This window comes from Meleagris gallopavo, chromosome 4, assembly GCF_905368555.1.
Source record: "Meleagris gallopavo chromosome 4, MGAL_WU_HG_1.1, whole genome shotgun sequence".
Classification (NCBI taxonomy): Eukaryota; Metazoa; Chordata; class Aves; order Galliformes; family Phasianidae; genus Meleagris; species Meleagris gallopavo.
In genome coordinates, this window is record NC_139407.1 from 23,542,989 (window position 1) to 23,615,077 (window position 72,089).

Here is a 72,089-nt window from a genome sequence, read left to right on the forward strand (position 1 = left end):
TATGAATATCTCCCTAAAATATGCAAGTCTGAACCCATCACAAGGAATAGATTTCTTTCTTTAAATTTCAAATATTTTAAGAAATTTAGAAAAAAAAAACCTTTGGAAAAAAAAAGAAATATTGAGCAAAAATCTCATTATAAAATATATCTTTTTCTTTGGCCTAGATGTAGATAATATTGTGCTTCATTTTCTTTCATGACAGTGACGTAGGCAATGACATGGTGTCTTCACTTTCTCTTTACGATTTGCCTCTACTCTCAGTAGCTTATTCATAGAATTGTTACCAGAAGCTGGGGCTTCCTAAACCCAAAAAGATACAGAGTAATTTGCTTTCTAAATGAAATAAAGCTTGACTTTCATCTTTCTACAACCAAATGCTACTGTGACAGGAAAGATAAGAATAATTTTAGAATTAATTCACATTTAGTTAACATGATAAACAACTCTTGAGCTAGTACCTGTCAAACTCACCTGCATTTGACACTTTTTGATAGTGACATAAACTGTTACAGTTGCCTCACTTCAAATTCTTGGGAAGTTATCTGCCACAGTAGATCTCAGTGCAGAAATAAACTGAGATCCAAAGACTAATTTCATCTTTGCTAAGTGTTTGTAAGGGGAGATGATGTCAGTGCCTACCCGTAGCTATGAAAACTGGAGCACTTCGCTATCTGGATTCCCACCCTCCCATCACCATGGCCTGGTTTAATTGGTTCCTATTTTCTGAGCTGAGATTAATGCACAAATCTACCCATGATGTCATGAACCGGGACATATGCTTCTAAAATCCCTACGTGTTGTGCAACCCACTCTTAACACAGAATGCTGGTTTGCAAGGTAAGACCAAATCATTCTCTATGTGATCTTCTCTAGAGGGTTTGGTGACATTGGAGCCCTTGGAACATGTGACCTCAATTTCTGCAATAGGCCCTTTGTGACATTGGAGCAAATGTGCTGAAACCTGTGGGTGCACTGCCACTGCTTACAGAGGCTCTTTCTTCTTGAGGTCTTTTTTCACCTCTCGAGCCCTCCCCTTACAACCCAGCCCTTCTGGGGGCTTTTGGTGCTCTCCAGCCTGGCCAAGCAGGGTGATTTTTGTTTGTTTTCTTTCCTAGACGCAGGCGACACTGCCCCTCTTGGGGCAGTGCATGAGGGAGATGGATCACACTCAGGTAACCAGCAGTTCAAGGAAGCCCTTCACTGGGTTGTTTACACCAGCGCCTTTTAGAGCAGCCATTTAGTTCCTACCCAGGCCCGCCCCACTGACCAGCTGTAAGTGTAAAGGCCGCCAGCGGACCCGTGGGTCGCTGATAAATGAAACCCCCATTTGGCAGGCAAGGAAGCCAGGATGATAAGGATGTTGATTTATGTTTTATCTATCACTACATTTTCAGTAAAGCTGGGCAGCCAGCCTTAACGGAGTGGAGGCTGTTATCACCTCCCCTTAGCTCTTTAAGTGCAGCAGACTCTTTGGTTTCCCCTGCCCAGTCCTGCTCCGTTAATTGTGAGGGTAAACAGGACACATGCTTCAGCCGCCCTCAGTACAAACCCAGTGGCTTTGGGCAAGGGCAGGGGATGAACACAAAACAGCATTAGTAGAAGTTCTCAATGTTTCCTAGGCTTGCTTCTATCTTTTAAAAGGTATAACATACTTTAAAGCAAATGTAATGGTTGGCTTAATTGGAGATGGCTTTGGTGGAGCGGCTGTGGCTGCCATTTATGTCAGTAGTGAGTTTGCCCTTTAGCTCTGCGCGCCTCAGTTATGACTAGTCAGCAGAGGAAAAATCTGACAACATTAATTACTGGGGAAATAAATGTTGTGAATTATATGCATGATTATGTACCATTTTCTCCTCATTTTGGAGGTGAGCATTATTTTTCTGAAAGCATTGTAAGTTTTACACATTATATTTAATAGCAAACACATTTTTTGCTCTGAGAAAAAATGCGTGCCTTTGGAGGCCAACAGAAATGCCCACAGAGAAGAGAGTGGAAAGAACTGGGAGTAAAATGTAAGCACTGAAATACTAGATGTATTCTGACACAACCAGAACATGGAAAATCTGAAATAAAAAGCCCTAAGCAAATCTTGTTACATACCATGTAAAATGCTAAAAATACATTTCTCTCGTATCCCTCATAGACTTCTATCTCTTTTTCCTTTATCCCAGTTTTTGTCTCTTTCCCCAGATATTTCATCCTACCTTTCCAGTCTGTCTGTATATTATTCCTAAACAAAACTACTGAGAAAAAAAGAAGCTAGTTCCTGCTTGAGGTCAGTGGGAACTCTGCCATTGACTTTAAATAGGTCCAGCAGTGGGCCCAGCAGAGCATTTTATAGCTTCCTTTATTTATCTTAGGTTTTATTTTGAGCAATGTGTCTTTTGTATGACTGCATTATTTCCACAGTGAACACTGTAATAATGGCCTCGTATACGTTATTATATACACACATACTGAATAAAGCATTATTGATAGTTATATTATTTTAAACAAGACAAGTTAGCAAGTATGGTACTAGGATGTTTATCTGATGCTGATTCAGTGCAGGATTAGTGTTTTGTAATTCTGTGGTTGGGGTTACTCCATACCTGTTTTCAAGACTATTGATTACTGAGAAATAGGCGATTAGCAGGAAGACAGTAGAATAAACCTTTAAGGTTTATTCAAGGAAGCCCAGGCTGAAGTCTCTTCGATATTGTTAATGATGCCTACATCCAATCTATTCTTAATGTGACAGAAGGGGAGCAACGGGCAACCACTCTCCAGACTGGAACATGACAGGAACCATCCCAAAATGTTTGAGTTTAGTATTGCCAACCTGGTAGGCCAAGGATAGCCATGTGAAGTTTGACAGAAATTTGGCTGCTATCCAAACATGTCAGCAATGGAGTGTGCTAGTCATTTGTTACACATGATTCACAGACACTAATGGTGGAAGGTACTACTTCTGTTTCTCTTATTGATCGCAGTCTTGAATCTTGGTTCTTCTGAAAATCATGTCCAAGGAACCCGAAAAAGGCATTTCACACACTGAAATAATTTATTACTATTACAAGTGCTTTGTATTCAAATCATGAATAGAATAACCAACAGCACAAATAAATTGAAAAGATAAAGGCAGTTTTGCTACACAAGTGGATGCTCTGTGCGCCTCAGTTGCTCTGAGCACCATCAGTCTGATCCAACAACCTTTCTCAGTCTTGTAAAAAACTAAGGCAGACTGCAAGCTGAATAAAAGCTTCAGCTCACACAATTTGGCAATAAGGGTGGATCAAAGGCATATTTTTCTCTCCGTCCTACTGAGGGCTCCTCTGGATCTGCCATTCTTGAGACACACACTGGTCTGAGAGAGTGGCACTTCTTCTTTGAACCTAGCCAAAACAGCCAACTGAACTAATCTGTGTGTAGTACACTGCATCAACAAGACAAAGTTACTTTTGTACCCATTCTCTTTAGCTTAGCTAAAGTTAAAAATCAATTTTCTTCCCTCTTAGTACAGTTATATTACACTATTTGTACTATGGAGCACTGATACTGCCGAGTCTGTCTTCCACAATAAATTACAGCAGCTGTCTGGAGAACATATAACATATTTACTTCTGGTTGTCACAGAAAGAAATCTACTGATAGTTAAAATAGAAGCATTTATGAAAACCCATTGGTGAGCAGAGGCTGAGGAGACTGGGGCTTCAAGCAAGTTTTAGTCCTGCTCTAAGCAGAGTCACACAGGCATTATGAGACACTCAGGGTGAAGGCTGACTAATCAAAACGTCCACAAAGGTAAACTACTTCCACCCGATTATGTTTCTGAGGATGAAAACAAGACGTAGTCATTAGTTACCATAAAAATATTCTGTTGGCAATGAATTAACACCCTAGTGAGCTCCAGGAAGGGACAACATACTTGAGAGGGCAGCCCTGGTAGCAACATAAGAACCTAGTCTGACTATAGCTGAGTAAGAAATTTTATGAATATCTTTGATTTTTTTTTTTTTTAGTTATTGATAAATTTTCCACAAACCACCATGGTTGCTCTCCAAAATATTTGTTTTCCCAGTTATTTGCTGAATACTTTTTTGCAAACATAACCTTGGTATTCATAAATAAATTTGTCTGAATGCATATTTCCTAGTAATTTTATTATTTTTGTGGAGCAATGAATGTGTCCCTTAGAATTTGGATCTTGTAATAAATGTACAGTCTGGAAATGTCATATGTTCTTGTATAAGTTTTAGGTTCTCTTTTTTTCCGAGCTTTCCTACCAGTAATCCAAACATTCATGGAAAATGGATTGAGAAAGTGTCAATAGCACCAAAATAAATTCAGTGTTTTCTTCAAGTGATTATCCAGGAACATTTTTGAGGCACAAAGCCAATTTCTATATAAATAAATAAATAAATAAAGATAACCAATCCTTCCCATCCACTTACGAGTTTAGCTATTTTTTAAGTTGTATTCTATTGCGCATCCCCACACCCGCTTGTTTGCCCAAGTACAGCTGAATCCAGAGCGGCTGCCTTGCCCCAGAACAGCTGCTGATGCTCTATATTTGCAGCTTCCTCTTGCTCTCTGATACTCTGTAAAACTGTTTATATTCACCATTTTCACTCTGTTTGCACAATGACCACGTACCACAAACATTCCCTTTACCACTAACAATTGTGAAATGAAAATGTTTACAAAACTTTATTTATTGCCTGTAGATGCATTACCTAATAAACTGTATAAATGTTCAAAAGTGTATGTATGTATATGCATACTTGGGTATGAAGAAAGTACTTGCTAATTTTTCAGTGTGGCGGAAAAGTAGTAATGCACTTTTACTAGGGCTACTCTACGACTGCATGCATTTGATGTCTGCTGCCTGCTTTTATTACTCTTTGAACCTTATTTATGGCCTGTGGAAGAACTGACATGTGAATTAGGCAAACTATTTTTGAAGCTTTTTCTGAGGCTCTGGCCATATCTATTTGAGATCACGTGTTTTAGCCTCATCAAAGTGAACTAGCTGTTTCTTCTACCTCAGATCAGGTACCTGGCTTCATTTGTCTTGCACTACTTTAACACTACTCATCATAAACTGTTTACACTTTTCTCCCTGCGTTGTTGTAACCTAATGCATTCTGCAAGACAACTTGTCCCACAGCTTTTATTATGCTGACACATTTGAAAACATTTTCTTTAATATTTGGTGTGCAAAGATGTGCCTTCAAAGGAACTCTGCTCCATAAAAGGGCATAAAAAAGTACATATTAGTTTCATTGAGTTAATTTCTACTACCTCGATTCTGAGATGTACTTGTTTGCTGTTCTGTCTGTGGGTGACTGGTCTTTCTCAGATGAAACACAGGATGGCTAGGCAACACTTAGAAGCTTTCATCCATTCCTTTGCTACTTTCATTCAGTATCTCACACACAGTATGCATTTACAATGCCAAATCCCCTTTATCACATTGTTCAAAAACAGGCTGTGATGTGTTGCCAGCGGGAACAGTGTGTAAAGGGGTAAACTCTTGGAAATGAAAGCTTTGCTACACAGAAATTGTTCAGACCCGGCACCACAGGGATTTGTTCTTCAACTGATCTGCTCTTGAGTCAGGGTTGGATTTAGTCTGGAAAAAGGGAGGTACCACATCTCTTTGAGTTCTGAGGATCAAGAAGTTGATTTTTTCCTGTTGCTTTGGGTAGTCTTTGAGCATGAAGTTTTGCTTATTTATTCTTCTCTTGTGACCCTAAAACCCTACTAACACAGTAGGCTAGATTTTTTGATGCCTAGGCCTTATTCCCAAATTTTGTGTATGTGAAAAAGGTTTTTTTTTTGGTTTGGTTCTTTTTGTTCATATATTAGTGAAAAGTAATGGATATGTGGATTCTGTATTTTCACGATTTCTGATAATTTAAATTGCATTTGGATTTTTTTTTATTTTGTCTGTTTGCTAATGTATTTATGGGGACATCATGAGGCCTTCAGTTACATCTAGTGGTGCAGTTCTTTTTCCTGCTCTCATCAAGTGTATTAACCGGTAGTACAGGGAGCAGTACCTTTATCATTACAGACAGGAAAGATGCACTTCTGTTGCTTTCTGTATGACAAGTCTCACACTCCAAAAATTGGACCTAAAAACACACAAGCCAGTGGTACATATATATTTTTTCCTGGGGTTTCTTTAGTAGAACTGTTCTGAAAATTTCAAGCTTTTTGTCATAACAATTTCTGAGGCTTCAATGCGTTTGTGTTTCATACTGAACGAGAATAATATCTTTCAAAATGTTTATGAAGGTTGTCTCCAAATCTCTTGGCTTTCCTGGCCATAGATAACTCATTTATAGAGAAGTTGATTTCAGTTTCTCTTAACAGCGGGGACATTTCTCTTTGAAGTACTAAAGGCATTGCACCTGCTCTTATTCCCATTTTTACAGAGTACAGATAGGTAACAAGATACTGCCAAGCAGTATTTTTCCACAATGTTCATGCTGCAGCGTGTACTTCTCTATTATCACAGACAGTAGATTGGCTTCAGTGCAGGAGGAGCAGGGTTTGCATTTCTCTTAGTTTGTCTTTGGGAAAGCAGCCAGAGCTACCTCATGCACCCTATATGTAGAGGGGCCTCTGCTCGTACAAAGCAGTTCAGGATATCTGATACTATAAAAAGTGTGATAGAGATAGTTTTATCGCCTAAGCATCCCCGTCCATAGCTATAGGAATAATGAATTTTTCCTTGAAACCTGTAGACTGCATATGTTTTAGATTAGTTTCATTTGTGTTTTTGTAGGCTTTATGAGTTTTTTTAAATAATTTTCCTGTTTTCTGAGTAAATTACATGAAACATCTGCCCTAAATTTAATCTATGAACCTCATAAAGGGAAAAAGCAGACGTTTTATGACTGATATTATAAAATTTAGATAATTATCTTGTTTGTTTTAGCAGTTTCTATTTTGGTCTCTGTACAGTGTTCTTCCATTAAAAGACAATTTTTATCTGGTGTACTGGTCAAGGGGAACAGCCAATGATCACGTAAAACATGTGTATTATAATGCTCATGTTAATCAGTAATATTCTATGTATTTTTAACTGTGCTATATTTACTGTATAAGCATAAGTCTAATTTCGAGTCTGTTATATTCTTCTTAGAAGAAAAAAGAAAAAAGAAACAAATGTCTCTATATACACAGCATATAATTCTGCTAATCTTCAATAGCGTTAGCATTTATGAAAGTGCAAGTGGTGTATACAAAACGTATCTAGAGGAGATAATATAATATTCATGATAGCCTTTTTTACTTCCATCTGCATCAATGCACTGAAGTTCTGCCATCTTGTATCTGCTTAGTATAGAAATCTTTCTAATGGAAGATGGAAAAATATTCTAGGGAAACATTATCATATGTACGGCTGTTCTTATGCTCTTTACTAGAGATCTGCCACTGTCTGCTATACTAGTTTAAACCTTCGGCATGCCCTGATGTGGTTATCCTGGCTCCTTATTGGTTACTCTAGCCTTTTTTTTATTGTTAAACGCAGCTCATTCCATTAACATTGCCAGATACAAACAAGTATCGGAGTTAAGATCCAAAACTGATGACAAAACATTTTATTTAGAAAAAGTTGCTGATGATTTAGGTTCAAACAGAAAGTCTTTGGGCTTCTGTTGACTGTAGGCTTCTGTGAGTATAAGCAGAAAACAAACCTTGATAGAGTTGTAAGTCATCCTCTTTCTCTTATACAGGATCACAACCTTTCAAAGCTCATATGGTTTGGATGTTTTAACTGCCTTGATCTGTTTTCAGATGATAGTTGCTTCATAAGCCCTTCTTAGGACTTCTTTGAACTCTTCTAAGTAGGCTATCACTTGTATCTTTCTGCTTGTTCACCTTTCTCCTTATTTCTACAGTTCTTTTCTCAGTCCCCCCAAGAAAATCACTATAAAAGTTATTTTGGACTCCTATTTTGTTGGGCCATGGGCTATCTCATGCCTTGGGATACTGTTACGATCAGCAGGCCCAACACACATTTCACTGAAGTACTTTCTACACTTGGAAAGACTGGTCGTTTCTGGCTTTAGAAAGGCTCACACGATCTTTAAAAAGCAGGTAAAATGTAAATGAAAAACAAATGCCTGGCAAAAATACAGCAAATTTGTGTCAGAAATGTGAAATCAGTGCATTTTCCTGAGGACTCTGTATATTTCAGAGGAGCTGAGAGGAAGGTAAGAGAAGCATGCACACTATTCTTCAATTCAGGCAGTCTGCATTCTTTTCCAGTACATATCTATGAATAGAGAATTCATTCATTTGGAACTTGCTAAGTGGTGCCAGAAGGGAACAGAAAATAATAGCAGTGCTTAAGCTTTGATTGTATGAATGATATACAATTTGTGACCAGAATCTATTGTAGTTTATTGAAACTTGCATTAAGATAGCTTTTCCAGACTTTTTGTGTTAATTTAAAGACTATGATAGCACAGCTCCAGGGTTATGAACTAGTTAAAATTTGGCTAATTTTACCTTATGAGTAGAATATTCTGTAGCAGACTCTCCTATTTCATGTTCTCACGCTAGCAGTAAAGGAATAACTGAATAACACTCAGCAAGTATCTAAACATTTTTCTTGTGTTCTCCTTAAGGGTTCTTGATTTTCACAGATTCATTTTTATTAGGGACTTACTAAATTTTTTTTTTTTTCCTGATCACTCCATGTTTTAAATTCTGGAGTTTGTTAGCTCCTATTTGTTATCTTTGTCATTATTCCTGCTCTCCAGCTGGATAAACACAATTTTTAACCACCTTCCTGATCAGTAAGTTTAAATGGAAGAGACACTACAGACCAAGCAGAGAGGTCTGTGACCCCATCTGGATTTCAGGCTCTCACTACAAGCTGATACCACAGCTTCATGATGAATTTAAAACATGTAAACCAGTGATGTCAGTGAGAGATGCAGTCTTGCTCTCCCTACTTCTCAGGCATTTTCTGTCACCCTACACCCATACCCTCAGTGGTCACACAAGCATCTGTGCAAAACCTGTGCCAGTTTCTCCTGCAACCTTCCACACTACTTGCTGCAGATGGGTAGCAGAGCCAGGGGAGGAGCAGCCAGCAGGGACATGGGGACTTTACTTTTCAACATCAGTGGCAGTCCATTATCTTAAGCTGATCATGAGATTGCAATCAGAGTAACAGTCATAGGAAAATGTAGCTGCATGCCTCAGAACATGGCAATTTGCAAATTTTCTCCATTACGTTAATCTCTGGTAGGTGGCTTTGATATTTACCTCCTCCTAAGCACAGAGGAATGGCTGGTCATATGGTGTCTGATTTTCAGAGAAGCCGCATTCCAAATTGTCACTGCCTACTTCCCAGTCGAGTTAGGATCTCTGAGAAAATGGTCTTTCCTGTGCTTTGCAGTGAAAGAATAATTCTTGTCTGCAACCTGTGTACAGGGGGTAAAAACACTGCATAATGAAAATAGTAAGAGATTTCAGAAGCCAGAGAAGGAGCAAGAGTTTAAATAAAATGCCAGAAGATTATGAGGCTTCTGTTTTGTTGCAATGTGAATGGAACCAGAAGGAATACACTTTGTTATCCTGCTCTCTGAGCATCTGTGCAGCCCCTTGCCATCCCCATCAGGGACAGGAAAAACATTTTCAGGAGAGGTAACTGAGTTGCCATATTCTACAAATGTAAATAGGGTATAAGCCAATTTAGAGTGCAAAATTAAAATATCTTCTCCTTTATACACTTTCCATCATTCCATTTTATTGAGTATTTGAAATGCCAGAAAGGATTGCCAAGCTTTCATCTGCTTAGCTTACATGCTGATTGATGAGCTTGATAATATGTGTAGTTTAATGATATTTACACTGTTTGTCTAGCTAGGTATATTAAAAGAATGTTGAGAAAATAGTAGACGTGCTAAAATCCTACAGTAACAGCTCATACTTTAGTGGTGTTTCATTGTGAACAAAGTCATTTTTCAGCCGAGTCATAAAGTAGCCTAAAAACAAGTGTGGCACTGTTTGCTTCAAATGAGGCTGTTGCCATGTGACCACCATTCATCTGACATCATTACTGACATAGCTTTCGTTAGTATGATATCTGATTAAGGCTTCCAGCCATGGTGGAGCCAGACTAAGTAGTCTGAGCGAGGTGGCTGAAGAAAGTTAATGTGTCAATGTTACTATTGGTGAGAGTGTCTGCTCAAAGTTTCCTTTGGAGAACTGGGATGAAAATGATTCTTGATCTTTCTAATGGGAATCTTCTGAATATATTTGAAGATCTGGTATTAATTAAAGATGTGCTGAACTCCAATGGGAGATGCAATCTGTTTAGCAAACCCTTTCTGTGCAAGGAAATGGGAATATGACTAAGAATTCAAAAATCAAATGAAAATAAAAATCACGAGCAAGAGAAATGCAACAGGTCACATATTTACAGAAACTAATTATTTGAATCACTGTCTTATACATGACTAAATGCCTAGCTTGTATGTGTAAATAAAGAATAATCTTTGTTTAGGTCTAGATTTCCAATTCACTTATGTAAAAAAGTCTTGAAATTTTCATTACCTTTGAAACAAAGACTTTTCATTAGTCACTGTAATATATGCATGTAGCATTCATCTGATATCAGATAAGACTCAGTATTTCTGAATTGGCTTTCAAATTCACAATAATCGATAGTGTTGCTAACAATTGAAAAAACAAACAAATTCTAATTAGCCTGTTAAATTAAAAGAAGGAAATTGTATTTTTGTTTTGTGCAGTGGAATGACAAAAATTTTTGGCAATTTTATTTCTGGAATCTTCCATTTTGTTTGGTTTTGGATAAGGGACTTCTGCTACTGTTGTTTACATTTTCCTTTTTAAAAAAGAAAACAGTAGGTTATTTTTCATGCAGAGATGTTATAATGCTTGATATGTCTGCTATCCTTTAAACTGTTACAGGACTAAGATCCATCCTATACTAGCGGGACTAAGGCCATAACTAAGACCTTTAAAGAGCTAGAAGCATCAACTTCTCATACCTGATGCTAAATGACTTCAAGTGAATTGGGAATGTACTCTGCACTGTAAAAGATGACAGACTAGCAAAAACTACAGCAGGATATAAGATTTCAATTGCCTATCTGCTTTTGGAAAATGTAACTTTAAATGTCAAGGAGTTAAGGATTTGGCATGGGGAAGATGTGACACTAAAGAGTAGTTTATATATTGCTTGAAGAAGTGTTTTCAGGTCAAAGAAATCTTTATTTCTGATGCTAAATGAAGTGACCTATAGCATCTGAACACTTTGCCCAGTTAACCAGAAGTCAGCAGTTGAAGAGGTGTATTGCATTTATATAGCACTTTTTTCTTAAAAGCATACCATTGGCACCCTCCAGTGATACAGGCCATTAAAAATCCAAAAAAGAAAACTCTAAAGGTTATGGCTCAAATAACATTGTTCAAACAAGTCCTTTGTTTCCCTAAGCAAATAAACATAAAAAAAAAAAATAGATTACAGATCAAAGAAATACTCAAATCTTCATTGCTCATTCACATTCAAAATATTTACTTGGTTAACAATTTAAAGTGACTTTAATTATGTATAAATTGGGCTGTGGCCAACTAACGGGAAATACTAAAGTTTTATGCAGGATTAAATTAGTATGATTTGGATACTGTTTCTCTAATAAACCCAGTGGAATGGATAGATTTCAGCACTGACCTACCACTCATTTCCTCAAGGAGGAATAGTAGAGTCTGCCCTTCTATCTTCAGATAAACTGTGAAAAAAAAAAAATTGTTTCAGCACAAAGGCCTAATAATAAAATCACTTTCAAATTTCTAGAAAAATGACAAGTACTAATATACTACAGCTTTTTCAGTGATTGCTCATATGTCTATTCTTCTTTTCCTTTAATTAGGGAAGGTTGTAAAGGGATGGATTCATTTGACGTTAGACTCAGCAACACATTACTTAGATGAAATTGCACTTAAGAGTGCTGTGGACAGGATCTGAGTAGCTTAGCTGATAAGGCACTGGTTTGTCATCTACAAGACAACAGTTCAAGACTTCTCTGATTTCTTAAGTCAAATTAATTTAGTTATGTCAGCTATGCTGCCATAAGATGATAATCCAAGCCACATAGATGCCAGACATACTTCTACCTTCTTTGGTTTGACGAAAACTGTGTTAGAAACATTGGGGGTAGTAGTTAGAATTCATTTGAGGTGTGATGAGGAAACTGGAAAAATTGAATTGCATGAATTATAGAAGAAATGTATATATTGGATTTAACTGGTCTAGGAATTTTTCCTCTAAAATCTGCTAAGATCCAGAGTGAGACACTTAAAGCCTACTTGAACTGTGGTTGGATCTAGGATCTATCTATGCAATCTACTTAAAACAAACAAGTAAAACACCTCACTGACTTCTGTGTGGTGATCTAGCATTCTTTACTATCATGACATAGAGGAGTTGGCCACTTTGTGTTTCTAGGATCAACCAGGATCTTGCAAAACATTCCTCTGAATAAATACAGTCTCCTCTACAAAACATTCTCTCCTAGGGTGCCTCTTTCCTCTATGAATTTCCACTGAACTCACTGTGACAGTAAATCTTTTCAGGAGAGATATGAGGATAACAGGGACTAAATGCTTACAGAGAAAACACAAACATTCTTCTGAAAAAGTGACTCACTCAGTAAGAGATAAAGGGACTGGAATTTTCCTATGGAAATGTCTTATTAACTTATGTTTTCTGTTGGTATCTCTGTCAGAAAACCAGTCATTCCCTCTACTTCCTCAATAACTTCCATTTCGATTTTTTTTTTTTTTCCAGGGTGAGACGTGTGAGAGATGTAAAATATTTTCCAATTTTGTCAAAGTAGGTAGCTAAGTAAAGAAACAAAGTCTTTTAATGGTCCCATTGATAGAAACAATTCTCAGCACATGCTCCTCCACTCTCTAAAGAATTCTTCTGAAGATCCAAAGTATAACTCACATACCAACTGCACTGCTATAACTGTGCGTAGACTGCCAACCTGAAGTAAGTATACTGAACAGTGTCTAGGAGAGTATACTGACAGAAACTGCATGAAAGGAGAATGAAATTACTCTGATTCTGGAATGGACAGCCCAGACTTATGTAGTTGCACAGAGATATGGAAATTCTGGTACCACTCAGCAGTATTAAACCTGGAAATAATAAAGCTAAAACAACATACAACTTCTCGTAGCACTAAAATAAGGAGGTATAAGCCTTTTGCAAAACAGAAATAAAATCTGGAAATTATGTTGACTAGAGGGATTCTGCCAGTTTAGTCTACTCTGAGCACAATAAATGAAAGCTCAGCTTTAAAGGCAACTGATCTGAAAAATGCATAATTTTCATGTTATTTCTAAGAAATCTTGACAACTGTGGAGGCATGTAAGCAAAATTCTCATTCACTATTAAAAAAAAATATGCTGAATGTTACCTTCTTATATACTGATATCTCACACAATTTACTTAACTAGTAGAATCACTTCAATTTTTGCAATAGTCTCAGTGATGATCAAATTTCTCGGGAATGATCATCCACAATCCATCAGAGCTAGTAAAACTTTTACGTTTATCATACAGCAAATAATCTGGTAAGCAGCCAAGCCTTCATTTTCCACCAAAGAATACTAAAATAATCCAATTCCTGGAATCTGATGCAAATGTATTTTCCGTGAACTGCTCTGTTCAGAACAGTTCTGCACAGTTCAGAAGAAGACATCAGAGGAGTTATTTAATGAGTAAAATATCGTTGTTTCTCCCCCTCTCTTCACTTGAGTTCTACGTAAGAAGTTTTCCAAGACACATATGTTCTCTTTAATGAATTGAAATACTTTTGTAATGATTAAATCCTCTCTAGTTGTAATAAGCTCTTCAATACCTTTTATAAACAAATATCACATATGCAACTGATGTTAGGCTATAAACATCCCTTTTAGGCTACTAAAAGCAGTGCTTGGAAAGCTGCTTGAGTTATTCATACCAACTTTCCTTAACATCTCGTATGGACATCCTTAAAAACCACATACCATAACTCAATAAAGCCAGCTGGCAGTATAGTACTGCTGTCCACGCTGCCCAGCTGCATAGAATTGAAGAGTTCAAGTTATTCAGCTGATTTTCTACAATACTTTGAGTTACACCAAGTATTCTTGCCTTGAAATTTAGAAGGCACTTCTTCAATTTTTAAGAACTGAGGACTAATTACTCTAGGTAACATGAAAATGATTCTTCTATATTTGTAGTGTGTAATACTGTAACACAATAGAAAGCGCAGCAGTGACAGCAGAGTAGCAAAGTCCTAGGCTGCAGCAAGCGAGGACTTGTTGAAATACAACTGCAGACAGAGAAACAAAGGAAAGCTCCTACTTACTTTGGAAGACCTCAGGCACACAGGAATCACCAGCAAGACACCCTCACCTCTACTGTCAACCCTTAAATGATGTCTGGAAAGAGGTAGATCCTGGCTCTACCCTTCTGGTCACTCGGGTACATTGCATACACCTGAGTTCCCCTGGGTTGGCCCTGCCTTCCCACTTGGTCCTCGATCAGTTTCAAGCTGTGACTTCTGCTACTGTAGTGACTTCAGTTTCTTGTATTCTTCCACAGATCTAATACTTCCAGGTTCAAAATATGAGGTCATTTTTTAGAGTGCAGCAGAAGGATACTCTACAATGTTTTACATCTCAAATATTTGAGACAAGTGACTAGGTAAAGGCCAAGTTGGCCAAAGACAAATAATGGCATGATGAGGTTCCATCTCCTGTGTGGTTTCTGTGGCAAGACAATCAGACTCACTTCCTAAAGTGCATAATTTTTCCTTAACAAAGTTATCAGATGTACTGCATATGGAAGTTGGCATGGACTGCTGTCTTCTGTGCTCTTTGATGACTAGGATACAGTAGGTCCTGAGAAACTGGGCATCACTGCAAAATTAGGCATCCACAATGAAGGCACACAACTATCTTTCTCTGTCATCTTCCCACTGCTGCTGACAAGGAACACTAATTTGTATGTTGCAAGGGAGCTTCTTTTTACTCATACACCACCTTATGAAATAAGTTGGAGCATTTACTCTAAAATTATCTTTAATTTGTACAGTTTTCAGTTTGTTCCAAGTGTTGTGAAGAAGAGGCAGTAATGACATGGAGAAGGTGGATGTCTCAGCATGAAGACTGTGTTGGGCTGTGCATCACCTTGCATCCTTCCCAAAGCATTTTACCTCTTGTACACACTGAAGGCAGTGGGAGAACCTATCAGAACTTCGGCAGACAGCTATGGTACAGGAATTGCAAACTGATCCTGTACTCTGAGTGACCAAACTTGCCTAGGTTCACTTTTATTCCTCTGTGTTCATAACTCAGTGCTCCCTGAGCGCCCTACAAACTCTTCATTTCAGTAATTCTTTTCATCCTCTAAATATGCCAAGAATCACACCCAAGTTTCCACCTTTGCCAGGAATAGGGGCAATTTGTCATCTTAAGTATCTTCTCCTTTTTTTTTCCCCCGATAGCCAGTTTTCTATTTCTTCTTCTATCTTGACTCTGGATCCCTGATTTCAAACTTACTTGTAAAATTCTTCCTATTTCTATTAAGTTTTCCTTCTCTGTACTCTGAGCTCCTGTCTTTTGCTTATATTTGCAAGCTTAGGCCTTAGGAAATTTTTTTTTTTGGTAGCTTCTGAGCCATTATTTACTCACACGTGATTAATTTGATGCCTTTGAGGTATGAAGGCAGTAAAAAGGAGCAGCAGTAATATTAAATAGTCTGGAGAACCTAACTGTTCTCTAAGCAAGATTTTTCTTGTGCTTTAAATGGTATGCAAATCAAAGCAGTTGTGCCTATGGGTTCCTGGAACATATTGACACTTATCAGCTGAAACTTATCAAGCTGTCATCTTATAAAAGGAGCAACTGGTCTCAGAGTTCAGTTTTGCTTCACCATCCAGAAGTTAATGGTATGATATGAAAAATAGCATTGATGTAGAAGTTTTATGAAGGTTGATTTTATAATTTTCTTATATGACTCAAGCAATTTTTTCCAGACAGTTCAGGTATTTACTTTATCAAACTCCAGAACAGAATGGCTCTTTGTCTCTTATTGGTGCTTCAAAGTTGTTTGGATAAATTGGGTGCTACGTACCTGCAAATGAAAGAATGATGCTTATTACATCTAAAGAAAGTAGAATTCTGGACTTGTTTGGTGTTTTGTTTACTACATCACAACCGGAGGTCTTTGGAAGATCTTTGTATTGTGATGATTTTCATGCATTTCAGAGGACACTATGAGTACAGGGCTCTACACAGATTACTTCATCCTCTTCTTTGGTTAATTATGCTAACGCAAATCCAATGGAACTTGGAATCTCAAAGAAAGATGGAATAGATATGGCAAGTATTCAGAGGAAGGGAACAGACTGCAAGGAAAGGCTGTTAGAAAGAAAAAAAAAAAGGGGAAATGTAGTCCCCGTTCTCGAGGTCCGGTCCGCTGGGGGCTAGCAATCTCCCCTCGCTAGGACCATTGCGACACAGACACCAATATGAGGATGTAACAAATGGCGTTTATTGTGACTAAACAGCGACTTATATATCCTACGTGCTTCATCTATGCCCCTCGAGCGCGCGTCATGACTTACATAGCAGAGCAGGGGAGGTCCTATTGCGTCACATCCCGATGCCTTGTTAACACCTACTACAACAGGAAAGAAACAGAACGGGAGAGACACAACATGAAAGAGACTGTTAAAACTGACTAGCATGAAGAAGGTGAAAGGACATAAATTGTTCACTGTTTCTTTGAGTATTAGAAATAAGGAACAAAGCAGATGGTAGAAGTTATTTGTGCAGTTCGGCACCTTAGCTGTGGAACTCCTTGACAAAGGATGCTACAAATCCTAAAAATTTACATGGTTTAGAGTAAGGTTTGCCGTGTTCACAGAGGAACAAACTATTCAGTACAAGTAGGTATATATAAATGATTTCTGGACCAGGAAAGCCCTTTGCTTTGAAGTATTGATTGTAGTAAAAATATGCCACATGTGCTACCTTTGTTTTTCTTATTCTCTTAGGCATACCACTTTTAGATACCAGGTACTTAACTACAAGTATCACAAGTAATGTATACAGTACTATTTTCATGTGCTTCATCATTTCACAGAATTGTCTAAGAAATGATTTACGGTTGTTCTGACAACTATGTATCTACCCAGCGATTTAAAAAGAAATGTATTGCATTGCAGACATTGCAATATGGAGGCTGAAAGCAAGAAAAATTTTCTACAGACAACTGACTGTCCTCTTGTTTGCCACGTTTTAAGAGCTTCAGTAAAATTATGTACATTATAAGCTATCTTGAATGGCACTTGTGATTTGAGGACTTTTGGAATTAAGGTAAAAATGTGACCATGCCCAAGAAAGGCAGAATGTTGACTGCAACTAAAAGATGAATTTGAGGAGTATACAAATACAATTGCTAGGAGGGTATTGCTCTAGCCAAATTTGGCAAGATTTATTATCAGGATTCTGCTAAGGTAAATGATCTTTTCCATCAGGATTTTAATCTCTGTTGCTCCTGAATATCTCGATTGTTGAGTAAAATTTTCCCTAGAATCTAGTGTGTGCTTATTACTTATTTTACTGCTCTTTTAAATTTTGTTTTCATGAGTACTGTTAGATAATGTAAAACCTGGAAGTAATGGTGGGTTTCATCTATAGCAACTTCAATTTTCATTTTGGTCTTTCACATTTTGATTCCTATTAGCTTTACAAATAAAAGTAAAAAAACCTACAAATTCCTAATAGTAAAAAAACACCTTTTTTCCAAATACTCTTTCTTTATAGTTCTCTTTAGGAATAAATAAAAATCAAAGGAATGCTACCAAAAAGGCTACAAAAAAAAACAAAAACAAAAACAAACAAACAAAAAAACAACAGAAAAAAAAACAGAAAAAAAACGCAAAACAACCCACCAAAAAAACCCACCCCACTACTAACAAATTAAATACACACACTGATAACAAATCTGTGCATTTATACTTTTAACTGATTTTCTATTCTTCATTTATGCTTCAGTATCCAGTTCTGGGTTCCTTATTTCAAAAAAGACAGGGATGTCCTAGAAGGAGTCCAGTAGAGGGACAAAAACATGATAAAGATCCTGGAGCGTCTTCCACATGAGGAAAGGCTGAGTGACCAGAATCTGTTCAGCCTGTGGAAAAGACGACTGAGGGGAGATCTGATAAACATTTATAAATGTCTAAAGGGAGGTGGGAGGCAAATGGATGAGGCCAGGCTCTTCTCAGTGGTGCATAGAAATAGGAGTAATGGCCTGAAACTTGTACGTAGGAAATTCTGTACTAATACACAGAAGAACTTACTTTCTATAAGGTTGATGGAGCACTGGAAAAAGTTGCCCAGGGAGGTCATGGAGTCTCCTTCTATGGAGATATTCAAGATCCATTGCTTGTAATACTTTTCCTTATTCCTGGGACAGAAAAGAAACCAAGCCAACAAACAAACAAACAAAAAAAAACAGAATATGTTCTTTCCTCAGTCGCAACCCATTTTGAATGTGGACCAAAATGGGTGAGAAATTTGTGTGCCAGCTCAATGATTTAGTTAACTGTGTGCGCTGTTGCTTACTAGTAATCCATGTGTAATTTGGCACAAGCCTGAGGTAGGTCTGCATGTAGACTGAGAAAGTGAAATTGGCAGAAATATAGGTCAAGAGATGGAAGAAGAATGTGCAATTGTCTCTAGTGATCACAATTAATTTTCAGAATGATGCTGAGGAGAAAGATGCAATGACAAGGCAAGGCAAGGCAAGCCCTCACAGGGTGAACAAAGTCTCAAAATGCCTGTCAGTTTTGGGAGGCTAAAATTGTAGGAGCAGTATCAGGCCATTTCAAGTCTATGTCATAAACTGTCAATAAAGAGCTCTTGTGTGAAGCAGACCTTATGTTTTCTATGCCTATGTTTGTTTTTCACCAGCACCCCATCAATTCACAGTGCTGGGTTAATAAAAATCCACACAAGTCTCAAGGTGTTTCCTTTAAACTTCTTTGGAGGTTGTGTAGGTGTACAATAACGCGTGGCTGACTGTGCACTTGGACCCCTAGTGGTCTGGATTTTACATTGCAGTGCATTTTAAGCCAAATTGCACGAATCTGGCATGATTATACTGTAGGGCTCTATTTTTAAATTAAGTTTATCTGAACAAAAATGTTGCATATAACATAAATCCAAGGAAGCTGTCACAACGAAAAGACCTGAATCAACTTGGCCACACTGCCAGTGGATCTAATCCGTTTTATCACTGCTTGACAAAGACTAACCCTCAAGTCTGGTTAAAGAGAAGATGAAGCTCTTTTGTCTGATCTTCTTGGCCCTTGGTTCATTTTTATTCAACTTTTTAGAAGGGTATCTATGACCTTTACTCTCATTTTGTCTTCTTGAATATCTTCAGGCTGTCTTCAGATTCCATGATGTTTTACAATGTTGTGTTTGAGTTGAAAATTCATATTAATAACAAGGTTGAAAGAAACATAGAGTAATACCTTGGAATTGCAGCAGCTATTAATCAAGTTTAATTGCTATCAGGTCTACTTAAAAGATAGCTGATTTACCTACGCTGATTTAGACAGTAAAGGAGTATTTTACGGAAAATACCAGAAGGAGACTGTTATTTTAGCAGGTGCACAGATATTTATGGTTGAACTAATTTCTAAGCTAATTAGCGATGTTCCCATGTTTTGTTTTGATTTGTTTTGTTTTTCAAAACATTCAGTAAAGAAAGGATCAAGGTTTTCCATACTTTTGTGATGTTATAAGAATGAAAATTCCTAGGAAAAAAAAATTTCATCAGTTTTTACATCATTTACATCATACATTAATTTTATTCAGGATTTCTATGTCAGTCAGAATATTTTGTACATAAATGGCAGAAAGCCAGATTGATGCTGGTTTTCTTGGTGGTGGTGGTGAGGTTTTTTTAACATCTCATTAAGTTAAGATACAGGTAGAAAAACTGAACAATATTTGATCAGCTGTCTGTCAGCTCCACAGAGCTTTTTCATGTTTTATCTCCAATACTAGTCACTTAAAAGGTCAAATTAATATATATATGTGTATATATATATATTAAAGACAGCTAAAGAAGAGTGTCAAGAAGTGAGATCAGACTTTTTAATATTTGAAAATATCTTATCTTAAAGTTCATTAATCATTTAAAAATAAAGGCCGGCTCTGAAAAGAACAACAAATATTTTATTATGTAAAGAAAGAAAATACAAATGTTGCATTTTTTTTCAGTATAGGAACTCAGCATGTTGTTTTCTATGGCTGCCAGTCCATCACCTTTGAGAAATACTGTGTTTATGTATATATGTATGTATGTATGTATTTACTGAATTGTCTTACCTTTGTGACAAAGTATAGTTAATGAAAAAGAACTGGACATGAAGTTCTTTAAGAGACTTTTGCAGTGGACAGTCGATCTCAGTATTGTATTCACAGTATATTTTGTAGAAGAAGCCTTAATAAATCAGGAGAAGATAATGATTAAGAAAATACTCTAGACCTCTTTAATCATTTCCCAGATACTGTCATAATACATAGGTTGCTCTGATAGTAATTCCTCCTATTTTTTTAGAACAGAAATTTTTTAGAATAGAAATTACAATAGAAACAAAGAGTATAACAGCATTATTTGACAGAGTGAATTCTTAGCTACAAAACACTGTTTTTCAATAGTCACCACTGTTAGCTGTGCATTTTTGCCAGTGATGATCAAGAGCCTGCATGCTGTGCTCATACAAATCTGCATGATCATCCAGAACGTGGCTTGTCTTTCACCACTGCTGAACCACACCATTCACCACCTTACTGCGCTCACATCCACTGTTTGGTTTCCATGACCATTCAGAAAGCATTGATGAATATCAATGAGTGCAACTTTTTCTCCATGGAAGAATTCAGTGTCATACCTTTGCTTCATGTACACTTCCATGACAGGTGCCTTTTGTCAGGCTGCCCCTCTGCTGCCATCTGTCACACAGAAACAACATGTAACAGGATACTGGAAGGAAGATTCAACCTCTACTGCCATACCACCAACATCTGCCTCCAACGTCATTGTCCAATATAATAAAATAGGAGGCATTTCTTTCAGAGCAGCCCTGATACATTTATTCTAGAGATAAATATAACACTTTTTGAATCTTCTAAGCAACAGTGTTAGATCTTGACCTTAAAAATTTAACTCAATGTCGCCAATCCAAGCATTACAGTTCAGAACTCATGTTTCTGGGAATAATATATATAAAAACATAAAAGTGAGATAACAGCAGTATGGTTAGTGAAATGTCTGAATCATATGTGAACCATTGAATGCATTCCCAAGCCTCTCATCTTGATTAATAAAGAATTTCCACAGCTGCACACAGAGCTGACAACAAAACATTAAACCACTTCTAGCTCACCTGTTGTTTTTATTATAAGTTCAAGTGCATGCCTAACCAACTGAAATGTTCTACATTTTTTACACTGTTGAATTCTGACATCTGTTGATGTCTTACTTCAGCTGAACTTTGGCAAATTTAATTCAGTGAAATAAAATCAGCCAAAAATATCTAGCAAAACTAAACTCAGAATGGTAAAATAGAACTCAGCAGTTGTAAGCTAGTTTCCTTTAAAACCTACTGTTCAATTTGGACTTCAAATTTAACATACAGTTTAATTATGAAGTTTTGCATGAATCCAAAGTGCATAAGTACAATCCAGTTCTAAAAAACTCTATATAATCATCCTTTAAACTTTAATTTAGTCTGGACACCAGTTGGAGACACCAACTGCAGATAGTGTAGGCTCAGTAAGTTGGGAGAGAAAATCATTAACTCAAATCCGCGAAAAAATTTTTAAATTAAAAACATGTATATATGTTTTTAATTAAAAAAAAATATATATATGTTCCCATTTCTTCATATACTAAGATTCTCACTGAGGTGTGGTCACTTTGGAAAATATCTTAAAACAATTTAGTTAATTTGATAGGGAAATTTTATGAATCAATGAACAGCAGTGATTTCTTCAGAATATTACCTGGCTGCAGAGTTGTCTGAAATATTTGTGTGTGTTAGTTGCTGAAACATCCTTTTAATCTCCTTAAGCTTTTCCTTGCACGCAGTCTAGTGTTAGGATAAACAAAACATGCATTAATGTAAGCCATTGGATACAGAAACAGAACCTACAAAATGTTTTCTAGATGAATACTGACCAGTGAGGCTGAGTCTTTTTGAGGTCTTCGTATCAGTGATGAGCTCATCATGACCTCAGGTGCACACTGTACACTAGCTACTTATAAGTGTATATTCTCATCTGAATAGCAAAGCAGTTCTTGGGATTTAACTGTTTTTGTTTCACAGCCCTTCAGTCTTTTCTGATTGATCTTTATTCAGATTTTGTATTTCTTTCAGTGTTAATGAACTTAGTGCTAAAATACACAATGCAGTATATCAGTCAGATGAGCCTACAGAATTCTTGGTCATCAATAAACTGTCCTTGAGAAGTAGTGTCTCAAAATAGAAGGCATCCTATAATGTCTGCTTAGGACTTAATTAAGAGGTATACATAGCCAAAAGTACACAGAATTGTGTAATTCCTTTTTGCACATTTATATTGTTTCCAGATTGTCTTCTATAGACTTTTCCTGTCCTGTAGAAACTGTTGCATTTTTACTTGTCCTGATTAAGTTAATGCACTCTCTTGTGGTTCTGGTTGAATTGCTTCCATTCCAGAAAAATATTCTGGAAACATTTGCTACCACCTCACAGTAAATAATTCTTGCAGTTTGAGCCTTTTTCTGTGAATTTTTTATATCCTTTCAGGAAATATCTTTTCTTTTAAACCAAGGATAATGAAAATGGATTGACAAAAATAAAACTGACCTAGAGCTTTATGCAAAATTAAATCAAATGTTGTAGCTTGCTAAAATTTGATTTTAAATAATCTGCAAATGGAATATGTCAATCTTGGGAGAAAAAAATACCATCTTTGTGATTCTTACACAGAAAGTTGCAAGAGTGCTCTATGTGGTCTACAACAGCCTGAACTATTCTGCAATTGGACTCAGTGATCGTTGTAGATCCCTTGCAACTGAACTACTCTATTCTGCCCTACAGCCTTATTCTGGGGATGTTGGATTTGGTTCAGACAAATATCTAGACTTTTAGATGCTTATTTAATTGAACCTCTAAACCCTTTGAGGCTTGCCCATCTCCAATTTAAATATTCCCTCTGGTATCCCCTCTGGAGGAAAGTTATCCAGCTGTAAGCTTTACAAAAGCACACCTGGCAAAACAACATCTGCCTGACAATGACTTAGTGAGCCTCAGTAAAGGCTGACATATGTGCACATACAATTGGACCTCATAGCAACAAAGCTTTTTACATATTAGTGTACACTGGGGAGTCCTGACTCCTGACAGAAAAGTATGATGGTTTTTACACTTTAAATTACAATAAAGCTTTATCTACAGATGGCGCAAGATACAACATGTGCTGCCATACAGCTGGCAGGTAATGGAGGTCATATTCATAACTGCCATTCTCTGATTTCCAGCATTTATTTAGATGCAGTTGTTGCAACCTGAGCTTAGCATTTTTGGTGGGAGTCAGTTCCAGCTGTTGATACTGTGCTGGCTCAAAGCCTGCAAGCTCCAGTACCGATGCAGATGCTTCTATTGACGCATCAAGATTATGAAATATAATTCCCTCTCCTCTATTACAGTATCTCTTTCCAAAGGTGTGGAGCACAGTTTATTGTGGTTCAGGCAGCTAGCGGAGGCAGACAGTGAGTAAGTTACCAAAGTTGCTCTGAGATTAGTCAGCTGGAGAGCTTGCCAAGCCATGGGGGCGTGCCAAATGGACAGGCTTTGAAGATAGGGAAAGTAAATCTTACATACTCAGGTTCTTGAACACTAACAAAGAGGTTTTAATTCTGAAGGGAAAAGGACTGATACATAGCCTGCTTTCTTACACTGACCTTTTTTTTAAGGTTATAACAAATATTCCAGGAAATATTCATACTTGGCCAAACTATGGAAGCAGGATACAGGCCAAGAGACCAGCATCAAAGTGAGGGTGGGATAGAAGGAAATTTACCTCCATCAGGCCAAGCATCAGCACTACACTGTCTGCTTCAGAGATGTGGAAGCCCCCCTAAGGCAAGTTTGCTTTTTTTCCTACTCCAAGCAATATATTCATCTGCATATTCAGCCACAATCTCAATACGCCCAAAAGTTTTATGTTGGTGGAATTAAGGAAGAGAGATGTGCATTGCAGAGCTCTGCTGAGTTGTATAGGACCGGCACTGCTTTTAGGAAAGCAGGCAGCACTTAAAATCTGAGCCATCTTGTCCAAAGCGTTTCTTGTGACATGTGGTGGTGTGGCAACATGCTGCCTCTCAGCCCACTGCCATACTGCAGATTTTTCCAAAAGCATAGGAAGGTTGTGGGATGAGGTGTAACCAGTTGTAACCCAAGCTAGACTGTTAGCAGCAATGAGGCTCATCAAGAGGTAAAACTACAGTGAACAGCAAAGGTATTACTTTTAATGCTGTGCACTGCTTGCTCTCCCCTCTTTTCTATGTTCACATAGACACTTCATATTCTGAAATCACATGCATTTTCCTGGAAATTGATGTAAGTATTGATTAGATGCAGGCTAACATCTGCTTCTAGATCTGGAATCAAATAGCCTCCTGGGATCTGACCTCAAGGACCAAATCTTTAAATGAGAATTTAGGCAGCATATTATAGCAACACAACTGGCTTGTTGGAAGGTTTGTATAACATCTACCAAACTGAATTTCCATCAGGTTACAGTACTTACACACTTCAGTGGCTTACCTTTTATTCCATTTAACTATATTTCATTTAACTCTTCCTCTGCTGACAAATATTCAGTTTCCAATCTTTTTTTTTTTTTTTTTTTTTTTACTTTTTTTATAACTTCAATAGAAATTGAAGTAAAACATATGTTCTCTAAATTACTAGACTTTTAGAAATATTGGAAATAACTGAATTGCTTCAGATTCATATCCCAGTATTAAAGAGAGTAAATTTGATGCAAGCATAAGAGGAAGGGCTTAGGCAAAAGTAGAGCTAATCTGCTTCAGTGGGAAGGTCCAAAGCTGACTGAATAGCTAGCTGAAATAATTCAGAAATAAAAAAAGTTTGAAATATTGGCCTCTTCATTCATTCATAGTGAAGTTTTAAATGACTGTCTGCTCAACCTTCTGTAGGACAATAACTGTTAAATAATCGTATTAAAACAGTTAACAGAAAGGATGCCGGTAAAAGTCAGAGGAAAAGTGAGGCTAATGGACTGAGATTGATCACTTAATTCAAGGGCTTTACCCTGTTTTTGTTCAGCTCATAGGAAGGGAAACAAGAGGATATTTGCTTCAGACATGGACTATAAACTGAACTGGTTACAAAGGACTATGCCAGTTAAGCATATGTATTTCTTATGCTCAACTATGCATTTAAATTCAACTATCAAACACCAGTACAACATTTTAAAGGAGGAATACTGGTAAATCTAGCCCCCAGAATGTTTTAATTAAAATTATTTTAAATAGCATTTACAAAGTTTATATTTTTAAAATGTTTCCTGCATATTGACTGCTAAATGTTTTTCTGATATTTTCTTTAATGTTGAGGTCTAATCCTGTGTTTTACTCTGTGAAATACTGTGAAACGGCAGAACCCCAGACTCTGTTTCAACAAGGAGTTAAGGTGAGGTGCAGGAAAAAAAAAGACTGCAATAGCTGTGCAGTCTTGTGTGTACTGTCTCATCACCCCTCTACCATTTCAGCCATACCATAGATATTTTTGGATGCTATCACAGCATCTTTGGAACAGTATTCCAGCTTTTGTCAGACTTCCCCATTTCTGGAAGCCTGCCTCTGCCTCAGCTCCAACCACAAACATCCACAAAATAGAAATCCAGTCTTCCTCTAGGAGATCAGTACAAGATTACCCAGAGATGAGACCAGAATACCTCTTATTTTTTTTACCTCTGTCTTTGAACCCTTGGAATTACAAAGTAAGGCATTCATTAGTTCAAAGTAACACATTGATGCTACTGTGAAATAACCTTGTCTGAGATCACACAGAATTGTGTGCTAACGCCTTTCCTAAATTTACTAAGGTCTTCAGTGAAGGTATGCCTGAGCTGCAAATCTAGAAAAATAAAACATACTTTGTTTAGTTACAAAAAAGCCCACAAGAATGGAATTAATATGTTTCCTGGCCTGTTTAAAATTTATCAAGTTGCTTGATGACAATTGACATTCTTGTCATTTTCAGATGTCACTAGCCATTACTTGCTGCTGTGCTACTTTAAATTTGAAGTTCCAAAGGAGCCCTTCCTTTGCTCTTTCTTTCTTGGTTACAAAAGTCTTCCTACTGTGCTGTCTAAGGACTTGGAAAAGCATTCTCAATACACAAAACTGAGTACTTCAAATTTGGAAGGAGGGAAGGAGATCTTCAGGATCCTGTCTGGATGTTGTATGGCTGCATAAATCTGATTCCTGCTGTGTATAAACTCAAATCTACTATTCAGAACTTCACTAGATGCTTGTTTTTAAGTGTTAGGACTCTTATATCTCACATTGATTTTGCAGAATTCTCCACTAAGTTTTCTTATGCAGCTCATAAGAATACATACTTATTAAGTATACGTGTATGTACATGTAACATGCTTGTGTGTACCCATATAAAATGTTTTTAAAAAAATTGTATAATTACCACAAAACTGTATTCCATGACTCAAATACTCTAATTACAGGATTTGCTGCAGCATATATTACAGGATTACTACAAGAATACAGAATGTAAAAAATGAGTGCAAATTAACAAAATAAAACCAAAAACACTAATTTGCAATTGTAAGCTTGTAGACCTAAGAAACAGGAGCAATTAAGCCTGCACATCCATCTAATTACTGGACCGTATTTTTCAAGAGGCATCTTTCTAGCGTTCTAAACTTTTCTTACGTTGCAAGTTGTTTTTATTCTTGTTTGTATAATTTGCTCATTAAAAAAGACAATTGTTCTGAATTTAAAGAAAAAAACCAAACTAGTTAAGCTGATCATTTCATGTTATTCAGATGAAATACGAAAGTCACAAAAGTAAGCCACATTATTATAACTGTTTTTATCATTGCATAAGGACAAAATTTACATGGCTCTTCTTGTGCAAGGCACAAGGAATTGATCAACGTATCCACTACCATGATACTGAGAAGTATATTAGCATACACATATTAGGGTACATCATTTTCATTCGTTGAGATGAGAGTCCAAAAAGGGACATTAAAAAGGGGGTTTATTTTCCTATGCAATTAACTGTGATCTTCCTTTCTGCAGGATGACATTACCAAGTAGCCAAGAGCTGGTACAGTCTATTTTTTCCTTTAAAGAACTTTCTCTTTGTAGGATATTTTGAGTAGTCAAGGATAAGATAACAAGAATAAAGGTGAGTTGCATCTACTCAACTTCTAACTTCTAAATAATAATATAAACACAACTTTTCTTGTAGATATGTTATTCTGTAACAGTCTGACAGATTTATTTCCTTCTACTCCAGTATACCACTGCTGAGTTTATTAAAGAAATCATTACAAAACTAGTCGGTGTAGAGAAGAAATACTCAACATGGACAATTATTCACAATATAATCAATAACTCTGTGTAGAAGCAAATTTTAAGATAAGGAAGGTTACCATAAAGACTACTAAAATTATCATATTATTCATTTTTTTTTCTGCTTATTTGCCAATTAATCATTTTTCCAAAGAATTCAATAAATTAGAGTGGAGGTAAGTAACAGACCATCAGATTGAGATCACACATGGATTGTATGGTTGCTTGTGGGAAAAAAAAGTCTTCGCTTTGGTTTAGACTTTTTTTTCCTATGGAAGTTTTTCTTCATTTCTATTACATTAGAAAATAGTATTTAATTACTTTATTTAAAACCTTTACATAATTTTTTTTGGCTTTAACTTGGGCAATGTCAGAGTGGTGGTTAATCTAGGATTAGGAAGATTATGACACTTGGTGGTGTAGCAACCACAGATTTATTGTTTGTTCACTGAAAAACAAACAAACGACCTATAGATTTTCAAATTTCTTTTCCCTACTGAGCATTTTACATGCAGTTGCTAAAACTAACCAAGTACATAAGTGAGAGAAAATGCATTTTATATTGTCTGAGTAATACATGCTTAGACAAGGATGAATGCAAGTCCCATCTTAAGTGGGTGAGGGTGCTGTAGGTTCATGAATTAATTATGCAGCAGGGTGAGAGGAATAAAATACCATGATAGCAGGGAAGCAATTCTCTTCATAGGTCTAGGAAATCAGTGCTTAATTTATACTGTCAAGACACTTGATACCTTCTCCCATGACATCCTTATAACAAAGCTGAGGAAGTGTGGGATAGATGAGTGGACAGTGAGACCTGGAGGTCCCTTCCAACCGCTACGATTCTGTGATTCTGTGATATCAAAATAAATAAGATTTTTAAAAAGTGGAGATTCATAGAACTGACATGCAGTTCTAGGACTCTGTAATTTGATAGCAAGGTGTTAAGAGATCTCCCCAGTGTATCCTTCTCATCTTTTTCCTCACCTTTATCCCAGAAATTTGGTAGCATATCGCCCAGATAAAAGTAAAGACTACTGGCTTCAGAATAATACAGCTTCTTGATTTGTCTTCCAGGTTGGCCATTGTGAAATGCTGCTCCTGGGAGGTCATAAAATCCTCGGGATGTGGGACTTCAAAGTACATTTCAGTCAGTCAAAATATGAAATTTACCCTAAGCCCCCTGGGAAATGGGAAAAACTGCTACCCTATCCTACCTGTTAATGGTATTAGGTGAACACTATTGAAAGAAGATGGCACAGGATACAGAATCATGTGTTTCTTCCATAAACAAGCATCTTTTGATGCTTATTTTTCTTAAATCCATCCCCTAGGTAACAGAATATGGTAGAACGTACTTAATGTTGGAAGCTTTCCATATTTACTTGCCATAACTGCCCTGAGAGACTCATTAATGCTTTAAAGCTTCCTATTAAGTGGAAACCTCACAGTATTTTCTTTTTAATAAAATAAACTAGAAGGTGAAAATATTTTGTGTTTGTTTTTTAATTATGAATGACTGTCTCAAAAAATTGCTCCTAATTTGTTGGATTACTTCAGTTTTATGTCCTTTCATAGACATGTAAATGAATAATGAAAAATGTGCAATAAAAGCAAACAATAATTATTCATATTGACCTGAGGCATTTAATGAAACAGAAGAGAGTCTAAAGAAACAGATTTCCTATAGCACTACTTTCCTAAGTATACTAAGGTAATTAGCTTTAAGAGGAGATAATTTCAGTTCACTGAGGTTGCTCTTTTAAGTCTTTCTGGGAAATTTGGATTTTCCATTGATAGTAGTTTTAACATGTCACACTGGAGCCAGAGCAAATTAAAGTGAAGAGCTGCACAGTCTAAACAAACAGTCCTTCCCATTATCAGAAGATTGACAACATAACAGCATAAACTATAGCCACATACCCACAAGTAATGCAGGAACAATTAACAAAATAATAACACTGCAATCCATAAATAATATCTGATAGCTTTGACTGACTAACATTTTACGCTGTCCTATTTTCCAAGACAATGTGCTACTTTCCTACTGATCTTAAGGAAATAAGAAATATTCCCTCTGTTCTACAGTCTTCTTTCTTGATCAAACGGTGACATAGCAGTCCTGAACAATTCCTCATGAAAACAGCTTACCAAGTCCTCAAAATGCCACCAAACTACAGAAAACCTTCACTTGTCTTTCCATCTTGAAAGATAGGATATTTGTGGTGGGGGTCTTTTAGCAATTTTTTTCACGTACTGAGAATTTCTATTTTAAACAATAATTTACACATGCATATTATTTTTGTACAGACATCTTCTCGTGTCACCTATTATTTTTTCTATGGAACCTCAACATCCATTCTTTACCTTTTTCTGTACTATTTTGGATGCACCCCATATTCACCGGTATGCTCCTTCTCTTCCTTGCACAGGCAGGGCTGGGGATACACCTGGGTCCTTTACCCAGATCCAGCTGAGACTTAGTCACAGGTGGCCACACGGCCATCACCCTACAGTGAGCGAGGGGATGAAGCCATCTCAGCAAAAGGTGATGAAGAGCCAGAGGATGATACATACTTCAGAGTGTCCAAATGAATCCTTTAGCTGCTGGGTGTAGTCTCTGCTGCTGACACCCTGAGCATGATAATATCGTGCTTTATGCCTCCCTACTTTGCTTTGGTTACCCCTCCAGCAGGGCCTTCACCTCAATGTCAGCTACAGCCAGGATGGGAAAAAGCCATTCCATTATCTTTTTTTCAAGTGTGTGTTATTGCAGAACTTTTGATGTTTAAGATATGCTTTTTTCCTTTACATCTTTGACTAAGTTGAAAATAAATGGTAAAATTGATGGCAGTGCCTCTCATACATCTCATGTACTTACGGAAAAGAAGTGCTTGAAAAAGACAGTGCCTCAGTGAGTTCCCTTGCAGGATAGCAAGCAGAGGGAGAAGTATATAAAGACGACTTTAGCACACAGTGTGAGCACATGCATCTCAACACAGTCATTTACCCAGCTACCCTAACGCTGCTGACAGAAAAGGATATTAGATCTCTTTATGTAACACCTTGTCCTCTCCCGGCCTCAATGTTAAAAATTTAGACCAAAGGCTGCAGAAATGTGACTGGGAACTATGCGGAGAAAGAAAAAGCACAGTAAATGAATTTTGAGTGCAGGATGTCAATACTGCTCTTAAAACTGTCTGGCACAGCATGGAGGAGTCTAATAATATTGGTTCCTTTTTTGTTGTTGTTGGTTGTGATTTTTTCCTTCACTCTAAGGTACCATCACTATGGAGGCAGAATTTAAAATTTTTCATTAATGTGAATTTAATCATTAATTCTTACTTACAGATATTAAGGATATATTTTCTTGTGCTTTCAATTTGAATTATTTTTCTTCCTTTCTGCATCGCATCAGTGAAAAATCTAAACCTGCAAGCTGTTATTTGTGTTTTCTAAGGAAAAACAGCATTTCAAAAAAAATAAGAGAGATGATGTTTCTCTTACAATCCCCAATATGGAGAAAGCTCATCAGTAGTTTTCCCTCTATAAAAAAACATAAGTAAAGTTAAGCTAAAAGTTAGTTGTGTATTGTTATGGTTCCATGCTAATCATGGCAGTAATTGTAAGAAGATGCAATTAAAATATTGAAAACCTAAGTGAATTAGGAGCCTACATGACATTTTAGAATGACCTGAGTATTAGGAACAAACATTTTACCCAGACTCCTACAATCAAGACCAGATGCTGTTCTAAATACTACACTGTAATCCAACCATATTTTTATTGGATACAGTACAGGAATTACAGGGTGAAATTCCATGGTTTCTGTTATGTAAAAAGTCAGACTACATGATGGTACAATCTCTTATGTCACTAAAATGCCTGAATAACTGAAGATGTCTTCCCATCTTATTTGCTCAAATTTCATTTGCCTGGTTATTGTGGCATAATAATCCCACTCAATCTCCAGCCACTGGAAGAGTTTTCTAGGGAAAACTTTGCAGACAGGATCTGAATTGTTTTTAATGTAATAATTGGAAAAAAAATAATATTAATAATAATAATAAAAAAAAATCCCCAAGCCCTGGAAAACCTTGTCTGGCATTTTCAGCTTGCTTTATATGTTTATCTAACTACAGAACAAGCTGAAGGAAAAGAAAGCATATCTCCATTTTGCATACACTTTAAAGCTGTTACGATAAGGAAATACACTGAGGAATGCATGCTGGCTTTGTATCTTAAGCATCACCTTTATCAGAAAAAAAAAAAAATGGAATACAGATAAATAGTGGGTAGTGGGATGTGTTTCTGAAATAGGACTTCCCATTACTTTGCAAATTACATTGTTCATTTTTTTTTTTTAATATTATATTCACCTCTCATGAGATTCAGAGTTCTCTTCAGCTTTGAAGAATCTCTTCTTTTCATTGGTTAGCATTATAAAAGCATGTCATTCAAAAGAGTGCACTCAGTGTTAAAACTCCTGAAGAATCAAGTGCCATTACAATCGCTACATATTTAAACCCCATTCAACTATACATGGCTCTTTGAGTTTCAAATGACTTTGCTTTTCATATTAGGCAAGATCATTTGAATAGAGGAAAACTGGAGATAAGCTCTGACAAATTCAACCCTCAAGAATTGGACAAAAACCCAACTCAAACAAAAACAAAAATCAAATCCAAAACAACCGAAACAAAATAACCCATAGCAATCAGCGTCAGTGGGAAATGGAACAAAACAATAGGTATAGTTTGACCTCGCAATTGTTTTCCTTCGGATTAAGTCATCAGAAAACTCGAGTTCCCTCTGCTGGCCAAGTAATAAATCTGTAGCCGCAGAACGGCGCTGACGTTCCCACGGATGCTTACATGCAAGCAAGTAGCTTGGAAGAAAAAGCCACGTTGACTCGCGTAGGAAGAAGCACTCACAAAGGAAAAACAACAACAACAAAAAAAAAAACCACAAAGAAATATAAGAAAGTGCAAAACTAGTTGGGGAAACGTTTCAGGCAACTCAGGGAGTACTATGAAAAGAATATGACATTTAATGTTTACCTTTTAAAGGTTTTCTTCTCATATAAATATACATATATTTGTATACTTAGCCTCTGTGTAAGGATGTTGGGATTTCTGTGCTGTCAACTGACTGCAAGTGTGCTTCTGCTATTCCTCTTATAGTTGAGATTGGGATTTGCTGCTGCTAAGCAGTGGAATAACTAGCAAACCGTTTTCACATTTAAAAATATGTCTAAACATTTCTTTGGAGTGGAGTATTTCCTTCTGTTGCAGAGATACACGAGATCACTTTTAAGCAGAAACCAGTGAAGTTTAAACTTAGCTTTTACCTGTTTAAAATAACGTGTATATGGTACCTTACAGTTCACAAGGTTAAAAAGGTAAATGGTTTCATGTATACCGTAGCCCCCCACTAAAAAGAGGACAATGATGATGAGCCAGCCACTTTTGCAGAGGTGGGAAGTAACTAGTTAGCATAGTTAATCTTTTGAGACACATCCATGGCCTTAAGTGGATTCTTTTCGTTCAGCTGAAGGCACAACAGCTGGATTCTGTCATCCCTGACTGGGGCAGTCTTGTTAGTGTAGGATGACCTCTGGAGCACTAACACAGATAATACTGGCACCTCTCTCTGCTCTAATCAACTACCAGTCTGAGCAATTCTACAGGAGATGGGGGCATTAAGGCCATATTATTCTAAACAAAATTCAGTGATGGTAGCAGAGTATTGTGACAGCAAAAGACAGATTCTACCTTTCCCACCAAAGGTTTTTTTAATGCTAAATTTAGAGAACGGTCTGTAAAAACAACACAGTACCATATTTTCTCCTTTTTCTTAAAGTTATGTCTTGCAAAACTGGACTGTTTGTGTCAAGTATGTCTAAGCTAAAACTCTCACAGTTTTACTGCCACATAGAAAGCTGCTCATTGCAAACACACGTAGTTAATGTGGTCTCTCCATCTCTTTCCACATACACTAGGGCTGGCACAAAAACAAGGATTTCTGAACATTTAGCTGGAATGCAGAAGACTCAGGTTCAAGTTACCACTCAATTCTAGAGCAAGACATTGAACTAGAGCCTCCTAAGTCTGAATTGAAGAGCTCTGTGGACGAACCAGGGGTAATTTTGCTGATTGAAGTTCTGAACTTTGAACATTTTCAAAGAAGCTTCATCAGAAACTGACCAGTTTTCATGGTATGCATGAATTTTCAGTAAAAATATTTCCTGCTGTAAAGTTTTCAATCATAGCTTATATAACATGCTGTGGATAAAGCAATAGACAACAAAGCTCTCAGTAGCTATGAAACAGCAGAACAAATGTAAATAACAACAAAAAGGGATGTATATGCACATAGGCAACACTCTACCAAGTTGTTCAGGATTTCTCACAGGCATTTGGTGTACCTCTACTTCATGTACACAGATGCGCCATTAATAACAGTGTATGCACAACATACGTAGTATAAGATACTAATGTTACAGTTAACAGCAATTGTTTATCCTCATGTATGATTGATTAGAAAATAACTAAACAGTCAACTTAGCTATAGAATCAGTTATATAAAATTCTATGATACAAGCTTGCAGATGTAAAATGTTGATAGCTTGAATGCTTTGGTGTACTCAGACTTCTCTAGCTGTTACAAATGCTTTCTGGATCACTGGGACAGTGGAGCATTGCTACAGTCCTGTGCCTGAACAAGAGAGAGGTATCGGCTTCAGTTGCATTTGAGGGTGAACATCCTCGAAGTTCAGCTTCTACCGTAGAAATCATATAAGTAAATGTCTGCCTCCAAGGCAAGAGCACTTACATTTATTTTATTGACAATGGATGGAAAAAGGGTACTATTTGTCCAACCAAAACAAATAAGTAGAGTGCAAATGTCTAAAGTTAGGTGAGAAACCCCAACGTTGATTTGCATATCAAGCAAAAGAAGCAAAGCCATCTGAAAAATTTGGGGTGCTTACTTGCCTGCAGTCTATCATGTCAAAGACAGAAATAAAATCCAGTTCTCCAGAGTGGCATCACTTAATTGGTATAAGCATTGTGTTCCACCCTCTGTTGACAATTTTACTATGACAACACCAGTTTGATTTACTAGAGCTGTGACTGTCTATTGGAAGGGAAATACATTGATGTGAGAGGCAGGAGTACAGAGTGTCCATGCAATTAAAGACTGTGACATAACAAACAGACCCGTACAAGTCAAGCGCACTATTTCTTTTACATGAAGACAATGTAGAAGTAGTGCTGTTTTGTAATTTCATGAGGTTTTAAAAAAGCATGGAAATTGAAATCCCAATCCTCAAATCAACAGCTGAACACTTTTGGTAACATAGCATAATCCTGTGACCCTCAAACCAATGACAGAAAATGGAGAGTAGGTGTCATCCTGTTTGTAAACAACTAACAGACTTTTTTAATCTATAGTTTTTGTGGCATTCAGTAGACAGAAAAATGAAGTTTTCCAGCAGAACAATTTTTTAGGGGGTTGAAGTAAATAGAGAAAATGTAATTCTGATGCCACTTTCAGCAATAACTATATAGAAATGTTCACAAAGACTGTACAGTTATTTATTTCAGCTTAAAAAAAAAAAAAAGAAAAAGAAAGAGGAAAATCATGGGAATGATCACTAACTTGTTGCTTTGACAAGTTAGCAGGGCCTTCAGCTTCTGTTCCTTATCTACTTGATATAGACCAGTAATACGTATATATGATATACGTAATCCCGATCTTCTGTACCTTGTAGGAGTTACTCTGCTGCAAGGAAATTCTTGTTCTCTTTTAAGTCCTTCCCAAATAAATGCTTAAAGCGTAAAAGCAAATGATATACGCATCAAAATCATGACAAATCAAGTTTTACATCCTTTTGTCTCTTGCTTAGATCAGGTTCCAGTCCCAGATCCCAGGCCATGTGGACTAGTGATTGGGATCTTTTTGCCATCACCTTCCCTAATGTCAACCATCTTTTTCTACTTGTGATCATCTCTGTGGTGTCTAGTCCTTCTCATTTGAACTTCCTCAAAGTGGTTTCTTCTTACCACTGTGCCCTCAAGCCCTTTCAATTCATTTTCCTGATTGAATGCTGTCAGCAGGGGGAGTGTCAACAGCACAGGAGTCTTGCACAGGGGTTACACGTTTTTGTGGAAGGAATAGACCTACTAGGTCAGGTAGAAATTTGGCCAAGTTATACATACCAAAGACACAGTCACACTGGAAAGCGTTGACTCATATGAAAGACAGAGAGCTCTTTGTGAAATGGAAAGAAACCCATCTAAACTTGTATTTGAGTTGCCACAAAAATAACGCCAAAACTATCATGTGATTGGGCTTGAGATCTTTGCCTTATTGTTACTAATTTATTTTAAATAGCAACTTTTTGTTGCACACTTTTTTTCATTATTTACTGGAGAGTTAGTCCACTGCTGGTGAGTTACAATGAGAATGAATTACGTTGAGATTGACCAAATAAAACATAAATCAATTTTGAGTACACTGGTATTGAAATAAAATAGCCTGGGTAATCTGCACCGTCTGAACATTCCATTTCCCTGGATGATTCTTCCCTTCAGTGAGTCACTGTCTTCTGGTAAATGTTGATTACACTCTATGTATATTTGTGAAAAGTTCAGCACAGCTAGGCTATTGCAATTAGTCCAAACCTCAATGTATTATCAGCATATGCTTAAGGAAAAACATGCATTCAGGATAGTAACTCAAGAATCCAGATACTATTGTATATAACACAATATATGAATGATTACATACAATTTTCTTGCAATATTTTCACATACAAAAAGGAATAAAATGTAAAAATACACACACACACAAAACTTACAGCAGTGCAATAGAAAATGCAACAGTAACAGCAGAGCAGCAAGATCCCAGGCTGCAGCAAGTAAGGAGTTGCTTAAACACAACAACAGTAGGCACAGACATAAAGGAAAGAAGCTGCTTACCTTCAGAAGGACTCAGATGTACAGGAATCTCTACTGTCAGCCCTTAAACAAGGTCTGGGAAGGGGTCGATGTTGGCTCCAGCCCTTCCAATCACTCAGGTACATTGCATGCACATGAGCTCCCCTGCGTTTGCCCTGCCTTCCCACCAGGTGCTCAATCACTGGTTCAAGTTGTGACTTAACATTTCCACTACAAATACGAACACCAAAAAAACAAAACAAAACATCCCCCCAAAAAACAAAAAAGTGAAAGGTTACTATTAGGTTGTTGAAAGAAGAGAGAATATAGAGAGAATGCTTGAACTGCCCCAAAACAAGGTTGGATAAAAACAATTTAATGACCAAACCAAATCTGGTTATTCAGGAGAACTAAACACGAGATAAAATTAAAATTTTAAGAATCTCCAACTCAAATAGAATTTCTGGTTCTGAAGTAGGTTTTCTGAAGTAATGCTACCTGGTGTGTAATTTTTTGCTTGTTAACATTTGTAGACTCTCTTCTCTGAGGTAAGTAATATGTGGCTACTTAGGAGTCACAGATAAAATGTCCCTATCACTGAACTCCTGGAGGTCCTGATGCAGGAGATACCTTTCAGAATGAGTTATAAGTCATACCAGTGATACTGCATTCAGACATAGCTGTTATTTTCAGAGGAAAATATGATGCTGGCATATATGCTGATGACAGTGGTGCACTTTTTATTAGTACCCCATGGTTAGGGCACCTTTCTAGGTTTAATTTCTCCTTTTCCTTGTGTGTCTTTCTGTTTATCACCCCCAGAAGAAGGCCTGGTTCAACAAAGGAAACAGAATGGTGCACTCTTCCCACATCAGTACTGAAACCAAGGGATGATCAGTAGGGAACCTTCTCCGAACAGGAGGAGGTAGAGGCTGACGTCTTGTCTCTGACTCTAAAACTGTTTCTGTATTTCCCTGTTATCTGAAAAGTGAAATCATTAGGTCTGAATTAGGTCTGTTTACAGGGTATGGCCCCCAGATAGCATTTTCTTTTTCAGCTTTTACTGAGTCATCTTTTGCCTTCATTTCAGCAATATACTAAGGCACTTACCTAAACATTAGGAATAAATAACAAAATTGCTACCAGTGGGAACAATCACATATCTAAAATTAGGAGTGTACTGTCCTACTCTATGTGACTAAGACCTATATGTTTGTGATATTCCATGCTTGTGGTCTGAGTCTTGATGTTTAACAAGTAATGACTAGTGGGATCCCAATATTTCATTACAAATGTTATCACTGTTGTGCACCTGATATTGTGACAAGGGTCACACTTAATTTTACATTGTATTTGAATTTCATTTTTAGAACCCTTTTCCTTAAAAAATGTTGACGTGCACAAGAAAATCAATTCACAAGTTATTTTCTGAATATTATACGTTATTCCAGAAATCCCTCAAGGCTTCCTCAGCAAAGAAAGAAAAACTGAATCTTGCTGTGCATAGGTAGGAGTTGTGAGCCTTTAAACTCCCGCTTTAGAAAAGTGCAGGGGAGGGTAGAGGATGGTGTTAGTATGTATAGCTGGCACCAGGCTTGCTGCTTCCTGTAAAGAGAAGGGAAGATGCTTCCTTCCCACAATAATTTCTGGGTCCCTGCAGCTGGAAATGAACAGGGCTCCCAGTGCTTTGGCATCAGTAGTGAAGCTGGTGAGACAGTGATTTTTCAGTATTAGAGGCTGTCTGCTGATGTAGGTTGATGTCTTATGTGTATTTATATCGCTCCCTATCTGGATACTTATTTTACCACAGAGTTAGTGTGTGCCATTATTATTTTTTGTTTTCAAACATTTCATTTTCTAAATATGGAAATACTTTTTCCTGAAGAAGTGTAGACTGGTGCAAGATCACACAGGAAAACTCTGGTAATGCAGTTCCTTGAACTCATTTCTTCTAAGCAGATCCCTATCAAACTAATTGTCCTTCTCTGTATGTCTTTTTGGTAGCAAATATTGTAAAACTGAATATTTCTTTTTTTTTTTTGATTGTTCTTCTACAACATACATATACCTTAGCTTCTACAAACAGTGTGGGAACTTTTTTTTTTTTTTTTTAACCACTAATTCAATTGATATATATAGTATTCTTATGTTTAAAAATGCCTTTGAAGACTCGTCCAAAGCTCACTGAAACCAATGACATCTTTATTTAATTTCAATGGAACACATATCAGGATGTGGACAAAAGGAAGATGTGGTCCTTCTTCTGCACTGAGAACTAAAACAGGCATCCTTGAAGGCATAGGGCATAATTTGCTCCTGGAATTAATAGAAGAAAATGAGATTCTCGAGACTTCACAAAAACGGCTGTTTAACACTTTGAGAAGCAGTGCCTCTCAAAACACTTCTCTCTGAAACAATATCTATTTGAACAACATTTTAACACAGAGATGTCTTTGCTGAGATTTTTTCCCCCAGATTTCCTTCTATTCTGGATTCAGCAAGACCAGAGAGAAAAATATGTCTCACCATTTAAAACAGGTCGAAGTACACTGTAAAGCAAGTGAAAATAACTGTCTGTGTTTTGCTTTACAGAGCAATGGATTCATTGGGCCAATGGCTATAATTCATTTTAAAAAGGTTGTGTTTTCAAGTTTCACAAGATTATAGCTATATTGAGTCAATACAGTCAAAAAAATGTTCTGAAGAGCCCTGAGAGGTTTGTTGCTAATTATAGGAACACTGTGTCTCACTTTTGAAACAGAATGACTTATTACAACTGGAATATCTTCATGGGTCGAGTAAATTTCCAGAGGTTTTTGTTTGTTTGTTTGTTTGTTTGTTTGTTTTTAAGAGAAATAGAGGAAAAAACTGTGCTTTAAAACAATAGTAACATGAAAAAAAAGCATTTGCCAGCATGTTATTGCTAACAGACTTGATTATTTTCTAAAAAAAAACCCTATAATGATGCTTCTTTACTTTTTTGTTAAATCTAAGAAAATGTATTTTTTTGAAAAAATATTCTTAAATAAAAACAAAAAATTGATAGTCTCCATTCAAATTGTTTGTTTGTGTTTTTTAAATGTAAATACGCTTTATTTTTAAAAATCTATGTACTGTAAATTATAATGCAAGAAATCAGCTTTGACACAAAGTCTTTTGATTTGTCCTGAAACAGTTATTTCAAGGGAAGGGAGAAAAATGTGCACCACCCTGAGAGTGAATACATGATGGGCAACATTGAAGTATGCTCACTAAAACCACAGACCTTTCAGCTGCTGGCAGTAGTTCACTCCTGATAAATACAAGATGACTCCATGCTGTGAGACTGCGGAACCAACTTTGAATTGCAGAACACCTGAATGCAAGTGCGACATTTGCTGATGAGATGTGATCAGACAGAACTGTTTTATTTTTCTTGCAAGGCTTCGATACCATCTGAAGTCAGTCCTGTTGCAAATTTACCTCTGGTTGAACTGCTCTCTACTTTCCCTGTGAATTCGTATCTGAAGACAGCAGAAGTTGTTACAAAGAGAAAGAAAGGTAATTTCTGGTACGCTACAGACTTATCTGAAGCATTTTGCGCTGTCTTCAGAACAAAAGTCCAAACTTCAACATCTTTCTAGACCATTAAGCCTTTTGAATATTTTTCAGCTTTCTGAATTACCAATCAATCTCAGCAATAATTCTAGGGTTACTGAGGAAATACCCCTCTGAGAAGAGTACTAGGAAAATCCATTTTAGTGATTATTTTATAAGGAATAATGACCACTTTGTTTCATTAGTGGCTTTCTGTTTCTAATCAGACATTTATTTTTCACATTCACCAAACAAGGATGTACAGCATATGTTAAGGGAAATGTGTGTGTACCATATGGCTGAGAAGAATAAATTCTGTATAAAATGGAGAGGGTGAATAAGGAAGAGTAAGGTAATATAATAGATAATGAATTCAGCCACATCATATGATTTTATTGTTATGGGGATGCAAAGACTAAGGAGTGGTATGGAGTGCATATGGATTTTAAACTCAGGAGACAGAGTTTTACTTTTAGTATTCTAAGGTGCCCTTTTGGTCTCAGCCTGATCAGATGGCTCTGTAGTCATTAAGTGAAAAAGACTGAAAGCTTAATTCCTTAATTCAGCAGAAGTAAAGCCCAATAGATGCAGACACATGAAACTGAAAAAAAAAAAACCCTGAATAAGTCCTGTGATGTGTTAAGTTTGGGGTAGGTATTCTGTGTTGCAGAACAGCACTTTAATAATTTCTAAGTACCAAAATCATGTACTTTGGCTTGCATTTAAAAACAAAGGCTCCAAAATCAATCAAAAGATTTCTTTTAGAAATTGGCTCAGCTTCAGAAAATGAATTTTCTGATCAGACTTGTAATCAGGAAGCATCTCAAGCTGAAATCACTAGAATGAATGGTTGAGAAACAACTTTTGATGTCCTAACCAAACACTGCCATTTTTAAGAGATATTCTGGGTGGTGGGGGGGGAAGATAGTAGACTTCTTGTTATTCTTTGGAATTTGGATGATTCTATATCAAAATCCCACATTAATTAACTCTCCAGCCCTGGTATTCATAGTGAAATCTGCAGTTGTCTGTGTAAATGTCTTAATTATTATGGATAAAAAACTGAAATGCTCAGAATGTAAACTGGCACTGAGTTATCTACCTTACTTTACATAGCCTCATCTTACTAATACCACCTTTCGCAGGAGTGCTAATGTTGAAAGAAAAAGAAACTGAATGTTCCTACTTTTACTTTCAGCATTTGCATTATACACTTATGGTTGTACATCACATCCTGTCTATAATCCTGTTTACATAGATTATGATTTTTGATTGTTGCAACTGTCAGTGGTTTAATATTAATGTCTAAAAATGTGCTCATTAGAATCATAACTTGTGTCTCTCCCTTGAGGAGTGTATTATCATGTTTGGCAACATCAATCATTTTTAATTAAAGCAAGTAACATTTCCCCCAACCCACCCCACAGTTCTACAGTTTAAAGAAAAGTTACTGAGAATTTCCTCTTCTTAACATATAGTTTATGATCAGGTAGAAATACACAAGAACATTCTTGTATAAATCCATAGTCTTCTTTCAAACTTTTGTTTTAAGCATACCTGGTAGATTTATTGCTTGACTGTGCTTCAGTAGTCTGACTCCCTGTGGTGATTTCCCAAAGTCTGCAGGCAGGAATACACCCCTCCTGCTGCAAAAGATTATGACATCATGGATGTTAAAAAGAGAATGAATGATGTGGTTAGCCATGCATTCAATATATTACTAGGGAGGGGGTTATATGGAAACATGGCCTTTCTGTCAGATAGAATGAATGAGATATATAATTTGTTTTGTCCCTCTCTTAAAAGAACAAGGGAAAGGAGATAATCTGTCTTAATAAGGGCATGCTTAGAGTATCAACCAACTAGAAAGTAATATATTTTTAAACATCCATATGTGATCCCTTTATTAAATTAGGATGTTGAGCTAAATTTAAAGTATCAATATATAAATCAGTCAGTCAGTTAAATTAGCCAATTTTATACTGATAAATGGGAGTTAATAAAGCAATTACTTCTTTCTGAACCATAAGGCTCTGGTTTTCAAATCAGTTGTATGAGTTATGGATTACTGACATAATTTACAAGTTTTCATTTATGTGACTTATATCCTTGATTTCTTAGGAATTAGTCCTTTATTGTATTAAAGACGCAACAAAACAGCATTTGAGTAACATTAAGGATGGAGCAAAGCAACAAAATTCAAGGACTATTTATGGTGATGCAGAGTTCTTAACTCTAGTTGCTGTTGTTTTTAACATAGAGAGAGTTAAGGACAGAGTTGTTGCCTTAATATTGAAGGTCATGACTTTTCAATGTGTGTGTCATGACCTATGTTCCATACCTATAGGTTTTTGCCTTTTTTTCTCTCATTTTTATAAGCACACACCAGTAGCAGCAGTTCTGCACCTATGTTGGCCATTTGTTATGAAAGAGGTGGTATTAAAACTTGTCAGTGTATTGCCACATAACCTTCACATTTTCTATTTTTATGAGGCTCAGCTTTGTATAGGTTGACGCCATTGGGGGGTTGGAAATGGTTACAACGTGAACAAGGTCAAGATTATATAGGATGTGTCGTAAATAAATTCTCATTTTAATTTTTCACACGCTTTTCTCCTTGTAATGCTTACTGCCTGGTATTTATCCTTTTCTGCTCAGCCAGAAGTAACCCACCTCTTGGGCCACACAAATCCCGAATACCTGCACAAACTAACTTAAGTCAGGTTGAATTTTGGAAAATCCTATTAGTAATTTGCAAGGCAGTTCTGAAATCCATGAAATAAGTTGTAGTTTGCAGACTAAACTTTTTACTATCCTCTCCTTTGTTATCAGTTAGGAACACAAAAACACAGATAATAGCAGCCATTATGAAAGACAGTAACAAGAATGTGTCAGGAAGACTTCACTATGCTTACTGATGGCATTTGTGTAGTTCAGTTCATTAGGTGTTGCAAAAACAACAACAAAAAAATCTCAAATCAATGAAATAATATTGAAATTGTGGCTTTTCCTACTAAGAGGTACTTGTTGGAAAGTGCCAAGAGGCTTTCTGAGAAATCAAAACTGGCTAATAGAGACTGAGACATTTCTGATTAAAATAGGGAATGAATAAGAATGTAGGCAAAAAAAGTCACACCGACGTTAGCATGTTCAAGGAGCACTGCCAGGGGAAAAAAACAAAACAAAACAAAACGCAACACAAGAAGATTTATGTGACCAAGAGTAGGATTCATTTGAGATCTAGCCCAAATGTCAGACTCATTTTACAGACTGGCAGAGTCAACAGAGTGAAAGAGTTACTTTAGTCACCTTATCTCCTATGCTCTGGATCTAGCACTTTGCATGGGGAGAACCATTAGAAAGATTGGCTTCAATCTCCCCAACATATCTCCATTCAAATATCAACAGCTGGTAGGTAGGAATAGGTAAGTTTGTCAGAACTTGTATTTCATGACAATTCTATTGTGAAATATAAAGTCACTTAACTACTCACTACAAAGAAATTTTTTTTCATTTAAAAAAAAAGAACATTTAATAAAATGAATTAGTTTTTCCCTCTGAAATGCTTACATTGAAATTCATATGCACCAATATGTACAGTGCATTTTATATGAGGCTACTCCAAAAGTAATGCCTCCTATTTTATTATATTGGACTGTGATATCAGAGGTGCATGTTGGTAGTATGGCAGTGTAGGGTGCACCTTTCCAGTCCATAGAGTGGTGACATGTGAATTTCCCATCAAAGAAGTTCAAGATGCAGCTCTCAACAGGTAAAGCACTGTCTTCTGGGATAGGAAGGGAGCACCAGACCCCACACCAGTTTGAAGTCTGTGGAGCACATTGCCAATCTTGGCTGGACTGTCATACCACAGCTACTGTCCAGACTTGGCAACTTCTGATGTCCTTCTTTTTGAGCCAATGCAAGATGGACTTCATGGGCAAAATTTCCTTAGCGACGACACTATCATAGCAGTTGTGAAAAGGTGAGTCACCTCCACTGGTGCAGATTGTTACAAGCGTGGCATGCAGGTTCTTGCTCTTTGCTAGTGAAAATTCATAGTTATTAGTGTGACTATGTTGAAAAATAGTGTTTTGTAGCTGAAAATTCGCTCTATCAGATAGTGTTATTTTGCTCTTTGTGTCTGTTGTAGTTTTTGTGGAAATAAACAGGAAACATTACTTTTGAAGCAATATATAAATTTCAGAGCTCATAGGCCTGGGCTTCAAACATGAATGAGCCAAAAATTAACTAATGACAGAGTTATTCAGGTGATGATCTTTCTGGTATGTGTTGGAGATGAAATATAATTTTCAGCTGTCAAATTTTTAAAGTATGATTTTGAGGAAATACCAAAATGGATTTTCTGTATTTTTACCAAAATTTACCCTTGAATCCTATGTAGTTGGTTAAAATCGATAAGGCAATATCATAGCATTTTGTTCTAGCATTAATGTTATAAGAATTATTAACATGTCTGCCATTTATGTTGGTGTTATCAATTATTTGAATCCCTGTTTGCCTAACTGAAAATAACTGGATTTAAGTGAAACATAAACTCACTAAATGTTATCGAATAGGATATGAGCTCAGTAAAATACTAAAGCCTCTTAATAAACTTAATTTAAAGGGCCAATATTTGATAGACCTAGCAGGAACGGGAAAACTCTTCTAGTGTTTACACAAGAGTAACCCAACTGATTCCATTAGCATACCTTTCTTTTTTTTTTTTTGCCTCAACTAAAACAAATTTGTAAATAATTTTTAAAAAAAAATGGAATTTTGACAGAATTTCATTTTTCCTTTCAGTAACCTCTAATTTTGTGGGACTTTAGATAATATAACTTCCCTAATACAATTTAACAATAGCAACCTTACAGGATGCTAAAGAAAGGCTGTTTGTTTACAGTATATAGAGCAATGCCAGATCTGGCTGGTGTGCAGGCAAGATTTCTCAAACTTTTGATCTGCAAGCTCTGCTTTCCAGAATGTCAAGATCCATGTTAAAAAGGGAATCTGGTGTGCAGAGTTTGTTCATCCCATCACCACAATTTTAAAGCAGAACAGAAGACTGATAGAGATGATTAAAGTATGGCATAAATACTGTATGGGCCATGCAGACTTTTGGGCTGACTCAGAATGGCTCTTATACTGCCAGGATCGTGGATTGCATTTGATGGGTTTAACTGTCAGGGAGTTAAGGAAAGGAAATTTCCCATCAGTTACGAGTGACTTTTTTTTACTCTGTCCCCCTAAACTGTCAAGTGATGAAGGTCTTCCTCTTACTCTCCTGGGGCTTCCTTCCTTTTCCCCATTTCTTTCTTCTCACATACGCAGATTTTAGCAATCTTTTTAGGAGGATAGAGTGAAAGAAATGACCCGAATTCCTCTGTGTTTAATATTGATGTTCTACATGGCAAAGTCTGAGTTTCATAGAGAGAAATTTTCCTTTTAAGAGGCAAAATTGAAGCAGATGATTGATACTTAGTCTCTTCAAACCCTGAAAGTTTTCCTTGAATGAAATCTGATCCTTGAAGGAGTAACCTCCCAAGTTAAAAACAAAAAAATATGAAGGAAATTCATATAATGCACTGCTCAATTATTTCCCACTGTGTAATGTGAAGCCACCAGCATGTTTCACATATTCAAGTGCAAGAATGAATGTAAAAATGCATAGCTTCACAGAGTATCTTCTTCCATAGCTAGGAGTGTGGTATCTATACAATTACAATAGATCTACCTCTTGTGAGAATATTGAAAATACGTTTGTTTTTAGAAGTTATAAATTGCTGCTGTTCAGATGATCTAAAGTACAAGCTACATCAGTACAAAACTACATGAGGCTGGTGAAGTATTTAAACAGGGAAAATAATCAAAAAAAGTAAGATTGCAGTCACTCTCTAATTATGATCCTGATTTATAATGTGAAGGCAAAACTCATTTTGGACCTCCAGGTAAAGATAACAGTCAGGCATAGTATTCAAATATTTTTCATTTTGTGAACTTCTATGTTCATCTCTGCACCCAAATAAAAACTACATTTTCAAAACAAATAGGATTGAATTAGATTAATTAATAATATTTATCTCTATTATTCTACTTAGCATAGAGGATGGTGGTTCTACATACGATGACCATGATAGTTAATGTAAGCAAAACTAAAATAGTTTTGGCTTTGAAAAAAAGGAAGTTGGACCAACTTCAGGCTGCGTGCACTTAACATTCTCCAAAATATTGCAGATGGGTTGAATGGAAGGCTGAGTTTGATAAATGCCTTTGGCTCTGAAGCCACAATGCAATACTTGTAAATTCTTTTGAGATGATTAGCCTGGTAGTTTAGCATCTATCATTTGAGATAGACTAGTATTAGTATGGATACAAGTAACTCATTGCACACCCATGCTATTACTCTTCCTCTGGTATAGCTGATATTGCTGATACTCAGTTGCTCATCCTGATAGATTTGATGAAATACTATTTTTTTATTAAAAGAAGGAAAAAGGAAGCTTAATTTAAGGGATTAAATAGTTAACTCCCTTGTATGCAATCAAATGTGATTTCTTGTTTATTTACTTATAGTTTTTATTTATATCTCAGGTTTTATTCTTAGCTCTTATGCATTAAACGGGAAGACCTGTGTAAAAACTTCATAGCCTGTAAAGAGGTAATGGAAAATAACCTTGTAAACTCATTCATTTTTTGGCTCAACATGAGACATTTTTGTAATGTTAAAACCAATGCAAACCATTTTGGATGGTTTTATTAACTTCCCTCTCCCCAGAGGAGTTTTAGTACCTCTGTCTTTGGCTCTGCCATCAGCAGTGTTGCACAGCTGAAGGGGCTGGCATCCTCACCAGGCAGGGAGTCACTGGCTGATGTAAACAGATGCCCTTCCCTTGGAAGAAACACTTTTGAGTATTGGATTGTACATGCCATGCAGGTGCTGGGGAGGTGCAGGAGCTCAGAGGAATTCTCGTTTTGCATGTTAGTAGTGGACCCTCAGGTCCCATTCCCATCATCATTACTGAATCTCCTCTCTCAGGGGAAGATTTACATTCTCTTGACATGGAAGAGTTAAACAAGGGGGAAAAAGACTTTTACACAGCCCTGTAAAAGTCATGTTTTGCTGGCAAACAGCAGCAAACTTGCTAGGCTTTCTTCATTAGAGCCTCACCATTTAAGCCATCAGCGTCATTTTGTGAGGACATCAAACATGTGTACACCAGATGCCTGCAATGCAGAGCAGCACTAAGGACCTGACTCAACTTAACAATAATCTGTGGACAGCGGGTGTGAACCTGAGCTGGGCCAACACCTCATCAGACTGCATGGCTAATTGATTTCAAAATTAGAGTTGGTATTTCTGAACAATAATCTTAAAAGGCAGCAATAAAATACATCAGAATCCTTTGAGCTAGCCAAGCTTTCATCCAAATGGCTTATTACAAAGAGCTGGCACACCTGAACTTTGGCATAGACAAATAAATCCCAAAACAGTAAATGGAAACCACATTTGGCACTGGAGGTTTGTCAAGAGAAGTTTGTAGTCATCAGGAAACAAGATCTTGGATTTTTTTTCCTTAGTGGCAGGAAATCATTCACTGAATGTATTTTACTACAACTGCTGTGATTTATGTAATGAAAATGTAGGTAGTGTTGAGAAGAATACTCTTTTTTTTTTTTTTTTTTTTTTTTTTTTTTTTTTTTTGCATTTCACGATCTTCAGGATCCCAGGAGCTCTAAAAAGCACAGCAAGGGTTACAGTTATCCCAACAGTGATAACCGAATTGCATGTGTGTCGGCCTCCCTCTTTGAACTTTGAACTGCTAGTTTGTGGCATCATGGTCCAAAAGGATTTAGATCTGACTTTTGTTTGGCTACAATAAATTATACCCAAGTATCTGAGCAATGCCTGGAATCTTATCTTGAGGACAGGATGAGGCATCTCACTTAAGGGATGGTATAAATTTGGAATACAAATCTTACCAGGGAATAATTTCAGACCAGGTAGAAAAGATTGTTTTTTTGTTTACTATAGGTTGAATTAGAATAAACTGGAATATTTAAGTAAGCTCATTAATTTATTAGTACAATATGACATGGAAAAAAAGGCTGTCTGAAGGGCATAAAGACAGGACTAAAGAAATCTGTGATGTCAGTGGCTGATCTGTGAAGTACCTTAAATCCATTCGGACTGGTTGGCTCTTGCAATTGCTTGTAGATAGCTTTATACGTTTGATTTAATGAATTAAAAAATGTGTAACAGGCTAGAAGCAAACGCAGCTTTTATCATCAGTTGATCTGATTGAAACGTTACCTACTCCTGTGTTATTAGCTTTGAGCTTAAAATCAGAGGTAAGTTCTATCACTGATAGTATCCTGGCTTGAGTTTGTGACAACTGAGATAGTTCTGTTCGTGGTTTTGAATTATTTTGATCTATACTATTTATATTTGTATTGGTATGATGTTAAGCTTAGCTCAAAAAGTGCATCTTTTTGATATGTATTACATCTTCACTAACAGTCCTGAGACAAGTATGAGTACAGATGGCTACCTTACTTTGTCAATGGATATAAGCAGCCTTTTAGATGCACGTCTAACAGATGTGCTAAGCTCAGCTTTGGACAATTCAAAATATATATTTTTTTCCTTCAGTTTATGTCTAATTTCAATTTTCAAGCATGGCCTGATTCTCATCTCACTTATAAAGTGATTTTCCAGATGTATCCTGGATTTTCAATAGATTATTGGTCCAAAAAAAAAAAAAAAAAAAAAGGTCAGTGATATGGCGATTATCCCATTATTCAGGGCTTCATTCAGTCATATATGTTTAAAACAAGTCCAATTCTGTTAACTGCTAATCTGTAGTGTAGTGAGAGGATAATCGGACTTTGAAGATTCCTCTTGCCTTTCTGAAAAGTTTTACTATCCACAGTGTTGCATCTCCTCATCTTGCCAGTATATTATTGTGCCTCCAAAGGGCTAGGCGTGTGAGAGCTCCTACTCATGCTCCTACTCACACTCCACTCATGCCTACTTTAGCCCTGATCAGTTTTAGAAAGGTTATGGTTTTCAAGCACACAGTTTTGGGGTATGTGGGGCAGTTCACATTATGACCCATTAGCTACAAATTTTGTTCTTCTCAATATTTTAGTCAACTAAAATTCACTGAAATAATGAAATGAAATTCTGACCAGCTCTTGATATAATAACTTAGGTTTCTCATAGACGTGCATGCCATTTTAGCATTCATTTACTTAAGTGTTGATGTTCATCTGCTTACTTGTCTAAAGTAAGGTATAAACTAGTCTAAAGGTGCAACATACAAATAAAGACCAAGGGGACAGATTCTGGCCTCTTTCACATCTATTCAACTTCACTGACTTCAGCAGAGTTTGCATAGGTGCAGATGAGGGAAAATTTGCCTCTAAATTTTTATTCTGTTGATAATGACATTTTCTTTAGTTTGTGTAGTAAAAAATAAAGGATTTGTTTGTGTAAAATTGAAGAAGAGAATAATTTGTGACCTGATTCCAGCACATGGCTCCTCATAGTTTCTTCCTGCTTCTACATGTATTCATATGCAAAGCAAAAGAATACATCAAAGTGACACAAACGGAATAACAAAAGCTGTCTACAAAGTCCTGCACCAGCTGGTACTCTTACATGTTTTAGATTAGAGTCCAGAGAGTACTATGACTGGACCACCACAGGAGAAACAGCTAGGGGACATTGAATGTTCCCATGCACAGTGTTATACAAACAGCTGTATCAAATTAATTTAGGCTTATCCACTGTGAAAATTCACAGGGTTTAATGGCTTTTCTTACCTGTGAAAGGGTGGTCTAGTCATAGGACTTCTGTATAGAGTCTGAAGCAGAGGGGCAGGTTTCAGACTTTTCTGCGCTAGTGTTAAAGGTCAAAATATATAGTAGTAGACAAACAGGTGGGAGTTAAGATACAGCAAAGAGAAAAATACAGCAGGAGCATGAATTACACAGTTTTTATTTATTTTTTGAATAACAAAATGCGTCTCAGAAACTACTAAATCAGTTTTCAAAATGAAATTTTTGCTAGGAAGTTTTGTCTGATGCAAAAAGGAAGTGGATCCATGCTGTATTTTGCAGGATTATTTTATTTTAGGGAAAGATAACTATATATGTGTGATAGGTTTGAACTTCTGTGTAGTTTAAAAGCTTTTCCACCATAATATATTTCCCTCTTAGACTACCTTATGCAGAGATAGTTCATTACCTGAAGGCTCTATATTTTCTCAAAATATTGTTCAAAGTATGTCTTCCTTTGTTGTTAAAGTGTTAAATAGCATTGTGCTGTATTTATGTGGAAAACAGCAGAACTGAACAGAGAGCACTGTGGACCTATCCATTTACAAAATCAAAGCCTGCTTCTACCAAGTAGTGTTAAGAATACACTCCAAATACACTGATAGTCACATTATCTGCTATGCATAGAGAGCAGTAATCAGTGGGTTTCCTAGTTCTAATGCTGTAGTTAAAATACTTTGGATTAGGGTTTGTTTGTTTGTTTTGTCCTTGCCTTAGTCTTTGATAACAATGCCACAAACAAGAATACACTTGTCTTCTATATGGAGATGGATGAACTGGCTGCCTCCAGAACAAGTCCAGGAATTCTTAGAGATAACATGAAGGAAATAAAAAAGCAGCTGGAATTTTTACAGAGCTTTTTCTACAGTGTTAGTATCTCCTAAGGTTATAGGACTAGCCATAATAGATGCCCGACTTGGGGCTTCGTTGCTGAAAGATTAGTGGGTACCTTGGTGTTCTGAGCGGGCTCCCCCAAAAATGTAGTGTTTTAATGTGGCCTGCATCAGCCAAAAGCAATCTGTGGTGTGGTGTAGTGTTACTGCTTTATCTGTAGTGATAAGGCAACTGTCTTCCTGCAGCAACTAGACAGTTGCCTTATCATTATAGCTAAAGTAAAACTCATGCCAGCAATGCCTAAAGCTTGGTAAATAGTAAGCTTTATCTTTTTTTTTTTCATACATATTCTCTGTCAGTGTAGCTGACAAAAGCTTTGGTTTTGATTTCAGTTTAAGTAATCTGATCATCAGCCTATCAACACAAAAACTAGAGGTGAGTCAGAAGGACAAAGAAAATGAAGTAGTTTCAACAAAAAAATTTGAGTAAACTCTTAATTACATTAGAGAATATGCAGAAAACTCTAAATAAATGTGTTATACTGTAGAAGAATAAAGATTTGAGGATTGTAAAGTATTAAAATTTAATATAATTCCAAATGCAACTTCAATATTTAAACTGTAGCTGTGTATGGAATATTCTTAATGTGGTACATAATAATTAATTTATAATAATCCTGATATTGATTCCTAAAGACAGCACTATATGACAGGCCCTGCCACTATTGCTATAATACAGGAAATTTTGGAGAAAGGAGATTTATAGGATTCTTAAGCAGAGAAAAAAGAAATCTGAGTTCTACAACATTATCTGCACTGTAGATCAATATAGACTGCTTTCACTGCAACAGATCATTGTGGTTGCCTCCAGGGAGAGAATAGAAAACCTCTGAAAATGCGTTGCCCAAAACTTCATCAAGCTGGATTATAGGATGATTTTTCAGGCTTAGCCCTCACAAAGTTACACACTGAAAAAAAATCCATAAAAAAAAAAAAACAAAAAACAATAACAATAAAGAAAAAGGACAAGAAGTCCTGAGAGGGGCTATAGAGAATGTATTTTGTAATATTCAAAATAAACATTATGTTGGGATGAAGGGTTTTTTTTTTTTTCCTTTTTTTCCCAGATGGTTTTTTATTTTTAATCATATGGGTAGTTTCAGAATATATAATCTACAAGGTGCTGCCTGGCAAAGATGGTAATGATATAATATCTATTCTTCCAGTGTTAATCCAGTGTGCCTGATTGGCTCTGCTAGCCCTGACTTAGCACTGATGGGATTCTAACAGACAAGGAAAGTGAAATCTCTCTGCATCACCAGCTACATATAAGTATCAGACTGTGGCCTGACCTCTCAAAACAATGTCAGCAACCTTCTGGTATAAAGAAAAGCATACACCATACAGAAAGGCAATGTATTAACAACAGCGCTAATAAATTTTACTTGGATCACAAGGACTAAATCATCAAACTGGGAAGTGGAATTTAGATGCTCAAAAATTAACTGTTTATGTTCTACCAAACATCCCCCAACTATGGCAAAATGTCCAGCACAGCTCCACTGACTTCAAGGAAACAGTGCTAATTTATGCCAGCTGAAGATGTTGATGGCAGTGATGAAACAGGACAAAGATAGTATAGTTTGAAAGTGGAGTGATGCTAAAAGAGAGAATAAGGATACCAAGTTAATCAGATGCACAATATGAAGACAAAAACATCAAGATTAAATAACATGCTGATTAATCTGCCTAATTTAGGCAGATTTTTTTTCAGAATTGATTTAAATTTTCTAGTTACCACTTTATCTGTCCTGCTGCGAGAATCAATCTATGCAATTTTTCTCCTTTGCTAATAGCCTAATTTTTCTTTCTTTGTCCAGCATTATCAAACCATGCCACATATTCTATTAAGTTGTTGTGATGCCAAAACTTGTGGTCCTGGCAAAATGTATCATGCAGCATATCTAAGTAAGTGAATTAAAAAAGCATCTGAGCAGGTATCTGGTGCATGTCACAGTTCGTTCTTCCATAATAAACTGTGTTCTCCTTCTCATTCATTTGTCAATCATAGTAACTAAAGATTATTATTTGCTGTATGTACGGGACACCAGCAATTTGCAAAGTCTGTTGGCAAGAAAATCAAGTTAGAATGACAGAGTGAGAAATTAAGCAGAAGTCTGATGTAATTAGCTACAACAATCAGTGCTCTAATTTCTGATTTATTGTTTCCTGTTTTCCTGCTGCTTTCAGTCCATGCATACTGTATACGCTTCATATAGGTCAAACAATTGCCTTATCAGTCCTGGCAAACCAAGAGGTCAGAGTTAACAATATTTATTTGAACATGCAGGATGCTTCCCACTGCAATTAGGAAATAACTATTACTAATAGGTCTTTGGTGCTATTTCCTCATTTATACAATTTTGTAAAGATACAGGCGATAGGGAATTCAGATTTCATACTTCTTTGTAAATATTTTTTTGCAGATAGATTTACTTGTCTAGTAGTAGCCAGTTTGGTTAAACTGGCCATATTGAATTCTCTCAAATGACAGTCTGACAAGGTATTAATGTGGAATGATTAAATTGCATCAGTTTAATAACTATATACATACAGCATATTTTGCGTTATGTCATGTGAGATCTTAAAAAAAGACTAGCCAGTTATTAGTCCCCCTGAAATCCATGAGAGTTTTGCTCCTGACTGAGATGGGATTACAATATGTCCCTGCAAATTTGTTCTGGCTGGCATTTTCACGCTGTGCAGAGTTCAAGGTCTTTGGATGAGTGATCCTTTTTACTAATACAAGACAGCGCATATTTTACTCTCACATGGTTCTTGCAATTCTATTTGGAATTCCTGTCACTGTTTGTTTTGATTTGAAAACTGTACGGTAAATTGTGTGTTTCAGCAGAAAAGTATTTACTATATATATTTAACTCTTCAGAGTATGGACAAATTTTCATAAAAAATGAAGCTAGATGAAACCCTCAGAGGCCATATAGTCTGGCCATCAAACTATTCCTAAAAATAAACAATAACTAAAACATTCCTGAAAGAAGTTGGCCTGGCCTAGTCTCTTAAAACTCCAGAAATGGAAATCCTACAACCTGCTCATGTAATCTATTCCATTACCTACTCTTACAGAGGAGGAATAGGAATAAAATTCCAACCAAAAAACTCTTGCTTAAATTGACTCCATTACTTATTTTCCTTCCTATAAATAGGCATGAAGAGTAATATATCTTTACGGAGACCTTTCATATAGCAACATCATGTCTCTAAATTTTTTTTCTTTGTATGACAGTATACAATATTTGTTCCTTGAAATTCACATTTTGTTAAGCTCTGATCATTTGCTTTTTTTATGCTAGACCTCGTCCTTGATAGGCAACTGCAAAATCATGTGTTCAACACATAACTCTCGTAGCCATACTTTACATTATTATAATTGCTTTATTAAAATTGCGGCACTGTTTTGACTCTTGATACATCCAGATCCCTTTCTATAGAACTACTGTCTAAGCAAGTCATTTCTCATCCAGTATTTGAGAAGCTGATTCACAAACTAGAATTGCATTCTATTTATTATAGTCTATTTCTTCCATTTGTCATTCCTATTTTGAATTCTAACCATGTCCTTCAAAATGCTTGCACTCCTCCCATCTTCATATCACATAAGAATTAAATAAACTTACTTCCTTTTGTACCACTTCAGTCATTAATGAAATAATTACATAGTACTAGTCAAGTAGTATCATGTTCAGTAGAATCCCAGTGGATACCCTAGCATTTCAGCACACTGTTTTCCAACCTCTTCCACACTCTCTTTGCACTATTATTGGACAAAACAGTTATTTTTCTTTATTTTTTTTTTCCAATCAGGTTCTCATGTGTGCAAAACAGTATTGACTGTTTTAACAAAAAAAATACACAGCACGTATACTACTACTCTTTCTCTACTTCTGAGGCTCGCTTCCTGTCATACAAGAGAATTAGCTTGCTTGATATATTTATTCTAGTTAAATTTTTTTTGGGCCATTACTTATCACTGGTTAATCTTTTAAGTGCTTAGAAATAGATGCCTTGTTTATTTTTCAGTGTTTTGAAGTCAGACTAGCTCTTCTAGGATTCCTTATTTCTCTCTCTTCTGAGAGTAAGCACAACATTTGTATTTTTTCAGAGCTCCAGAACTGTGATGTCTGCAAATTCTCTAATTTGTAATAATTCTAGGATTACTTTGCCATTTTCCTAAATATCTACTGGATTTCATTCAGGCACAGCCTACATGAGGTCCTTTATAACTCAGGGCAGTTGAGGTTTTACCCTATTGTTAATGCTAATCACAGAATTGATGCAATCTCAGGTAACTACCTTTCATGAGAACTGAACAATTTACTTCACTTTTTAACCCTTTTGACTACCAGGTTTTATTATTGTTTAGTCGTCCTCTACTAATAACATAGATTTAGAGAATAATTTCTTATGATCTATTTGATCACTGCATGGGCCTGATACTGTCTCATGTCCTCATCTTTCTAATTTTTAATCCTACATACTGTTATTTTTGTATATATATGCTAAAGCATATATATATCAGGTCATTGTTGAGCCTCAAAGTAGAGCCAAACAACTTCACAGACAAGGCTCAGAACTGAAACTGAGTGAGCGTTTACTTTCTTAAGCTGCAAACATTCCTTTACATCTTCACATTCTCAGTTGTTTTCTCCCTCTTTGTCAAAAATAAGAGTAACTCCTCCTATGTACTTTTTCTGCCTCCTCTTTCAGAAACTTTTTCCATGACCATAAATCTGCATTGTGCTTCTCCTTTCTTCATGTAGCTGGAGGTATTTATCATCCTGTACACTAAGAGTTATACTGGTTTATGAAAAGCTTTTTCCACATTAGACTCTCATGTGACAAAGCCTTTTTGTTTGTTTGTTTGTTTGTTTGTTTGTTTGTTTGTTTGTTTTCTGGAGGCTTCTTAAAAAATGTAGCTGCTACAAGGAGATCAACCTGCTCAGAAGCACTGGAAAAGTCTCATGTGTGAAGGCAAGTTCTGCAGACAGCTGTGCCAGCCCCAGGGCAGCTCTGAAAAAAGTAGTATTATGATTGCAGCAAACAGTATTATTAAGTCATATCAAGGATTTGATATTCTGCAGGCTTAATTTATATCATGCAACACCTGCTGCCTACAGATATGTGTGACTTTGCTTCAGCAAAGGGTAGATGAGAATGGAGGGAAAAGAGGAATGGAAGTGGATGATAGTAAACAAGAAACATTAAATTGGTGACAGAATGAACTGCTAACATCATTATTTTCAGAGACTATGGATTCGAGTCAGGGAGTATGACAAAAAGAATATTTTTGAAAAACAAAAATTTGAATTAGTACATCTTAGAAATTGATGTTTGGAAACAAATAAAGGGAGCCTGTAGAGAACAGAAGACATTGGAAGATTAAATTCAGAATTCAAATAATCTTTTAAACAGATTTCTTTTTTTTTTTTCTTTTTTCTTTTTACAGCTCTGTAGCAGTTTTTATGTTGAATAAAGTGATTCAATTTTACTATCCTGCCTATTATTTTATTTAGTCTTTTACATTTTTACATTTATTGGTTTCTTGGACTGCATTAATCTTAATTCTATGAGCAAGTTACTCCACATTTCTTTGATAAGACTTCTTTGTGGACTGAAGACTACATTCACAGTACGAAGTTTGCTCCCCTGCTGAATGAAAGCTGTATTTAATTCAGGCATTTCAACTATAATTTCAGCTGAGTTTTTTTACTTTTTATTTTTTAAAATTTTTAATTTTCAAATCACTCACCTTTCTTTCATTTTTCTCATAATTATTCTCCTTGAACTGTACTGCAAAGGCTGTGTTACAATGCAGGGAAGTAAAACTGACCAAAAGTTTTTTTCAAAGTTTTGTAAAATGGATGACTACATTGGCTGAGAACTTATTTATAAGCTAACATTACCTAAATAGAATTTTTCTTTTGGTTGGTTTATATTCCCGTTGGGATATGTCCCGTTCCCATTGCTGTCAATGAGAAATCTCCCATTAAGTTAAAAGGGTGTGGAATCAGGTCTTTAAAAACATTATATTGAAACACAACATGGTTATAAATGCTAGTAAAACTTTCAAGAGTGATCTTTCAATGACCTTAAGAATTGAGGGCTGATCCACACCAAAACATGCTTTCTGAAACAGTGTAATGCAAAATCCTTCCTTGTTCCCCTGCCTTCCAAAAGCTAGAAAGAAAAGTATAGAGCACTCCTTGGAGAAACTTGCGTGTTCAGAATCAATAGTTTTTCATGGAACATATCACTCTGCTTAAACTCCAGCACACATCCAGAAGTTTTCAGTGTGTACCTTGAACCAGCCAGTTTCATGTCTGTGAACTCTAATGAAGGCCTGATTTCGGGCTGGAAAGAGACCTCCCGAACCAAGAGGGAGTTGTTGTATCTTCCCATCTGTGTGTTGAAAGACACAAGACGCCAGAGCAACAAAAACAGATGTTTAATAGCCAGGTAAATCCATACTTTAACTTCTCTTTTTGTCTATTTCCTTGGTGTACTGTGTGTTAGCATTTCTGGTGGTTTCTGAAATGTATACATATTTTTGATAAAGAGTTACTACTTAAAAGCTTATTATTTCAGGAAATTTTATTTTCAGTAGTACTTTTCTTGCATTTCAAAGCACTTCATAAACAGGAAGAGCCTAATTCATCATTATTCACACATCAATGTTTAGGTCAAAAGGGACAGCACAATTGGAACTTAGTTGTCAAATGTGTGTGTGAAGGTACTGTAAGAAAATATCACTGTGCTGCTTTGCTGGCTATCATTCAAGGATATAGAACAATATCTTAAAGCTTCCTGGGAACACAGGATAAACCACTGTAAGATCCAAAATAGAGATCAAGAATTTTAATTTCCTGTAACTGACAGTTCAATACAAATTAACATCTTGGCCAAATGTTCAGCAAACATCAATCATGATAGCTTCCCTGAAGCCAATTTACACCACTTTATGGCAGATGAAGATAGCTGTAGGATATAATAAAGATAAAAGAACCACTGGTATGAAAAGTTCTTTCACCATACCAGCCTAGTCAAAATGTGAGGAAATATTTTCTACAAAAAGAATAGCTTTTTGGCCAATAAACATTGTTAAGAATATCATTGTTCTTTCACCCACTGGAAAAAAAAAATTATCATTCTCAAAACTCTCATTTTTAAAATATGAATTAGTTTTGTCTTATTTTCTTAAGAACTTTTTTAAGCTTCTTTATAATGCCAATAAATGGCTATGCCATTCTTGAGCTTTGTCATCTCTGTTCCTCAAAACTGAAAAACCCTGACGCATCAGATAAGAGCTGATTAAGTGAAGAAATTTAGGAAAATATGTTATCAAATTGTAATTGCTGTGGCATTTGGTCCTTTAGAAAAATGTCAGAAATTATGTAAAACAAAACTTCTGAACTCTTCAAATTACTTCTGCTGAAGAGTCCTGTAGGTCCAGAGTCATGATTTTTTTTATGGACACATGTAGAGCAGACCATCTATCTATCCTGAGTAACCGGAGCATCAAAGTTACACTAGTTAACATTATGAGATGAAACTCAGGACAGAAAGAGTATTTCTAATCTCAAGCATTGGAGGTATCATTCCCAAGATATTAAAGTATCAGATACTTACATTTCAAAAGACAAAGACATATAAATGCTAACACTGTTTGCATCTTAACATTTGCCTGTCCATGTACGTATGTACTTTTTCTGTCATGGACTAAAAGAACCAATAACTAATATTTTGTTTTCCAGTTTAAAAAAAAAAAAAAGGAACACTTTATGACTTGTTGACTCCATTGTATTTATGTTCTTGCTTAACATTGAAGTTAAACACATGCCTCGATGTCTGACAAATTAACAATATATTTTTAAAAAGAAATAAGTATTTATTTCAGCAAAATTAACATTTTCTACATTTCCATTCATAGCCAGTTATTTGCTGCAAATTTAAATCTAATGTGACATTTTGAGTATAGCACTTAAATTAAAAGTTTGTGGCCAATAATCATTGCCTAGATTACTAATACTAGATTTTAGTTTAATTTTCTAAAATTTCAGGTAAATGTCAACTGAACAGTATTATGGTCTGCAATCATCCTAATATTTATGTCCCCCCAATTTTTAGTGGGCCGTTATTTTTTTCCCAAAGAAAGTGACTTAATCTTTCTTATTTGCTTCAAAGTATTAATGATAATTTTCTTTGCCAGTTCATTTGGAGGTAGAAAATCTAAGTCGGGCTCAGACCCCCTTGTTTTATAATTTAATACCGATATTACTTACATTATTAGTTTTACTGGTAAATCAAGGAGCAAGTTGCCGGAATCCAGCTGTGACCCCAGGGCAGGAACTTTCTGCCGGCTGTCACCTTCTGACAGTTCGGGCTGTTAATTACCTCCAACAGTTGGAGCACAAGCACCTCTCTGTCTGCCAGCTGGCAGCCTCAGCCTCAAACTGGCAGCCTGAGAAGATTTAAAACCTGTAACAAAAGGCTGCTATGTAAACAGTTTATCGTAAAATACACAATGGCAGCCGTAGACCCACATCAGGAATCAAAGGTAGCCCCTGCACTCCTGGGGACTGGAAATGGTACAAGCCCCTGCTTGCCTCTTGCTGCCAGCCAGTGGACAAAACCCAAAGTCCAAAGGGAAACTCCAGAGCAGATCAGGCTTTGCAAAATCTGAATACTTGAATCTAGAGAGCTGAACTGTTGAGCTAACATCGAACTATACCAATTACTGCAACAAACAAAAACACTGCAGTGACATTTTAACTGCTTCATTTGACAGCCACTTAAGTTTCGAAAACAGAACCATAGGGTTTCTCTGGAAGGAGGGTAAAAAATGTTGCCTAAAATATTTTGTTACCTGCAGCTAGAGCGCTTACTGAGAGGCAGTGCTGGATTGATGTGCACCTCAACCCTGAGAAGGTTCAAAACCTGCTGGTGAGCCCTATAATTTCCAGGTGAGTTTGGGCTGCTGGAAACCTGGAATTGCAAAACTGACTAAACCAGAGCAAGAAGGAGCTTGCTCTGTTCACAGCTGTTTATCAGGAGGAGAGAGTACTGCCTGGCAGGGAGTTGTTGTGGATTTGATTCTTACTCTCAGCAATGCTCATATGCATAAGCATGCATGTTTTTATGTTCTTGCTGTTTTCTGCAATGAGCACAGGGTTTCTTCAATGGAAATTTGCAGTTTCACAGTTCTGAAGTAGAACTGACAGCAAAACCGTGTTATCCCACACTTTCCAAATGTCCAAATGTGTATATATGCATTTTAATGAAATGCACGTAAATAAAGAGAATATGTTACTATTAGGCTTGCATATCCAATTGCATATCCAATTTCAGACAAATGCAATGTGTTCTTTATCAAACTTAGGTAAAAGATCTTAACATTGGGGACAAGTGAGATCTTTCTGGGGCCTTTAAGTGGTGTCAATAGAACAGCTGAAATCATTGTTTAAGTGTAGGAAACGCAGTAAAAAACTTCACATTTCTTGATAGAAAAAAAGTGAAGAAGGTTTGTAACAGAATGATTGCTGTGGAAATATTTTTGATTGATCATTATAAGATATTCTTTTTCACAGCCTCTCTTGCTAGGTTTTCACTCAGATTCTAAATAATTAATTCAGACATTGGTATAAATAATACTTCTTAAGTGGAAATGAAGTTTCATGTCAGTGATATGTTTTCCATAGTTGTCAAAATATTGTTTATTAAATGCATTCTAAGAAATGTGGCAGTTTATGTCCTTTGGAATTACTCTTAGTAAAAAGGATCAAATCTCAGCTTGTAGAAAAACATTCCTATTGAACTAGCAAGATCCAGGGATTTCTACAGTAGAAGTCAGTCTGAGTTCCCTTATAGATGCAGATCCCACTATTTTTCAATTAACTTTTAGGCAAATTTCAGTACAAACTTTGCTTCTGAACGTATTTCAGATCAGGCATGGAAACATCTTTACCTTCTCCATCCCTTGCAGATGTAAGGAAGCCGGAATAAATTGTTCAGAAAAAGGGGAGGCTGAACTTTCAGTTTTGCAAAAATTGACAGTAGCAGTCCAAGTTTCACTTGCTTGGTTTCCTGACTTGTAAATGAGCCTGCAGTTCCTAGGCAAGAGACGTCTGAAATATTTTAAAATTGATACATCTGGGAATGGCTTTTATATCACTGTGGAGCATGCAATTTCATTCCTATGCTTGCAATTCCTTCGTTCCTAGTTGTTGTCTCAAATATGCAAAGTTAATAATGCTTACTCTCACAATATCCATTCAGACTGAATGTCTCCAGTGTTGGGATGTACCAAATTCAAGTGTTGGTTACAATGGAGTTGCCCAAATTTTACGCTGGCACAAATAGGAGGAAATATTTGTCCACTGTTGTGGACAAATAAATTTGTAACTCCTGAAAAATTCTTAAAATGTATACATCTGAAGTTTGAAATGTTGGATACAAGTAATACGAAAGTAACTTTTAATCACTTTTCCCTATGATTTATGCATCTTAACCATTGCTTATAAATTCTTTGCACATTAGTATTTCCAGATGCTTGCAAATGACATCTAGAAATGCAGCCACTTACTGATATAGAGAAAGCCTGCCTTCCCTACCAGCCAAACTAAAGCAAGGTCCATTCCTTGCCATTTCCCTCACTAAAACTGTGACAAACCTTTTGACAGCTTCCACCCCTATCTGCAGTTCCACCCTCACATGGTTAACTGCTTCATTACTGGCCCAGCAGACACAGCTGTTCTGTGCTGCTGGGGCCAATGCGCCCTTAAAGCGGGAGAAATGTCAGCAGGACATACCCAGTATCCATCATCCACAATCAAGCTATCAGATAACTGCAGCAAAAACATTTCAAATAAATTACGAAATGTTCTAATATTTTTGTAGATCAGAGGCACCAGAGTGATATTGAATATATTTTTTTTTCATCCAAATAAACCTCTCTTTTAATTATCAGTTAAAATAGCAAATACAAAGATATTCCACAATTGTTGTTTTTAGCAATGTATTTTTTAGAAAGAAATTTGGATAGCCAATTTTCTGGCCAATCTCTGCAACAGTTTATTTTGTTTGAAAATTTTTGTATTCCCCTTTTCTCATCAAAGTATATTCAATTCAATTTTCTAGTAGAACATTTACATCTGTAAAGTCATTTAGAGTGTCTTTATCATTCACTGGAAAAGTTTATACAATAAGTAAATAAATAAATAAAGGGTATAAACATTAAAGACCAGATTTCGTGGTCACTTTCATTAAAGCACTGTGAAATTTTTAAGCCTTGTGCTTAGACAGGCTGATCTGATGAAGATGTAAAAATCTACACTGGGGATTGGAGGAGATGCAGTCTGTGGGGGAGGGATGCCTTCGTTCCTCTTCTTTTTGTGATTTCAAGCTCCATAGAGAAGAGGGAAGTGTAGGAAAGATAGGTCAGGGAAGAAGAAGCATTGCTCAGACTTTCTTTGATCTGCTCCAGGTGAAGCTTTTCTGACCCAGGCAGAGCAGATCAAAGAAAGAAACCAGAACACAGAGCACTCGAGTATTTCATGACTGTAGAAAATACTGCCACAAAAGTGCCCCTTCTGTATTTTGAAAATGTGCTCAACTTACATGTAACCTGTCGTGGCACTTCTTACTAAAACCAGATGATCACAAACTATTGATTATTTCATACACCTCCTTCAGGAAGGCATTAGCTCAATACTCTCTCAGAATAAAAAAACCCTACAGAACCGTGCCTGGTGTGCAATAAAATCAACAGGAAAAAAAATTATAAATCGCACACCTACTGAATTTCTAAAAAGATTTTTGTATAAAGAAAATCTAATTTCAAATCTTAATTAAGTTAGTGATTAGTAGAAGACTTCCTTTAATCACCTGTAAGCCCCAACATTATCTTAATAATTCAGGCCTTTTTCAAAGATTGCTAGCTAGCTCTTGTAACCAGCAAATTGGGGCTGCAAGCAAGATGATGTACTGCTGTCTCCTTACATTCACAGCACTGAGTAGTGTTTAAAATGTATAGTAGTATGACTTGATAAGGCCTGAATCTTGATATATATCAGTTATTAGATGAATTTATATCTTGTATGTATATGTATATGCATACATGTTATGCTAAGCCACATGCTTCGTGCTGCATAGCCATTATTAGTGGCCTCAGAAGCCGCTAGCGAGGCCTTCTCCCTAGGGCTACATTTCTGCCTTGTGGGCAGCTGCACGGATTTCCACTGGTCTTCATGGACATGGAAGAGGTTTCTCACATTGCTTGCACATTTCATGTGGGACAGGCTGACCCTCAGGGGCTGTTTCGAGACTTGCTGAAAAGCCACGATTGCCTTGGCTGTGTAGTTCTGTTGAGCTTCCCATAGTCTGAAGACATTGCAGTCAGAGAGAAGGGTGCCATCTACTGAGGCTGCAGTTCAATTCTTGCTGTGCACACAGTGCTCCCAAAACACTTCTCAGCACTGCACCAAACTGGAAAGCTCATCAGACTGAAGTAAACTCAGGAATTTGATAAAAAATCGTTAAAATGAGCATATGAGGCTGAGCTGCATTTGTTTGAGTTAATGTCTTACTGCTGTGGCCACGTATTAAGTAAATCCAGTAACTTCATGATGAACAGGAGTCTGATGCAAAAGATGCTTTTGGCATTTATGTTTTAAAATAGCAAAAAACTCATGATAAGAACCTGTTATTTTCACTCTTACTCGGTGGGTTGGATTGATCAGCTGCCCTGTAGGTGCTTCAATTGTTAGCCCTGAATTTACTCTGTCTTCTTTTAAGGAGCACAACATTTCTGTTCAGCATTTGTTACAATCCAGCTAATTTTGATTGTTATGCACTGAATTATCATTTTACCACGCTTGGAACTTTAAACTTAAAATATATTACAAACTATTTCTGCTAATACTTTTACCCAATACAAAATCCATCACCGTGACACTTTTTATAATGAGGGCTACATACATAACTTTGTAATCACAGCATATTTTCCTTGTACAAGAATATTTCTGAAAGTTGTCTTCTAAGTCCTTACGTCAGTATGTTTGCTTTAAAAGCCAGATCTGTATTTTGCAGAACAGACTTGTTTCATTATCTATTGATGTCTGTCTTCTTTAATGAGAAAAGGACACTAAAGACACTGGAGTGAAGGAATGAATACCTTTGTATGTAGCTCTGAGTAAATCACAGGCTGTGTGCAAGCCCAGCACATGCTTTCTGTTCATAATCCACAAGGGAGTGTACTAATCATGTATTTTTACTGCAGCTCCATGTATCCAAACATTTGACCAGGTAAAATTATTGGAGATGTCACGGAAAAAGATATATTTGCTGTTCTTACTTTCACCTCATCTTAGAACATAAAACCCTGTAAATAAAAGCTAATCTTGACAAACCATGCAGAAAAAGTCAAAATCAACTTGTCAAAGTAATAAACAGTCCAATACAGCTGACAGATTTCTTTGTTACAAAATAATATACACATATGTCAGCTGTAAAAAAAAGATAGGCTGAGACCTTACTGTACTGCTTTTGAAAAAAATAAGTTCGTAAAGTTCTTGTTCTAGGGATTCTACACAACTGGGCTACTGTGAAGTTCAAAAGAAATATTTAATGTATTTTTTCCTTAAACATTTTCATCAGCCCAGTAATTTATGCCCTCTGACAGATAGCAAAACCAGAGAGGAACACTGGTCCATAGCTGTACTGGTCTGGGGGGATTTTCTTTTCTTTTACTGAAGATTGACAGTGGAGGTTGGAAATGATTCAATTATATGCTCTTTGTGTCTTTGTCATTCTCATCACAGGTTTATGAAATAAATGCAGATTTTCAAGTGCAGATGTAAATTCCACGAGTGTGTTTGTTATCAAGAAGTATTTATGGCAGACCAAATTGTTCTCTGATGTTTTTGGACAGATTTTACACTCAGCAGATTGAGTTAACAGGACTTGTGAATTGTATCTAAAAAGCATTTATAAACAAAAGTCAAATTTATGTATGTAAAAGAATACTGAAAAGTTTGACTAACACTGTCAACATTTCTGATGCCAATACAGACCTCTTCCTCCCTTTCAGTACTTTCTGGTAGGATTCTTTTTTTGAGATAGCTTACTCCCTAACCAGATATGTGTGTATTGTTTTAAGCTGCCAAATGAAACAAAGCTGTGTGGCTGTTATTCCAGAGGTTACCTGCTTGTAAAAGTTTTTTTTTCTTTTTTTTCTGATACTCCTAGGGTATCGCTGCTTCTTTGATACAAATGTACAGAATTCAAAATATTTCAAGCCAAGCTCATATTTCTGACTAAGGGCGGAGAATACCAATTTAGTTTAGAAGCAACATGGCTTAAGTGTCTCTTTGTGTTTTATATTGTCACCTATCCTTTACATGCTCTTCTCTGAAAGAGTTAAGAAAGTTAAAATTAGGTGGATTCTGTATGTTTTCCATGCTTATTTTTGTATTGTTTACAGAATTTCAGACCGCACCAATGCCCTGTTGTGAGAGGCACCGGACAGAAACAAAACACCAGGCCATGCATGTTCAAAATACACCTTGTAATGGTTCATATCCTGTTACCACTGCCCACCGTGAAATCATGAAGACTCACTGCAGATTTGATGCAGTCTTTCTGGGCTGTTTCTAGGGTAAGATGTCATGGTGTCATAGTCAAGCTATTACCAAAATAAATTTTTAATGAATTGCATAAAAATTCATCAATAATCAGAAAATAATCAAGAAAATTCATTCTGCCCTTGTTTTTCCCAGTTGAATGTGGAAAATATACATGTGAACTTTGCGTCCTATTGCATATATAGAAGGCTATGAATCATGAACTCTGGTATTTTAACTCTGGCTTTTATATTCAGTCATTGTTTGGCTTTGGGCACAGAATTGAGGCACTCCATACTTAACTTTTTGTATATTTAAGAGAAGGGAGAGATGGCAACAACGTACTTACCCACCTCCCCTTTTAAGGGATGATCAGTTAATGTCGTTACAGCACTTTGAAGGTAGGCTTTCCAGAGCTTAAATATGATTAGACATTTATACAGACAATAAAACATCCATACTTACCGAGGATAAGATACAGAAGATTTTAAATACTCAAGCTTCCTGGCATAACTAACTGCTTGAGATTACGAGGGAAACTTTTCCTGCAGGCGGGTTATTACTCAGGGTATTACAGTGTGTTGTTATGGGTTATCATGCACTTTCCTTTGAAGCATCACACTCTGCTTGCTGGAGCAGAATACGAGGTTAAAAAACTGCTGGTCTCACTGAGAATGGCAGATCTTCATCTCTGATGGTTCTATATCCTGCATGCCAGGTGAAGAGAAGCCCTCCTGCTTCCCCATGCTTTGGTAGTACTCAGAACAGGCCTGCCTATAGCTACAGCAGGGTAAGATGTGTCCCACCCTGTCCAGCACGTTAGGCATTTCTGTATTTTGTATTTGTTATAGGAAATTTTCAAGCTTGATGTTCAGTGGACATCACTCAAATACGAAAAACCTTACTAATTAAAAGCTATTCAAGTACTCTGGGTCCCTTTGACAGAGCTTGAATAGAGGGTGATTTAATCTTCAACTAATGGTGCTGACAGATTTGGGTTTGGATTGTCTCCAGTGCCAGTGCCAGAACTGAGCATCCTCCTGATACATTCAAACTACACCTCGTCCATTCATTTCATGAGCTGGAGTGGGGAGAAGCAAACCTGCAGCAAATTGGCAGACAGGACCTTGGACTACCCTTTGTCACCCAGCACAGTGCCTGTAGCTGGTCACTTGTCATCCTGGTGCTGGAGTGGGAGGTGCAGAATCTGTTCCAAAGTAGTCTGCCAAGATGTACTGAAACAGTAGAACTGCTTCCAGGATAAAGCCCTCTGTTGGAATATTTCTAATAAAAGAAAAAAAATAAAACACTAGATATTGACTTACATCTAACAAATAAGAACTTTCCTCATGGAAAAAAATACAGTTTGCACCTTTGCCCTTGTATTTTTAAATGCACACAATGGTATGCAGTGCGTGTGTGGTATGTATGCACGTGTTTGGGTAATAACTAGCTTAAATTCAGGCATGATTATTTTTTTGAACTTGCTTATCGGACAGCATGTCTCATTTAATTTCTATCCAGCACACAGTTTATATTTTACAGCCTTATTATATTCTTTGAGTTCACTGGATATTTCTTCGTCACCGTTTTTTTCCTTTTGTTATATAGTTTTTGTTATATAAAAAGATAAATACACACACAGAGCAAAATAATTGCTTATGAGCAATCTTAAAACTTTTTCACTTTTCTAAACAGCAACAAGAGATTTACGTGTACAAGCAGGGAACTGTGGGTAGGGAGGCAGGATGCAAGCATACGACAGCAGTGAAATTACACAGATAAATTTTTTGGTTCTTTTATCTAGTAAACATCCTAATGATCAACATCAAAGGCTGGAGAGAGAAGTCGTTTTTCTCTCTTGTGCCAAACTGAGAAAGAGTGGGCTCTTTTACATCTCATATGGGAGATATGAGGAGCCTTTGAATGGATCATTGCTTTTTATGAGTAGTAATGAGGTGAGAAGTATTCTAGTGTGTGGCACAGGCCTTCATTAAAAGCGTGAAGCAGAATGGCTTATGGTTAAAAGGAGTAATTTGTTCTAACATACTTGCTAAATTGTGCTGTAACCATGCCAGGTCACTGGACTACATTTTCCATAGGATTCCCGAATGCATTTGTGTGCAATTACTCTGCCTGCAGAGAGTTCAGGGATTTTTCCAAAGGCTTGTGCTAACTAGTTGACAACACTCATTCCTCTACTGGAAACTTCTCTAAATGCTGTATTTTAAGAGGTGTGGAAGAGTCTTGATTCTGTTGCTTGAGCCGGTATTTCCTCAAAAGAACCAGCAAAACAATATAAAATCAATGTAACTGCTCTGAACGAAGATCTTCCTAGCATGACAAAAATAACAGGAAAACCATCCACACTGCTGCCTCCCCAGGGCTGCCAGGATATAGATTCACAAACCAAAGGCAGCTTGTTGTATATTGTTGTCTTTTACGGTAGCATGTTCGAGCTTCCTGAGCCCCTCTTGCACTGTTCAGCTGCTGCTGCTCACAATATTGTCAGTGGTCAACTGTGACAGATGTCACTTTGGGAAATCAGCAACTTGCACCCTGTGCTGCCGAGAAACATGATAATTAAGCAGCACCACAGATAACACTGCACAAATGCTTTTCCAAGTTCTCATTCCTCTCATGCCTTAGGAGAGGAAACTTGAATTACATGTGCGGCACAAAATTCCGCCTGGATAACTTTTTGGAGCAGAAAAAGAGGTATGGTTCCTGGAAATGACACTTGTGAACTGTGATGGACTGTAATAAATTATACTGGCGAAAGAAGAGTTTTTCCAGTGAACATTATATGCACAATAGGAGTCCTTTTGTCAGCAAGACACTCTTAGCATCTAGATCTCACCTTTAGGCATTAAAAACATGCAATCTGCTCAGGATTATGCGTCAAGGCAGTGGCAGAATAAGGAAGAGAATGCAGACTACAGTCTTTCCCCTGCTGCACTCGCTGCACCGTGCTGCCTCCCTGCTCTGTAAACATGTTTCTGTTCCCAGCACTGAAAGAGAAATAGCCTTAATCCCTTTAACGCATAGGAATGGCAGGTCTGAATCTTCAGCTTCATCCAGTGTAGAAGTAACAGCTGACTGGGGGATTTTCGGTGGAGCTTCTTTAAAAGGAAGCGCTAATTCATCTACGTGAAAAAAGGAAAAAAAAAAAAAAAGGCAGAAGTGATCAGCTACAATTTATGTCTTTTCAAACAAAAAGAACTAGAAGAAAATCAAAGTGGAAAACACATTTATATTCTGTCCTCATTTTAGGACTATTTTATAGAAGAAACATCAACAAAATCACAATATCTAGGAGTAATTTTTAAAAGCCCAAATCTTACCAAAATGTTTTAATTAAACCAAGCTTTCGTTTGGAAGGCACACTGATGAAAATTTATGAGATTCCAACTTTTTGCCCTGAGTCAGAGCAGGAAAATGTTTGAGATCTCAGAACCATTTCATTCCTAGCTTTGAACTAAGGGAAGGAAGACTGTATGTACATGTGTGTGTGTGCGTGTGTGTTTGGCAGCAATTAAAATATGAGAGCTGAGCTTAGAGCCATATGCTTCCTCAGAAACTGATAAAAGTTGCATGTGTATAACTGATGGAGAAATTGTCCCATAATTTTAAGTCAGCTGAGTTAAGCGCAGTGGTTTCTTTAAATTAGATATTTCTTCCTGTACAAATCATGACAGACTAGCCCACTTTAACCTATTGAGATTAATGAAAAAGTAGAGAATATTGAGTGGAACACATGAAACTTAGTCTGCTTACTGTTCATCTTCTGAGCATCAGTCACTCAGAAAACTGAGAAACAGATGAATGAATTTCTCCACATATGTGGAATATATGTTTTATGGTCATCAGTAATTGCTAGGGTCACTCCTCATAACTGTATTCACAAAGATTTATTTTAAAATGCTAATGAGAATTAGTTTATTTCAATGCTGTGGAATGCAAAGTAGAATGAAGCAGAGCACAGCCTGCTTCTCTTAGACACACACAAAAAGTGTATGTATACATATGTGTATGTGTATTTATGTATAGTGAATGTGTACTACTACATACTACATATAAACACAGCACAAGCAAAAATTTTGAACAAGCAAAAATTATGATGTCTTTCTCGTATAGGTTAGAAAGTTTTTCTTAGTTTTTCAGTCAGAGAGGCTGCAACAGGGCAAAGACTGGGTACTGTGTCTGCAGACATCTGGAAATTATAAGGGAATTGAACATATTCTCTCCCTAAGCATGAGTGAAGAAACTCATGCAAACTGATCCAGGCTTTTACAAACAACTGGGTGAACCAAGGTTGTCATGAAGGTTTCAAAGGCTGCCTCCGACAAGTATCTGCTACTTGTTTATTGAGATGCTCTGAATGTCTGGCATTGCAAGAGCTGCCTGGGATGCGTAATGAGATAAACATGCCTTCACACCAGATTAATTGGGAAGCCTATATTTGTATACTCTGATAATACTATTATGATATTAATAGAAATTGTCAGTTGTCATGTGTTATGAATCAGAACTTTTAAAACACATACTGAACTGACGGCTCCTCTATGGTTATGAACAATCTTTGAAATGAGCTTTATGTTTTTTTAATGATGCTTTGAATTTAGGTCTAGCGTGCCACTTTTGCTTTTAATCTAACTACCTTACAAACAACATAGAGCTTATACTGGAACTACAATTAAATATAATATTTCTAAGTTGCGAGCAACTTACCTGTTCTTCCCCTTTCTCCTACCTCAAATGCGCAAGTGCATGTTAGCTTTGAAACCATTTGTCTGAAATAGTTTGTTCTGTGAATAATTGCTTAATTGCTAATTGCTCAAAAAGAGGAGAAAATAGAGCTGAGTAAATAAAACCTTGAGGCTGTTTGGGAAGGAAGCAAATGCAATACTCCATAGCTACCAGCAGGCAGGATCCTGATCACAGTTTAAAGTGATGGAGCTAAATTTATCCATGAAGATACCAAAATCTACAGGTGATTGTCACAATCCTGCCCAAATGTCTCAGACAGTATTCAAAATATTTTTGTTTCACAAATTCTAAGGTTCTAAAATTTATGAAGGACTTTCAGATTCTGGTAAAAGGACTATAAATATTGATGTTAATGCCATCTCTATTAATAATTACTGTAAAAGCAGGAATACAAGCATTATAATGAGAGTCAGTCTTCCTCTGTGCCTCAGTTTCTCTCTTTATTCTGAGTACAGCTCTCAGTTCTTTGTGACTGAGTTTCACAGAGTTCAAAGTACTTTATAGTGGTCAAATTCCTTAATAACAGACAATCTGAAGAAGGTAGGGCTCTCTATATTCAGCTGCTTCATGCAAAATTGCAGTCAGTGACTTCAAATCTCTCTCGATTAATCTTGAGTTAAATTATCATCTAATATTTCTCCACATATTTCTTGCTTCATGGTACTCAATCAGTAATGATGGAAAAAAAAAAAAAAGCACTTTCAGAAGGGAAACATTTTTACAATGAATCTAGTCTCTTTGTTGTGTCAAAGTCCCTTTATTCAGATCTGCTTGTAGAGCGTCACATAAAAAAAGGAGCTTATACGTCCACTGGGTATTTTTTCAGACTGTTCCTTTACAACACAAATCCTGCTGCTTTCTCATGTCATGAGTCCTACATGTGAGCCAGCAACAATCTAGCTTTCAGGAAGAAATTATAGGAGACAGGTATATCAATCCTCTTCATCCCTCTAATTTTGTATGGGACTGGATTTATAACTTAAGCTATTTTTTGCCCTGTACAACCTTCTGAAGAAAGTGACTACATTCTTTAAGGTGACATGCTTCTGCTGAAAGTTGTATTTATTTGCCTTCTTTTCATACTTCTTGCCTTCAGACAAGGCTCCAGGCCTGCTCTTTGGGCTTTGGGCCTTATTGCTGTGTCATCACTCCTGCATGGGACCACAGTCTTGTTTTCCATTCATGTCCACACACTGCCAGAATCTTCTATTTAGTCGCTCAGACTTTTCTTGCCTTCAGAAAGTCTTAAGTATGTGATGAAATGTCCAGTTTGCCAGAACAGCTCTATAGCCAACTTAGTAGATTCATTTTGAATGAGAAGCTTAACGTCTTGTCCTCATCCTTATTCCAGGCAAATCTCATCCAAGTTAAGAGTACTGCAAGTATGACACTATGGGCACTCCAGCAATTCCTTACTTTTGACTACTGGAAGTAAAATACATGAGCCACTGGGTACTTAACTTATGCTATTCTGCTGTGTGCTAACATTAACATCTGCGAATCTTAATGACCTACTGAGAAAGCAGCAGGACAGAATAAGTGGAACACAATAAGAATTAGCACACTGTGGTTTTGATCACAAATAGGTGATCTCTATCTTAGTACTAAATTTTTATGTGTTTTTGGAAGCTTTATATCTTGCTTGGAATGCAGAAATTTCCTATATCACTTATGGAAGAGCTGAAAGTTTATCCCA

At 36.6% G+C, this 72,089-nt stretch overlaps 1 protein-coding gene and 1 long non-coding RNA gene across 8 annotated transcripts; one reads left to right on the top strand and one right to left on the bottom strand.

Moving 5' to 3' along the window:
* Window positions 1–702: 702 nt before the first annotated feature.
* Window positions 703–30,671, top strand: LOC146544444 (uncharacterized). 3 transcript variants are annotated; one of them, XR_014882921.1, is made up of 4 exons: window positions 703–840; window positions 1,119–1,175; window positions 24,077–27,563; window positions 28,808–30,671. It is a non-coding gene; the product is annotated as an uncharacterized LOC146544444 (long non-coding RNA). The 3 variants fall into 3 exon arrangements; XR_014882923.1 differs by having other exon boundaries at window positions 27,455–27,563; XR_014882922.1 differs by lacking the exon at window positions 1,119–1,175 and having other exon boundaries at window positions 778–840.
* On the bottom strand, window positions 15,536–59,466 carry LOC104910629 (uncharacterized). Of its 5 annotated transcripts, XR_014882919.1 has the most exons (9): window positions 59,288–59,466; window positions 57,307–57,407; window positions 41,806–41,894; window positions 36,715–36,903; window positions 22,123–22,208; window positions 20,443–20,557; window positions 18,402–18,508; window positions 16,662–16,717; window positions 15,536–16,168 (listed from the first exon to the last, which is right to left on the bottom strand). XR_014882919.1 is itself a non-coding variant. In XM_085222478.1 (5 exons), exons 2-5 carry the CDS (start codon window positions 57,405–57,407, stop codon window positions 38,948–38,950), a joined length of 321 nt encoding a protein of 106 aa, XP_085078604.1. In that variant the 5' UTR covers window positions 59,288–59,465; the 3' UTR covers window positions 38,818–38,947. The 5 variants fall into 5 exon arrangements, 1 of the variants encoding a protein (XP_085078604.1); XR_014882920.1 differs by lacking the exon at window positions 22,123–22,208; XR_014882918.1 differs by having other exon boundaries at window positions 18,402–20,557.
* Window positions 59,467–72,089: the final 12,623 nt, after the last annotated feature.

What these genes read in the sequence shown, in the direction of transcription:
- LOC104910629 (XM_085222478.1), bottom strand. Translation starts at nt 57,407, where the DNA reads ATGGGAAGATACAACAACTCCCTCTTGGTTCGGGAGGTCTCTTTCCAG. An exon ending in ATGAAACTGGCTGGTTCAAG is followed by an intron (nt 41,895 to 57,306) that starts GTACACACTGAA and finishes AATCTTTTGCAG; the next exon opens with CAGGAGGGGTGTATTCCTGC. An exon ending in CTACTGCCAGCAGCTGAAAG is followed by an intron (nt 38,989 to 39,937) that starts GTCTGTGGTTTT and finishes TATTAATTCCAG; the next exon opens with GAGCAAATTATGCCCTATGC.